Here is a 72,089-nt window from a genome sequence, read left to right on the forward strand (position 1 = left end):
TGGAAACGCACAGCAACAGAACGTACCAGCGTGACTTCAAACATTTTGTCACAGGAAATGTTCAAAATGTCCTCCGTTAGCGAGGATACATGCATCCACCCTCCGTCGCATGGAATCCCTGATGCGCTGATGCAGCCCTGGAGAATGGCGTATTGTTATCACAGCCGTCCACAATACGAGCACGAAGAGTCTCTACATTTGGTACCGGGGTTGCGTAGACAAGATCTTTCAAATGCCCCCATAAATGAAAGTCTAGAGGGTTGAGGTCAGGAGAGCGTGGAGGCCATGGAATTGGTCCGCCTCTACCAATCCATCGGTCACCGAATCTGTTGTTGAGAAGCGTACGAACACTTCGACTGAAATGTGTAGGAGCTCCATCGTGCATGAACCACATGTTGTGTCGTACTTGTAAAGGCACATGTTCTAGCAGCACAGGTAGAGAATCCCGTATGAAATCATGATAACGTGCTCCATTGAGCGTAGGTGGAAGAACAAACTAAAATGAGCTCTAACATGGAAATTAAGCGTTTCCGGACACATGTCCACATAACATCTTTTCTTTATTTGTGTGTGAGGAATGTTTCCTGAAAGTTTGGTTGTACCTTTTTGTAACACCCTGTATATATCAGTTCATGACATCCAGTCTTACAAATTTACTCTTTCTGATGGACAGACGTCCAGATCATCCGTTCTCAATACTCCGCCATCTCACTCCCCACATCCTTCACTGCTGGCGGCTCACCTCCAACTGCGCAACGCTTCGCGCTGTTAACAGCCAACTGCCCAACACTATAATAGCAAATTCCAACAATGCAAACCAGCGACAGACTGCACACAGAACAGCCAGTGATTTTCATACAGAGCGCTACGTGGCGTTACCAATATAAAAACCTAAACAGCCTACTTACACAACCAGCACACTTCTTCCAATGAGAAACTGTACAATGTTTGACTTTGTCGACGGAGCCACAACCTCACCTCTGCTTGCACCGCCTTATCATTATCAAAGTGTCGTCCCCGAAGGTGTACTTCAAGTTTTAGAATCAGCTGACTGAATCCAAGGCGTAGGGGGTGTTGCTGATGTCGCAGCAGTCGAGTTTGGTCTCAAATTGTCTTGCTGAATAAGAGGGTCCTCCATGTGTGGACGAATTCGAATTCGAAACTTGATTACAGCAAACTGATTCTGACACACTGACATAGTTACGTTACACACCACCATCTTACACGTTACAATTCGGAGCCCTCTAACGGCAGAGAGCTGCTAGTATGAATACATGAGAAAAAAAGATGTAGACTGTCAAAAACGTTTGTTTTACTTAAAAGCCATAAGAATTTTCCCATAAAATGCGTCAATTCTGAGCCATTACTTTTCAGCACACCCTCGTATTACCTCAATGGAACCGGGACATAACTCTACCAACTGTACATTTTTACTCATAGCGGGTGAAATAAGGAAGCATTAGACTGATGCCTAAAGATGTTCAAAACTGGTTCAAATGGCTCTAAGCACTATGGGACTTAATATCTGAGGTCATCAGTCCCCTAAACTTAGAACTATGTAAACCTAACTAACCTAAGGACATCACACACATCCATGCCCGAGGCAGAATTCGAACCTGCGAAGCATGTTCAGAAGCTAAGCCATGTAAAGAAGACCACAGACAGGTAAGTTCCAAGGAAAGGGAATGATAGCTGGCTTTGGTATGTGCTACAGCTCCAACATCTAGAGCTTCCAAGATAGTCCAAAAGTGTGACACCAACTTAAAATAGATGGACAACACGCAACTGCTGCCAATCTCCGAGAGCGTCGAACAACATGACACCCAGTTACAATGTAAGAGACAACGTGCAACTGCATCCAGAGCCGCTGAGAATGCACTTGCCGCATGAAGCATCATTGCAAGCCATGAGAGATTTAGTTAGACAAACACGCAATGCAATTCACACAATACCAATGAAACAGATGAAATGTGTACCACCCCACCCATCACTTATCTGGTTTTGGTGTGTGTTCACCCCAGCTAATTGACTAACAGATCAACAGAGAGTGCAAAACTGTGGCAATATTGGATAACACAAAGAAAGTAATAAGGCCCTGCGACTCCTGATTGAACTGCAGTGGCAGTGTTCACATTAATTGATTCAGAATTGATCACTTTTAATTAAAAAAGGGGTGCACATTGATGTTATATGCAGCTATTGAACACCAGATGCAAATGTTGAACACAAAATTAATTAAGAAAGTGACTTGGGATTTCAACTACTTGATTGAAAACAGATGCAGTCGATTAGCACAAATTTATTTTAACTTACGACCATCAATCACCACATTACATGACTCTCCTACCAGGCAGTGGTAATAAATTGCGTTTGCGTGGAGTAAAGCTCGATAAATCAAAAGTAATTCCTATCGACTGACCCAGGCGCAATGCGAAGTGCGAGAAGAATTCTACAGTACACGGCCCATGAAACCCTCGTGGAAACTTTGCCAACGTGATCCAACAAATTAATCAGTGTCCGGAGCGGGCGCAATATCACCGAATACAGCGTGGCGGAGTGGCGTCATTGTGTGGACGTCGGCCGACCTCATGGTGCTACAAGGCTGTGCTCGTCTATTCACTCCTAGCTATCTTGCTCAGTACATAGCTGAACCAAAACTTTCTATCTCCAAGTTCAATCGTTCCATTTGCTAAGTCCTAAACTGCAGAGATGCTCACTTTTTCTCAGGCAAGCTGAGTGAAGAATGCCACGTCCGCACTCTAGGCATGGTGGGAACGGATGACCTCTACTGAGACTTCTGACAGTCCATTCTTCGCCTCAGTTTCCCCTCCAGCAAAATCACTTACGCCAATTGCAGCGCAAGTCGCGTTAATTATGCGTCGCTTCCCAGCGCCGACCAATGCCTGCTCTGGGAAGTGAACAGATTCCCACAAAATTTCCCTTCCTTTCAACTTCTTCTATTTAGCTCCCACCCCCCCCCCCAGGCCACCCATCAAGCTTAGTGTCTGCACAAACACCAAGTTTTCCGGAATTCTGACTCCCAGGAGAGTACTTCAAATTCCTTGGTCCTACGTTGCCATCGGAGGCCGGCGTATTTCACGCTGTCGCTTTTCACCTGATTTACTTCAGGCTCTGCGGACCGTGAATTCAGCATGAAGTTGCTATAGTCACAAACACGCATATTTTGACCTCTGTTGACCACTCCACCATAGCTTTGCGTGGCTTTCTCGCATGTTTCACAGAAAACGGGACGACGGACATTTATCAACAGGCATACAAGTTCTGCGTCTGTTTCCCGGTGTGCCAGCATGGAGTTGGGGTCAACCACCCACTCACTGTCACTCATCTTAAGGTGGTTGGAGGCCACACCACGTTACCGCTTTCTCAGAGCTTGAGCCGCCCTAAGCTGCCTATTGTCGCTTCCCTCCGCCGTTCCCCAGCCGTAAACTAGTGTCCAGTAAATCGACCCATTTCCACAAAGTTTTCGTGTCGTGTGAATTACTTAAAAACCATCACCTGACATTAATTATTCCAATACATCCATACTATACCCTCTACAAAATGCATTGTGCCTTGTCAGTCATTTTTTGTTCAGCCCTACTGTTCGCTCAATGTGAGTTAGGTGATCTTTAATGACTTCATGTAAGGGGCATAGTTCTTGCCGTCTTACAAATGCATTCAAAGTTTGAACATGGACAACGATCAGCTGTATAATGGAATGAGGACAATGAAACTTTGTACCAAACCGGGAGTCGACCCTGATTTCCCACTTATTGCGAGTGGTCGTTTTACCAGAGCACGACCCACGGTCAGACCTACACTTCCATATGTCGCCAAATACGTGCCAATAACTTGTACACGTGTATTTATTATGTATATTCCTATACAGGGAACAGCTTTAATTGAGATTCACTTGCCCGGTGTCGGCAGATAAATACGATATTGCAGTGCCTGTGTCGTCCAGACGTATAAGTACAATGCAAAGTGTTTCCAGACATGCATGCTTGTCCGGAGGAATGGGCGCTATGGCGACTACAGCCACTATACCATTTTCATACAGGCACTATGAACCACATGACCGACGATATGTTGCGTGCATTTTATTGTTGACACTCGCAACTAATGAGATAGTTATATCGTTCTGAATAAGGGCACTAGGTGCCTGAAACTGTCTAAGAAATTAGATATCTTTTATGCAACTGGTTGCTGATGATTTCAACATACACAATCTACAGTTGCTAAAGAAGATAGATGAAATACTAAATACAGGTAGTGTATTCACAGTTGCGAATATGGAAAACCATCAGCTCCATAATGGAAAGACATCAATGAGAATTTGTGCTGGACTTTGATTTGTACCCTGATTACCTGCTTATCGGGAGCAGTGGCCGTATCGGAGCACGACTTGCAGCCAGACACTATATTTTCATGTGTCGTCAACCATGGGTCTACAACCTACTATCGTACGTTCTTGTTGTATATTCCCATTCAGGGGAGAGATTTTTGTTAAAAGTCTCTTGACCGCGATCGGCGGATAAATATGATATTGTAGTGCCTGTGTTGTTAAGAATTACAATGCATCGTTGCTTCGGAAGTACATACAAGATTCCAACCACGGAAAGTTTGTCTGTGTTGGAGACTATGTGAGCAAAGACAGTCTACAATACACCTCTCAGCGTGTTGTTTGATACTGCCTCCCTCCATTAAGAAATGTCCGTTAAAAAAATTGACTTCCTTGGTACATATATCCCATACCGATTGTCACATGCATTTTGTTTATGATGTATGGTCAGTCCTCCAGCACAGAAATGGAATCAGATGTGTAAAAAAGATTACCGCCAAGTGTCAGTGTACAATACGGCCTGTCATTCCCGTTTTTTAGTTGAGTAACGCTGTGTGTGGCACTGCCTCCTGTCACAGCTTCTGTATGTTCTTATTGCCGCAGAATAGCACTAGCGGTTCGTACATTTTTTTATACTCGAAAGGCGTTAATATTCGGTCAGTTTCGCTTTGTAGCAAGAGTAAACTTGTTGCAGTACGCAAATTGTTAAATGCCGACGAACGCTCATCAGCTGTTCACCTACTCGCGTCAGTCTCGCGGTTGACCTACCACATATTGAGCGAATATGCACCGGTATTCGCACAGATCACATCTTTAGGCAGCCGGCCGCTGTTGCCAAGCGGTTCTAGGCGCTTCAGTCTGGAACCGCGCGACCGCTGCGTTCGCAGGTTCGAATCTTGCCTCGGACATGGATGTGTATGATGTCCTTAGGTTAGTTAGGTTTAAGTAGTTCTAATTTCTAGGGGACTGATGACCTCAGATGTTAAGTCCCATAGTGCTCAGAGCCATTTGAACCCAGAAAAGGCGTGCGACCATTATAAATAAACCCTAAACTACAAAGACGAACAGAACATAACAGAATGAAGTATGGACAAACAGATTTTGTTCGTTCAATCTCAAACCAACTTCAGACAATGGTTCTGTAGTATTTTTGAACTGCCGTTGCTGAACTAATAGAGGGGGAAATACGGACAAAAATCTGCATTTCCATACTTCATTTGCTTTGTCTTCTCCTGTATATTTTATTGTTTATTTAGCAACTTTTACCTCTTCACACAGGTTCCTAGTTTCATTTTTTATTAAACGTTTTCTAAATGGTTCAAATGGCTCTGAGCACTATGCGACTTAACTTCTGAGGTCATCAGTCGCCTAGAACTTAGAACTAATTAAACCTAACCAACCTAAGGACACCACACACACCCATGCCCGAGGCAGGATTCGAACCTGCGACCGTAGCGGTCGCTCGGCTCCAGACTGTAGCGCCTAGAAGCGCACGGCCACTCCGGCCGGCATACGTTTTCTACATAAAATATTTTTATTGCAAAACCCTTTATGGATTCCAAACTCGTCTCTGCCATAAACTGGCATTAATTTTCATTTAAAATGCATGAAAAAGTCTGTGGAGATTTTATGTCAATTATTGTAATACGACGATGTATTGATGTACCACATTTCCGTGAGAGCTCTGATTTCTCTTGTTTTGTTATGATGATTGTGTCTCCCTATGTAGATCGGCGTCAACAAAATAATTTTGCACTCGGAGGAGAGTGTTGGTGATTGATATTTTGTGGGAAGAGCCCGTCATAACTAGAAATAGCTTTGTTTTAATGATGTCCACCCCAAATCCTATATCATGTCCGTGACACTCTCTCCCCCATTCCTCGATAATACAAAACTTGCTGTCTTTCTTTGAACTTTCTCGGTGTACTGCGTTAATCGTATCTGGTAAGGGTCCCACATCGCACAGCAGTACTCCAAAAGAGGACGGACAAGTGTAGTGTACGTAGTCTCGTTAGTAAATCTGTTGCATCTTCTACGTGTTCTGCCAATAAAACGCCGTGTTTGCTTCGACTTCCGCACAACTTTTTCAGTGTCTTCTTTCCAGTTTAAGTTATGCGTAATTATATTTCCTAGGTATTTAGTTGAATTTATGACCTTTAGATTTGATTAATTTATCATGTAATAGAAGTATAATGGATTTATTTAAGCACTCATATGGAATACTTCACAATTTTTATTATTTAGGGACAACTACCAATTTTCGTACTATACCGATATCTTATCTAAACCGTTTTGCAGGTGGTATAGATCTCCTGATGACTTTACTAGACGAAAAACTACAGCATCATCTGCTAAGAACCTAAGCGGCTGCTTAGATTATTTCCTAAATCGTTTGTATACATAAGGAATAGCAGAGGATTTTAAACGCTACCTTGGGTAACGTCTGGTGTCATTTCTGTTTCACTCGACGATTTTCCGTCAATTGCTACGGACTGTGACCTCTCCGACAGGAAATCACGAATCCAATCACATAACTGAGACAATATTCTTCATGCACGTAACCTGCTTATACGCCACTTGTGAGGTACTATGTCAAAAGCTTTCTGGAAATCTTGACATACGGAATCAGTTTCAAATCCCTTGTCCGTAGCACTCAGCACTTTCTGTGAGTAAAGAGCTAGTTGTTTCACAGGAACGATGGTTTCTAAATGTGTTGGCCGTTCTCTTGTAACAGATATTTAAATTACACTTACAGTTACGTGTTTGCCATTTACGTCAGCTCCACAACACTTACGCCACCTAGCGTCTGAAAGACGCCAGTCACGTCACTCGCCTGAAAGGAACTCACACGTTAGGTCATTAAGTTACTTGCTGTGTGGACAAGTAAACTTTATGTTTCTTTCTATGTTAATTGATGTTCTTTTTGTATATTCATTCCGTTCTAAAGGGTATCTATCTTGTTTCAAATGTCTTCGATATTCACACATGTTTTAGCATATATCCTCTTTTAAGGCACTCGCTATCTTGTTTCAAATGTCTTTGATATTCACTCATGTTTTAGCATATGTCCTCTTTTAAGACACTCGCTTAATTTTGCAAGATTGAAAAACTTTTTCTGTTCTACCAATTTGTCATCAGGCCACCTGAAAATGGACAAAGCTGTAAACGCAAAATAAGTAATAAATGGGCCTAGAAACATTCTTTGAAATTTTGATTATGACCAACCAACTATTTTAAAGTAATTTTCATCACTGCTCACTTATGATGGCAAAGAGAACCTATTCCTTGAGGCAGCAGATCGAGTTTTGTGCCTTGATAGCAAAACAGTCTGATGACTTATCGCGGCGCTTGGTTAATGTTCGTCAACAAACTTATACGAAAACAGCTGTATGTTTTCTCTTTGAAACTTGATACAAAACGCAACTTTTCCGACGCTTATCTCACACAACGGGGAACTCTTGCGGGGATTTTCGTACAGTACGTATCGCCCATTTGTGTGGTCGGTTGCAACCAAAACAGGAGGTAACATCATTGAATACGATTGCAGGACATCGATGGTAGGCAATGAAAACCTCGTAACTTTTTTGTTAAATTTTATAGAGGGAGCAAAAACGGTTTCTTAAAAACGTGTGATAGAGATAATGTTGCTACATGTGTGGTCCACACAAATAATGTTATTACATGTGCAGTAGAAATCTAGTTACTGACAGATTTGAGAAATCCATGCACTTTCAAATCTCGTTTTTGTAATGAAGTCGCTGATTACTGTAATAGGAGGTTCTCACAGGCAGTTGGAGTTACGAAGTGTTCATTATCTACCATCGATATGTGTGTCACTAGTGGCCATGTTCAGGCAGGAGTATGTTTCGCACATGCAGATCAGTCTTCTGCCAATAAAACCTTTTAAATGTAAATAAAAGAGGAACACAAATATTTCTATCAGAACATACAACGTTCACGAATATAGCACGAAAAATTTCATTGAAGAATTCGCTCACACTATCAATGCTGAGAGGCGATAGCAAGTCCGAAGACGTTTCTAATCTCGAGTATGAAACACTTTCTTGGGCTTTCACCCGCACATGTGGACGTAACTCCGCTAGAGAGCTTGTTAAGCAAACGAGTTTTACAAACACGATGATATTTGCTAAAAAGGGCACATGTCTGGGAGTCGACGGCCTTTTATCTTAATACGTCTCTGCATACGGCGTGGAATCTCGATATCTTCGTCGCAGGTGCTGGACCTGTCGGCAGGACGGCAGAAAGTTTACACAAATGGCAGCCGAACTAGATCATTGATCTCTCACGGCCACACACAGCGACAAAACAAGAAAAAGAAGAATGCTATCATCGAGCAAGGCTCTTCTGAGAGCCAACAGACTAAAGATATTGGACCCATCGTCCATGTTCTGCAAATTAATGTAGAAGGCCTAGTAAAATGGTTCAAATGGCTCTGAGCACTATGGGACTTAACATCCATGGTCATCAGTCCCCTAGAACTTAGAACTACTTAAACCTAACTAACCTAAGGACAGCACACAACATCCAGTCATCACGAGGCAGAGAAAATCCCTGACTCCGCCGGGACTCGAAACCGGGAGAAGAAGGCCTAGCAAGGGATAAATGTGATTACATAAGCAAGCTGGCTAACGATAGTAAAATCGACATCATAGCACTCCAAGAAACTCATCAAGTGCAGAAGTGCATAACAGCATGCACCATTCCAGGCTACAGGATGGTCGCAACACTGCCATCGCACATTCATGGATCCGCTCTGTATCTTGGTAACAACATTGCTGGGTACAAAGAAGTGATATGCCAAGAAATTAATGACATAGAAATAATTGCTATTGAACTTCATTGAATGACCATAGCAGCCGTTTATATGCCCCCACAAAGTAAATGGCCAACACCAGCTTTACGAGCACTGCCCAACCCCTGCGCGTATGTGGGGGATTTTAATAGCCGTCACACTCTCTGGGGGTATGGCAACGTCGACGAAAACGGAGAAACTCTGTCTGAGTGGATTGAAGCACAAGACATGTACGTGATATATGATGGCAAGGACCCTAAGACATTCCAATCGGCCAGATGGCAAATAGATACCAATCCTGATCTCTGCATTGTGTCCACTGATCAGAATAGAGTCCCACTATACCATACAAAAAGAGTCCTGAAACACTTTCCAAAGAGCCAACATCGTCCCACCATACTTAACATAGGCCTCCAAATACCAGTAGTAAAATCTATCAATAAACCGCGATGGAACTTTAAGAAAGCTAATTGGACAAAATATGCTCAAGAAGTTGATCAAAATTTGCGCTGGATTACCCCAAAGCAAGAAAACTATCAACGATTCACTGGAGTCGTCATCGCTGCAGCCAAAAGGAATGTACCACGCGGAGTTAGGTAACAGTATATTCCTTGGTGGGACAATAATATTAACAAACTTTATGATAATACCAAGGAACAGGAAACCCTGAAATCGGTGGCCAAATATTAGAGGGACTAAACACACACAGAAAACACAAGTGGAACTCACGTCCCAGCTGAATTTCACACATTCCAGCAGAAAAGCCTGGTCATTATTGAGGAAACTTGGTAACTCCTCTTCAGCACGCCACCAGGAACCTAAAATAAAACCGTCGGAGATGGCATTGCACATAAAGGCGCGTGCTGAGAAAACCCCTCTTGATCCAACAACTGAAGCAGAAACTAAAGAAGAACTAAAAGAACTTAACTCTGAATGACGATACATCGCTTTCGTCACCATTTAGCGAAGAGGAAATCAAGGGTGCGATAAAGACCTTAAAAATACGCAAAGCGGCGGGATTGGACGGTATATTACCAGAATTTGTAAAACACCTCGGACCTAATGGAAAAGCGTGGCTAAGAAACTTTTACACCAACATTTGAAACACTGGAATAGTCCCACCACAATTTAAAATAGCCCACACGCTAGCAATCCTTAAACCTGGAAAGCTACCACAAGATCCAACTAGCTACCGCCCCATCGCCCTCTTGAGTGTATGAAGATGTTGGATCGCCAAATACTTAATAGAATTCAGGACATCGTGGATGGAATAGCCCCTCCATATTAGGCAGGTTTCAGAAACAAGCACAGCTGTTGCGAACAAGTTTTAGCCCTAACGTCATATATAGATAGCGAATTCCAGAACAGGATGAAGTGTATCTTTTGTTGATCTGTCGTCGGCATATGACACTGTGTGGCTTCAGGGTCTTATGCTTAAGTTCAAGAGACACATACCTAGTTTAAAACTGGCAACCTTAATGAACTACATGCTGATGGACACACACGTCTTTCAAAGTGAGCATCGGCCACAACACCAGCAGATCGTATAAAATAAAAAATGGCCTTCCTCAAGGATCAGTGTTCACTCCAACCCTTTTTAATTTGTATATTAGCGACCTGACAAATACAGTCAGCAGGAAATTTTGCTACGCCGATGATTTGGCATTAGTTGTACAAACTAAAACACTTGGGGAAGGAGCGAACGTACTCGCAGAAGATCTGGAGTCCTTGAATTCCTGTTATAAAAAATGGCGACTCTGCCCTAATCCAACCAAGACTGAGGTGTGTGCTCTCCACTGGAACAATAAAATGGCCCACCAGGAACTGAATGTGAACTTCTATGAACAAAGAGTCAGACACAACTTCAACCCCAAACCCCTTGGCACAACACTAGACCGCTCCCTGACTTACAAAAAACATTTAGAAAACGTAAGCCAAAAGCTTAAGAGTCGCAACAACATCCTGAGAAAATTGGCTGGCTCGACTTCGGGAGCTCAAGCATCCACCTTACGCACTGTCGCAATAGCCCTGGTGTATCCTGTTGCCGAATATTGCTCTGCTGTCTGGCATTCGAGCACTCACACTAAGGAAATCGACGTCCAGTTGAACGAGTGTATGAGGATAATAACGGGTACTATTAAATCCACCCCAGTCCCTTGGCTGCATACTCTAAGCAATATCCCACCTCCACAATTGAAAAGGCAAAAAGCAGCAGCAAGAGAGTGGTCAAAAATTCATGACTCAATTTACCCACAGAATCTACCAATCCATGATGTTTTGAACGAAATACCATCGACCCGCTTGAAGTCACGGAAGCCTATATGGGTTAATACACAAGAACATCAACCTGACATCAAGGAGCAATGGCGGCACTTTTGGAATGATTCTGGAATTAATAAACAAGGTATCCAAATCCTACTCTCGAATTACCGGGCTTTGACCTGAAGAGATGTACCTGGACTAAATTAAACCGTAGCAGAACGGGCCTTGCAAGCTGCAGTGCATATAAGTACAAGTGGGGTCTATGCGACTCACCAGCCTGGGACTGTGGAGCACCTGAACAGAACGTCCGCCATATTATTGAGGAATGCCTCTTAAGATGATACGCCGGACCTGCGCTCTCAGGTTATACATGTGAAATCCTCTGTTTTGGATTGGCAGTGCAATCTAGATATTGAGCTTTAAGTATATGAATGAGTTTCTAGTCAGGCTTGCCAAGCATTTAACGTGTAGTTATATTGTCTTGAGTGTTTGTACTTTATCCTTTTGTGCTATTGCTTGTTTTTTTTACACATGTACCATTTACACATTGTTTTGTTTTCTACATTCCGTTTACATATTGTTGTATTATATAAAATATTGTCGCTGTATTGTCATACGCAAAGTAAAATAAAATTAGCGATCTTTTACAGAAACTCTAAATTTAGCGCGGACTCCAATGCGAGGTGCTTATAATAGTTTTCACAATGACACTTTGTCTCGAAACCTGGAAGAAAATCCAAAGAGATTCTGTTCATATGTGAAGTATGTTAGCGGCAAGGTACAATGAATGCCTTCTCTGCGCGATAGCAATCGATATACTATCAAAGACAGTGCTGCCAAAGCAGAGTTACTAAAATACCTTCTTAAATGCCTTCACAAAGAAGACGAGACAAATATTAGAGAATTCTAATCAAGAAGAGCTGCCAACATGAGTTATGTAGAAGTAGATGTCCTCGGTATAGTGAAGCAACTTAATTCACTTAACAAAAGCAAGTCTTCTGTTTTAGACTGTATACCAATTATGTTCCTTTCGCAGTATGCTGATGCATTAGCTCCATACTTATCAATCACATACAATCGTTCGCGCGACAAAAGTTCCGTACCCAAAGACTGGAAAGTTGCACAGGTCACACAAATATTCAAGAAAGGTAGTGAAGTAATCCAATAAATTACAGGACCATATCATTAACGTGGATATGCAGCAGGATCTTGGAACATATATAGTGCTCTGACACTGTGAATGACATCGAAGAAAACTGTCTATTGACACACAGTCAACACGGATTTAGAAAAACATCGTTCCTGTCAAACACAATTAGCTCTTTACTCGCACGAAGTGTTGAGTGCTATAGAGAAGGGATTTCGGATTGATTCCGTATTTCTGAATTTATGGAAGGCTTTTGACACTGTACCACACAAGCAGCTTGTAGTGAAGTTTCGTGCCTATGAAATATCGTCTCAGTTATGTGACTGCATTCGTGATTTCCTGTCAGAGAGGTCACAGTTCGTAGTAATTGACGGAAAGTCATCGAGTAAAACAGAAGTGGTTTTGTCGTTCCCCAAGGTAGCGTAATAGGCCCTCTGCTGTTCCTTATCTATATAAACGATTTGGGAGACAATCAGAGCAGCCGTCTTAGGTTGTTTGTAGATGATGCTGTCGTTTATCGACTAGTAGTCATCAGAAGATCAAAACAAATTCTAAAACGATTTAGAAATGATAACTGTATCGTGCGAAAATTGGAAATTGACACTAAATAACGAGAAGTGTGAGGTAGACCACATGAGTGCTAAAAGGAATCCGTTAAACTTCGGTAACACGATAAATCGGTCAAATGAAAAGGCCTTAAATTCAACTAAATACCTAGGAATTACAGTTACGAGCAATTTAAACTGGACGCAACACGTACAAAATGTTGTGCGGGAGGCTGACCAAAGACTGCGTTATATTGGCCGGACACTTAGGAAATGTAACATATCTACTAAGGAGACAGCCTACATTACGCCTGTCCGTCCTCTTTTAGAATACTGCTGCACGTTGTGGGATCCTTACCAGATAGGATTGACGGAGTACATAGAAAAAAGTTCAGATAAAGGCAATATGTTTGTAAGTAGGCTGTTTAGGTATTTACATTGGTAACGCCACCGCCACGTAGTGCTCTGTATGAAAATCACTGGCTGTGCTGCGTGCAGTCTGTAGCTGGTTTGCATTGTTGGAATATTCGCTATTGTAGTGTTGCGCAGTTGGATGTGAACAGCTCGTAGCTTTGCGCAGTTGGAGGTGAGCCGCCAGCAGTGGTGGATGTGGGGAAGTGAGATGGCGCATTTTTGAGAGCGGATGATCTGGACGTGTGTCCATCAGAAACAGTACATTTGTAAGAATGGATGCCATGAACTGCTGTATATATATTATCATTTTTGAACACTATTAAGGTAAATACATTGTTTGTTCTCTATCAAAATCTTTCATTTGCTAACAATGCCTATCAGTAGTTAGTGCCTTCAGTAGTTTGAATCTTTAATTTAGCTGGCAGTAGTGGCGCTCGCTGTATTGCAGTAGTTCGAGTAACGAAGATTTTTGTGAGGTAAGTGATTTGTGAAACGTATAGGTTAATGTTAGTCAGGGCCATCCTTTTGCAGGGATTACTGAAAGTCAAATTGCGTTGCGCCAAAAATATTGTGTGTCAGTGAAGGCTACAGGTCTTGTGTCATTCAGATCATCACCTATCTTTGTAGATAAGTTAGTGAACTGATCTGAAAGTTTGGCTACTTTATCCGATAGTGAAATTATTTCCTCTGTGTGTTTTTCTGAACCAAGTTTCAGAGTGTCCATTTCTGTTGAAATCGTATCTACTGTGTCCTTTAAGTTTTCCTGAGTTTTTGCAAGTTGCGTAACCGAATCGGTAGATGCGACTGTGTCACTTTTAGCTTGCAAGGTGTCGTGATTTTCGTGAACAATAGTTTGCAGTTCTTTTAAGGCTGCTTCGTGATTCTGTAATTCATTTTCATGACGCGAAAAAGTAGGTTGGAAATGCTCACAAATTTGTGTTTTTACGTCATTACAGACTTTTTGACATTTCGATTCGATTTTAAGTAACTCAGCAGTTAAACCTTCACGTGTTTGTTCAAGTGTGGTGTCTAACTTTCGAAGATTTTCTTCCATTGTGTCTAACTTTTGAAGCTTTTGCTGTGTTTGTCTCTGATTTTGTTCCATCGTGTCTAACTTTTGAAGCTTTTGCTGTGTTTGTCTCTGATTTTGTTCCATCGTGTCTAACTTTTGAAGATTTTGTTCCATTGTGTCTAACTTTTGAAGATTTTGTCCCATTTGTTTCTGATTTTGTTCAAGCGTTGTGTCTAACTTTTGTAGCCTTTGTCCCATTTGTTGCATTAACTGTAATAACAGTGCACTGGTGTCTGAAACATGTTCCTCAGTGCTATTCGGCAGTGCATTTGAACCGGCAATATTCGCATTTTGAAAAACAGAAAATGTGTCTTGACTTATCTGAGAAAACGGTGAGGACGCAAAACCTGAATCTACAGTATTTGCAAGATTGTGTCCTGTCATTTCGGAATCCTGAGGCGAGCTGTTGCCGACCGATCGATCGATAATGCTTCCCTGTTCACTTATTGTTTTACTGTCTACACCATTATTTGCAGCCCGCTCCATTTCCCTATGCACAATTACCAAATTACTACTATGAACATTAGTTAATCCATTAGTCGGTGGCGCTAACGCACTGCTTTCGTCGTCACTGTCATTTTTCAGCTTACTTTGGAGCCTAGTATTAAGTATTTCACACGCCATTATTGTCACAATATTTCACACGATAACACAGAAAAGCACAATTTGAAGAGCAAAAATAAAACACATTAACATAGCACTGAAAATAATATCTCGTTAATTGCAAGCGCAGCTGCGAAATACTTGGTGCAAATCTACATGCATGCCACAACTGTTTTACTGTACAACAATGAAAAACTACAACTACAAAGGAAATTCTCTCTATAATTACGCGCTAGCAATAAACAATAGCTACACTAATTACAGAAACTACAAGAAAAAATCAGAAGATTCCATTGAGGTATCCTCGGCTAAGGATCGCCATATGTAACGTCCCCTTTAGAAAAATTAATGAATTACTGTGCAGGTAAACCTCTTACATTATTTGCTTTTCAAACAGCTGAGGAAAACTGAACGCACTCAGACATTACTCTCTTTACTTATTGTGATCAACACTAAACTGACACACAATATATTTTAGCGCAACGCAATCTGACTTTCAGTAATCCCTACAAAAGAATGGCCCTGACTAACATTAGCCTACACGTTTCACAAATCACTTACCTCACAAAAATCTTCGTTACTCGAACTACTGCAATACAGCGAGCGCCACTACTGCCAGCTAAATTAAAGATTCAAACTACTGGAGGCACTAACTACTGATAGGTATTGTTAGCAAATGAAAGATTTTGATAGAGAACAAACAATGTATTTACCTTAATAGTGTTCAAAAATGATAATATATATACAGCAGTTCATGACATCCATTCTTACAAATGTACTGTTTCTGATGGACACACGTCCAGATCATCCGCTCTCAAAAATGCGCCATCTCACTTCCCCACATCCACCACTGCTGGCGGCTCACCTCCAACTGCGCAACGCTACGCGCTGTTCACATCCAACTGCGCAACACTACAATAGCGAATACTCCAACAATGCAAACCAGCTACAGACTGCACGCAGCACAGCCAGTGATTTTCATACAGAGCACTACGTGGCGGTGGCGTTACCAATGTAAAAACCTAAACAGCCTACTTACATGTTTTGTATTATCGCGAAACAAAGGGAGAGAGTGTCACTGAAATGATATAAGATTTGGGAAGGACATCATTAAAACAAAAGCGTTTTTCGTTGCAGAGGAATCTTCTCACGCAATTCCAATCACCAACTTTCTCCACCGAATTCGAAAATGTTTTTTTGACGTCGACGTACAAATGGAGAAACGATCACCGCGATAAAATAAGGGAAATCAGAACTCCTACGGAAAGAGATAAGCGTTCGTTGTTTATGCGCGCTATACGAGATTGGAATAATAGAGAATTGTGAAGGCTGTTCGTTGAACCCACTGCCAGGCACTTAAATGTGATTTGCAGAGTATCGATGTAGATGTAGATGTAGATGACACTCACTGCGGAACCTTCTTCTACTTACATTGTAATGGCCCGGTTATGTTCACCGTACGCTCACTTTTTTTATTCCCTGGCAAAGTGTTAGCTCAAAACTTGGCATTGAAGCGATGCATCGAAAATGTTTGCTGAGTGGTGGGATTAAGGACTTACAAGTGGAGGAAGTTCCGCTTACAAGTGGAGGAAGTTCCTATTATTAATTGCTTCTGGAAAACCTGTTATATGTTGAGTTTACGAGCTGCCGCGCAGCAACCCAACCTGGCGGACTGAGTACTTGGACGGAGGATGCGTTAGCAATGGAGGCGAGGAAACAATAAACCGGACTGCACGGAGTCTAGAGACACTGATGCCGTGACAAAAGAAGATATAATTAAAACTTCATATACGCCAATCGTTGTCCTGTGACAATTCCGGTCTAACGTTGGTTTTTTATTTCTCCAGGTCAGAAAAAATCGAATTTAATCTTGACTGATTCTCATTTAAAGACAGACAGTGGGATATTAAAGGAAAAAGCACACGTTAACGTGTTTTCATAATATATGCAAGAATTATTTCGTTGAAGTAACTGTTTTTGTTTTATACACCGGTGGGAAAAACTTAAGAACGAAAGTAGCTTTTGCATGATGTGTCACTGCCCAGTCAGATATATCGATAAGACTTAGACCGTCCGTAGAAAGAACTGCAGCGGTGTAGTATAAAAGGTAGCTGAAAGTAATATGCAACGAGAGAAACAGGAATGACGCTTTTATTTAAAAACAATAATTACAAAGGAGTCACGCCATTTCATGTTAGTCCTCTAGACATTACAAAAGACGGGGCTTTGTTCATAGCAGGGGGTCTTATCATCACGGACGATAATGCATGCTCTGAAAAATGCTCCCACTCTGGTCGTAAGCTTGGTAAGGGGTTCTTGTGGAAAGGTGCTTCATTCCCCAACCATTGTGGTCCACAACTGCTGGATGATCGAAGAGTATCTCCACATGTGCAGTTTCTCCACATGTGCAGTTCAATGCGGTCCCGACTTGCAATCCATAGAAATGAATTAAGGGCAGAATGCACCCCTTAAAAGACGCACCTGGAGAACGAGTTCAGTGTTACAATAGCATTGACTGTACCGCGTTCGAAGACTGGAGATCAGTACAGCGCCGGCCGGAGTGGCCGAGCGGTTCTAGGCGCTACAGTCTGGAACCGCGCGACCGCTACGGTCGCAGGTTCGAATCCTGCCTCGGGCATGGATGTGTGTGATGTCCTTAGGTTAGTTAGGTTTAAGTAGTTCTAAGTTCTAGAGGACTGATGACCACAGCAGTTAAGTCCCATAGTGCTCAGAGCCATTTGAACCATTTGAAGCCAATCAGTGCAGCTTTGCAACATTGTGTCCTAGAACACCATAGCATCTGAACCACAAAACCAAGCATGCTCGACACTGTACCTGGGTACATTATGCATCCTCGTATCGCAATCCGTTGCAACATGTATCCTCATATGCCAAAAGGTAGGAACACGTAACGCACTCATTATCGTTGTCGAACATCTTGGTTTTGTGTGTCCTGGCCCACCCTGAGGACATACGTTTGTTACGCTAACTTACCTTCACATTTTGGTAATTGTCATAGGCCCCAGGTGTCGAAAGACAGCCCGTGGTGGCCATACTTTAATTACTCTAACCTGATTTCATCTTTTGGAGGTTGTCCTCAGCCGTGATCCAAGAAACACAAAACTCGAGGGTGTAAGGCTCTATGTTACTTCACAACAGCGCCTAAGTACTCTAAGCTACGAAGCTCTTGAGTTCGACACCTGGCAATTGTGTAGTATCTAGAATTTCGGCACACATACTAAACACAACAATTATCGAACAGTCCGCAAGCTATGACAGCGTATTTAATAGCCTACAGCCCAGAAACCTACATACACCTAAGCTTTGTAAGGAAATGGTTTTGTTTTCGACCGCTGACGTGCGTGATTTGCAGCGACTTTCGACACACGTACTATTACAAACTAATTACTGAACATCCCCTAGCTTGAATGGCAACGTACTTTAGACCATACCACTGCAGAGGGTTCGGCAAGATAGTGATGTAGTTGCAAGGCCCTAGGCATGTCGAAACAACTCCTAAGCTTCGGAGCTCCAAGGCCTGTGGTTCAATCTCTGGCATGCGTAATTTCATCGGAAAAGACAGAGAAATACCCAGCTATAATCAAATTTCAAAAGCTTTGTAGTCGGATTGCATTTGTTTCGACCTCTGCCAAGAGTAATTTTCTTTAATTTCAACCAATCTTGCTGATATTTTGCAGTGCAAATACTTAATACACCGTGTAAATTTGGAAATTTTACCCAAAATTTTGGGCAGTGGGAGTAACTGCACTATTGTAATATGTCTGCATCGGTGCTACCAGGGTTCAGCCCTGTGGCCTACGAGTCGTGTCGTGTGATTTCGCAACAAACCCCCGCCATTCTCCGCTACCCCCTCAACTTTCTGCTACCAACGCCATCGAGAGATATTAAAGGAAGAAAAAGTGGCACTGGCTAACGCCGACCCCGGTTCAAAGTAATGGAATTGGAGCTCAACCAGTACTGGTTTAATCACTTTCTGGAGAAACATTCTGTTCTCATTTTGAACGACATTTCCACTCGGTACTGATGTAATTGCATTCTTCACAAAACATTGTCTTTACACTTAGAAATTCACTATTACCTGGCACTGGCGTGTACACTAACAAACAGCAATCATACTACAAAACTTAGTCACTATATAGTTTTTCAGCAGCAGCTATACTTTTCCAAGAGACAACGAAAAGTATGGTTTCTTAAAAGAAACGCGCCAATTGAGAGCGTATTCAATGTAGGTGGAATGCTTAAGTACTGAACACATCAGAACGTAGAAAAAAATAAGCTTCCATGCTGTACATACGCAAAGGGAACAGCATCTGCACAGACTTTCGCCGTAGTGTCACAATAGCATAAATACACTACTGGCCCTTAAAATTGCTACACCAAGAAGAAATGCAGATGATAAACGGGTATTCATTGGACAAATATATTATACTAGAACTGACATGTGACTACATTTTCACGCAATTTGGGTGCATAGATCCTGAGAAATCAGTACCCAGAACAAACACCTCCGGCCGTAATAAAGGCCTTCATACGCCTGAGCATTGAGTCAAACAGACCTTGGATGGCGTGTACAGGTACCGCTGCCCGTGCAGCTTCAACACGATACCACAGTTCATCAAGAGTAGTGACTGGCGTATTGTGAAGAGCCAGTTGCTCGGCCACCATTGACCAGACGTTTTCAGTTGGTGAGAGATCTGGAGAATGTGCTGCCCAGGGCAGCAGTCGAAAATTTTCTGTATCCAGAAAGGCCCGTACAGGACCTGCAACATGCGTTCGTGCATTATCCTGCTGTAGGGTATCGCGGGGATCGAATGAAAGGTAGAGCCACGGGTCGTAACACAACTGAAATGTAACGTCTACTGTTCAAAGTGCCGTCAATGCGAACAAGATGTGACCGAGGCGTGTAACCAATGGCACCCCATACCATCACGCCGGGTGATACGAAAGTATGGCGATGACGAATATACGCTTCCAATGTGCGTTCACCACGATGTCGCCATTACGGATGCGACCAGCATGATGCTGTAAACAGAACCTGGATTCATCCGAAACAAAATGACGTTTTGTCATTCGTGCACCCAGGTTCGTCATTGAGTACACCATCGCAGGTGCTCCTGTCTGTGATGCAGCGTTAAGGGTAACCGCAGCCTTGGTCTCCGAGCTGATAGTCCATGCTGCTGCAAACGTCGTCGAACTGTTCGTGCAGGTGGTTGTTGTCTTGTAAACGTACCCATCTGTTGACTCAGGGATCGAGACGTGGATGCACTATCCGTTGCAGCCATGCGGATAAGATGCCTGTCATCTCGACTGATAGTGATAAGAGGCCGTTGGGATCCTGTACGGCGTTCCATATTACTCTCCTGAACAAACCGATTCCATATTTTATGAAGAGTCAGTGGATCTCGACCAACACGAGCAGCAATGTCGCGACACGATAAACCGCAATCGCGATAGGTTACAATCCGACCGTTATCCAAGTCGGAAACGTGCTGGTATGCATTTCTCCTCCTTACACGAGGCATCACAACAACGTTTCACCAGGCAACGCCGGTGAACTGCTGTTTGTGTATGAGAAATCGGTTGGAAACTTTCCTCATGTCAGCAGGTTTTAGGTGTCGCCACCGGCGCCAACCTTGTGTGAATGCTCTGCAAAGCTAATCATTTGCATATCACAGCATCTTCTTCCTGTCGGTTAAATTTCGCGTCGGTGCACGTCATGTTCGTGGCGTAGCAATTTTAATGGCCAGTAGTGTATATACCTTACGTATTATTAACATGCAGGCTGACGGGTGAGCTATCAAAATCAGAGTAAACAGATCGGAAACAAATTACAATTGCACAGGTGCTACACATACTCGCTCGCGCTTCCAAAGAAAAAAAGTCGCAAAAATTCACAGCCGTGCGAGCAATCGATGAGACGTACTAGTCGAAAATTAGATCCAAACAAAATTTCCAAAGGGATTTACTTTATTCAGACACACTCGTTCTTGCATGCCTATTACATATAAGCAGGTTTGACAGTTTACCAGTGCCTCTCATTCTCAAGGCCAAGTGCTTGAATTATGCGAATACAATTACATTAGCTGTGGACTGAAAGATGTATCAAACAGTATGCTCACTGCAGACTTACGTTACGGAGATTTTTGAGACACAGATATAACTACAGGTTTCTGTATTCCATGTTCCAGACTCTAATAATTACGTCAGCCGCAGAGTGGGTCGTCAATTTGAAGGTAAATTTAAAACTTCTACTCCATAGCGTGTTTTTCGCGGTAGTTAAAAGAACAGATTTTGTTTGTTGCTTATTTGTAGCCGCGAATACCATTAGAAATATAAAAAATATCTTTTATAAGAGTCGATTTCAATACAACATTCGACACATTCCAAGCTGTCTTGTTCTATAGTCTACAATTTTTTTTTTCTCTGAATTTGAAGTATCTATTGACTCTCTTGACAGTCAGACATATTGCAGACATCATCCCTTACAACTGCATAAGAGTGATGTTAAAATGTGCATCTCAGATCCAAGATGACTGAGTGCATGATAAATATATCCTGAGGTAAATAAATCTTCGTTGAAATTATATATTTATACCAGGACAGTCTACAACTAATCAATACATAGCGAGAAGAGAAGGGATGTGACTCTCCTTGGAAATTTTAGTCAAATAAGAGGTAGCGCTGTGACGTACACCAATGAACAGTGGTTCCAAGGTACTTTGAACATGAGAGTCCACTGATATAGAAGCCGGCCGGAGTGGCCGAGCGGTTCTACACGCTACAGTCTGGAACCGCGCGACCGCTACGGTCGCAGGTTCGAATCCTGCCTCGGGCATGGATGTAGTACTTAGGTTAGTTAAGTTCTAGGGGACTGATGACCTCAGCAGTTAAGTCGCATAGTGCCCAGAGCCATTTGAACCATTTGAACTGATGTAGAAGATATATATACAACTGTATAACTAGTATAACAACAATTGAGTTCACGACATCCAGAGATTTATGGCTCCATTAGACATTTTAGTTGGTTTGGGGAGATGCATATGCGGCCTGAAGATGGCGCAATGAAATGCTGAAACTGGTAACCTTCAAAATAAAATAAAGTAACATCTTAAGTTACACGGCAGTTGGTGGATTTCATTGACATTGACAAGTGCTTTATGGTTGGTCACTATTTTGAATTTCTTGCCGAACAAATATAGTCCTAAGGGTTATACAGCCCACACGATGGCGAGAAATTCTTGCTACACTGTACTACAATTCTGCTTCGTCTTGTTAAGAGCTCTTGGTATAAAAGATATGTATAAATCCTTTCCCAGTATTCCCTGACTGAGGTACTCTTCCAAGGGCAAAGTTGCTAGTATACAGTCATTATCAACTCCTTTTGGAAACTGGGTACTGCAATAGTGGCAGACAGATCAACTTTTCTTTTAGTTGTTGAAATGCCTCCTTCTGGTACAATTTCCGGCTATAAGAAACTCCTTTCTTTCACAAGTCATGCAATAGTTTCGCCACTTTACTGAAGCTTCTTACAAGCCAGCGATAATATCTGACGAGACCTAGGAGGGCTTTCAGCTGTGTCGTCGTCTTCAGTTGAGGATATTTTTTCCATAACAATTTCCACTGGTAAGTCAGACTGCGGTCCTGAAGCTGTCAAGACATATCCTAACAAGGTGACTGATTTCTGCGGGAATTCACACTTAATCACTAACAACTTCGAATTGTCTGCCAGTGTCGCTCAACCTACTTTCCCATTCACAGCCCATCTGTTGCTCTGAATCTGCCTCTACAGTGAATGAAGGTGCTGAGTCTAGCAAAACAATCAAAGTCCAAGGTCTGCAAAACTCGACACAGACGGTGGTGACTGGATACTGCCGTTAACTACTCTGATTTTATGTGCTGATGTATTCCTATTTATGTGGAGCGTAGGTTCACTATCACAAGAAGGCTTCCAGAATACTCTGTGATTCCCTAGGCGAGGCTGGTCATGTACACAGAAAGCTTTCATTACCAGTAAGGCTGGGTCTGGAAAACTCATCCTTCTGATACCGTAGCTCTGTTCGTCGCATGGCGTCACAAAGTCGTCCCTCGCTGTTTTCTTTTTCAAACGCTGGGGTAACACTTCCCGCTTCCTCTGTGGATGGTTTCTGACCTGTTTCTGTGGAACAATTTTAAAGTTTTCTAATGAATGTTTCTGATGAGATTGGCAACATCACATTCCGTTCCTAATCTATTACGTATTGAAACATTTCTATACATCTTTCTTCTGTTCATAGTGCTAAATTCGCACCTAATCAATTTCCCAGCATACATCGAATCTGCACTGACGTTTACAATATCCACAAAGTTTCGTTGTCATACGATAATTGCAGCCCACACTGGACCTCTGTGAATTGTTGTTGTTGTGGTCTTCAGTCCTGAGACTGGTTTGATGCAGCTCTCCATGCTACTCTATCCTGTGCAAGCTTCTTCATCTCCCAGTACCTACTGCAACCTACATCCATCTGAATCTGCTTAGTGTATTGATCTCTTGGTCTCCCTCTACGATTTTTACCCTCCACGCTGCCCTCCAATGCTAAATTCGTGATCCCTTGATGCCTCAAAACATGTCCTACCAACCGATCCCTTCTTCTAGTCAAGTTGTGCCACAAACTTCTCTTCTCCCCAATCCTATTCAATACCTCCTCATTAGTTACGTGATCTACCCACCTTATCTTCAGCATTCTTCTGTAGCACCACATTTCGAAAGCTTCTATTCTCTTCCTGTCCAAACTGGTTATCGTCCATGTTTCACTTCCATACATCGCTACACTCCATACAAATACTTTCAGAAACGACTTCCTGACACTTAAATCTATACTCGATGTTAACAAATTTCTCTTCTTCAGAAACGATTTCCTTGCCATTGCCAGTCTACATTTTATATCCTCTCTACTTCGACCATCATCAGTTATTTTACTCCCTAAATAGCAAACCTCCTTTACTATTTTAGGTGTCTCATTTCCTAATCTAATCCCCTCAGCATCACCCGATTTAATTCGACTACATTCCATTATCCTCATTTTGCTTTTGTTGATGTTCATCTTATATCCCCCTTTCAAGACATTGTCCACTCCGTTCAATTGCTCTTCCAAGTCCTTTGCTGTCTCTGACAGAATTACAATGTCATCGGCGAACCTCAAAGTGTTTATTTCTTCTCTGTGAATAGCTGCGCTTATACTGTAACCACCCGGTACATTTTCCTTACCAAATCTTTCTTGCCCATAAGGTACATTGCCAACTGAAATGTACGGGTGTGCCCACGTAACTGATATTCAGTGAATTTTTGCTCAAAGATGTGCTGTGCACAGTATTCCTCTCCTACAAATACTTTGTTGAACAAGAGTTGTACCTGAGTTGAAGTTCACTTCTCACAGGTTTAGATGGGTACAGATCGATACTGTCATTACAATAGTATAATTATGTCGTAGTGCTGCCTTACAAAGAGGCACAATTAAATAATTAGGTGTCACGAGCATTGAGAAATGATATCCATACTAACCACTATGGGTATAAAAAATGTTTATTTATATCTGTTGATATATTTACGTATAAATACTGTACATTAAATACTGCAAACAATATAAATACTATAACGCATAAATTAACATGTAACTATCTTTCACGTTTTCCAGCAGAAAACAGATGAGTATCACTGCCTTAGAGTGATGCCGGTGTTGTTGGCTATCCACTGGAGGTGGGAGGTGACCCTGGCGTAGACGCTGGGGAAGTGACTCTCGCACGAGCTGATGCCGAAGGACACAGCACCCACCAGCGTGGGCTGCCCGTCTGCCTCCACCACCACGAGGGGTCCGCCGCTGTCTCCCTGCACAACACAAAACAAACACAACCTGTTTGAAAACTGGAGCAGCCGCACTCACAGTCAACACGCTGCATAGCGCACTTGTTGACTATTTTGCGATATGCCGGCTCATAGCAAGGCTATCTACACACTGGTTTTCTGCATGATATAGTGCGTGTGACTGTCTAGGTGGGTTCTTCGTGCCCATAAATACGAGAAGTACATTCTAGCTCGAAAAGCGTCGATTTTAAAGTAAATGCACTACTGTCCATTAAAATTGCTACACCGAGAAGAAATGCAGACGATAAACGGGTATTCATTGGAGAAATATATTATACTAGAACTGACATGTGATTCCATTTTCACGCAGTTTGGTGCATGGATGCTGAGAAATCAGTACCCAGAACAACCGCCTAATAACGTAAACTGCCTTGATACGCCTGGGCGTTGAGTGAAACAGAGCTTGGATGGCGTGTACAGCTACAGCTGCCCATTCAGCTTCAACACGATACCACAGTTCATCAAGAGTAATGACTGGCGTATTGTTGCTCGGCCACCAGACGTTTTCAATTGGTGAGAGATCTGGAGAATGTGCTGGCCAGTGCAGCAGTCGAACATTTTACGTATGCAGAAAGGCCCGTACAGAACCTGCAACATGCGGTCGTGCATTATCCTGCTGAAGTGTAGGGTTTCGCAGGGATCGAACGAAAGGTAGAGCCACGGGTCACACATCTGGAATGTAACATCCACTGTTCAAAGTGCCGTCAATGCGAACAAGAGGTGACCGAGACGTGTAACCAATGGCACCTCATACCATCACGCTGGGTGATAAGCCAGTGTGCCATTCGTGCACCCAGGTTCGTCGTTGAGTACACCATCGCAGGCGCTCCTGTCTGTGATGCAGCGTCAAGGGTAACCGTAGCCATGGTCTCCGAGCTGATAGTTCATGCTGCTGCAAACGTCGTCGAACTGTTCGTGCAGATGGTTGTTGTCTTGCAAACGTCCCCATCTGTTGACTCAGGGATCGAGGCGTGGCTGCACGACCTGTTACAGCCATGCGTCTAAGATGCCTGTCATCTTGACTGTTAGTGATACGAGGCCGTTGAGATCCAGCACGGCGTTCCGTATTACCATCCTGAACCGACCGATTCCATATTCTGCTAACAGTCATTGGATCTCGACCAACTCGAGCAGCAATGTCGCTACTCGATAATCCGAAATCGCGATAGGCTACGATCCGACCTTTATCAAAGTCGGAAACGTGATGGTACGCATTTCTCCTCCTTACACGAGGCATCACAACAACGTTTCACCAGGCAACGCCGGTCAACTGCTGTTTGTGTATGAGAAATCGGTTGGAAACTTTCCTCATGTCAACACGTTGTAGGTGTCGCCACCGGCGCCAACCTTGCGTGAATGCTCTGAAAAGCTAATCATTTGCATATCACAGCATGTTCTTTTTCTCGTTTAAATTTCGCATCTGTAGCACGTCATCTTCGTGGTGTAGCGATTTTAATGGGCAGTAGTGTACATGCAACAGAAACTCCCGTTTTATTTGAAATTTGGATAACTGGTGCTGTACCAGGCCAGAAGGGGAATGAAGAAACATACTAAAATGTTGGTGTATTAGACTGTAGATGTAGCATCCCGTGTATTCTTGTGTGGGTCAGCAGGCAATTGGGTCGTCTGGCTGTCTACTAGAGTAGCTTATCCTTGGATCGGAACTGGAAGGAATGTCTTAAGCAACTCTCCTCAATGAAGTGAGCCAGCCAGTAGGTTTATGAAGAACAATTGATTAGAGAGTGTCGCATGGACAACATGGCCAACAAACAAAGCATGCTGCTTCATGCCCTGAGGATGTCCTGATCTGTTTAGAATAGGCGCTTTGTGTTGTGGTACAGAAATGGGCACATTTGAAACAATATCGTTCTAGAGCATGGTGAAATAGTGGCTTGCTTGCTCCGCATTTGCGTAGTTTTCTTTGTGAAAGATCAGAATTACTTACGCGAGATAAATGGTTCAAATGGCTCTGAGCACTATGGGACTTAACATCTTAGGTCATCAGTCCCCTAGAACTTAGAACTACTTAAACCTAACTAACCTAAGGACATCACACACATCCATGCCCGAAGCAGGATTCGAACCTGCGACCGTAGCAGTCCCACGGTTCCGGACTGCAGCGCCTAGAACCGAGCGGCCAGCGCGGCCGGTACTTACGCGAGATTCTTCGCAATCATGTTTAAAGTGAGCAATATTAATTTTTTGATTGAGTTCACTGCTTTTTTGGAACTCGTGGGAGTCAATAACCAATTTCTATTCAGTTATCCTGACTTAAAAATTGCCGAACTGGTTTGCCGCGCGGTCTCGGGTGCCTTGTCACGATTCGCGCGGCTCCCCACGTCGGAGGTTCGAGTCCTACCTCGGGCATGGGTGTGTGTATTGTCCTTAGCGTAAGTTATTTTAAGTTAGGTTGCGTAGTGCTGAAGCCTAGGGACCAGAACTGAGCAGTATCGTCCCATAGAATCTCACCATTAATTTCCAAATTTTTCTGACTTGCAAGTTGATTATGTCATTACTTCCAACTCCTTAAATACGAGTAATATCATTTTTATTAGCTTTCGGTCGATACAGCCATATAAACGGTGGAAAGTCAGTTATAACAGTACGAACGTCAGGACAACACAACACCCAGTCCCCGAGCGAAAAAAAATCTCCGACCTAGCTGGGAATCAAACCCGGGACCCTTGAGTTAACAATCCACCGCATTCACCGCGGAGCTATCGAGGCAGACAAGTAATATCATGGGCGTTCATACGAATATAAGTGGATTTTCCCCCTTTTTTGTGCATGTATGACTATTTAAAGACACGTGGTCCGTTGAAGGGTACTTTTGTGTTACACCTGAGATTTTGTGTTCGTTTTTATAAAAGTATATTTTTACAGTTTTTATATAATCTGAGATTCTTGTTCCTCTGATTTTTATGCAAATCTTTACATGTGTTTACTTAAGAATTAAGTTCTCTAATGAACTACGTTTTGCTTTCCCTGTGTTTCAGGCAGAGAAGGAAAAAACTACGTTCATTAATTATCGTACTTGCTTACTTTTAAGTTAAATATCCAGCTAGTCACTTAAGGTGCAGTGGTTGCGGCGGTAGAGATTTCGGTATTTTGCTGTCACACTAGCTCAAATATTTTCTGTTTATTACGTGTTTTAGGGTACAGAGTGCATACACATTTGTAGCGTACGAGTCACACGTATAAGCTATAATTGAAAGATAGCCAATAGCAAGAGATCTGTTATACGGATTATAGTTTCAGTTTTGTCTCAGCTTAGCTTATTTTAAGCCCCCCTATGATTGAAAACCTGGGTCTTTGTCTTTTATTAAACCACAGACAAAAACAGTGATAGTCTTTGAAACTGTACTGTGTGCAGATGCGGTGACAGACAGGAAAAAGAAACATAAAGGGATGAGGAAAGCAGGAGATAGCCGAGCGGTCTAGGGCGCTGCAATCATGGACTGTGCGGCTGGTGCCGGAGGAGGTTCGAGTCCTCCCTCGGGCATGAGTGTGCGTGTTTGTCCTTAGGATAATTTAGGTTAAGTAGTGTGTAAACTTAGGGACTGATGACCTTAGCACTTAAGTCCCATAAGATTTCACACACATTTGAACATTTGAACAAAGCGGGAGATACTGGACAGAAGAAAAACAGCTGCAGTGTGTCGAGAGGGAAGCTATGACAAAGCTAACATATAAAGCTTCCATATCCTCTTTAATGCAGAACGCTTTCGAGTAGCACATCCGTTACCAAATAATATCTTCCAGACTAGTACGGAGGAAACAGTGCGAAGATCGGGTCACCTATCCGGTTCTACCGGCCCTCACTGTGTATGATGATCAAACAATCCAATGTTACACACATAATACGCAAGCACTTACGGCTAACTCGAGTTCTCTACAATTTTCACTATATGCACCGTGTTGCATGACTACACAGAAGAAAGATTCGCCATGACTAATGGCAGGAATACTTTTATTCTCTTTTACGTGCAAATATTGCACTTTCGGAAGGTATGAACGACATTTCCGTACAAGGCCTTATTTAGATTACTTCACAAATGTCTCACTGTGGTATCTTTGTGAGGGGTGAGCATATTTTTATGTTATAAGCAAAAATTTCTCTCAGATTTGGGAACACCAAAGCTTTTCTTCACGGTCCAATCTCACTAATGTGACTACCTGTCAAAAGCATGAATAACCACCTTTACAACGTGGACGTGCAGGAAGTGTGTCAGTGAGGTTCTGCAAGGTATCGATAGGAAGGTGGGCCGTACCGCCGCGCACCTTATGGTGATTTGCGAAGTATCTATGTAGATGTAGATGTACTGACTCCAGTGCCGTAGCAAGCTACGGTAGATTTCTCTGTTGAGGATCCATGGCGCAGATAGCCCGATCGACTTGGTCCCACAGATTCTAAATTGGGTTTAAGTCTGGGGAGTTTGGTGGCCTGCGGAGTACGGTTAAAACATCCTGGTGCTATTGAAGCCACGCTGGTACACTGCGAGTTGTGTGATACACTGCACTGTCTTGCTGGTAGAAGCCATCCTGCGGAGGAAAACAAACAGCATGTATAGACGGACATAGGCTCAAAGAATAGATGCCAATTGTGCCGATCCTTTGTGTCTTCCAGAATGGCGAGTTCAACCAGGTAATTCCACGAAAATATTTCCCAGATCATAAACATTCCTACTCCGGCCTAGACCCATCCGACGATTGATGCAGGGCCACACACGCCAACGGCCATCTGTCCGATGGAACATAAAACTTGATTAATCTTACGAGTGCGTCTCTGGCCACTCACTGGACATCCAGTTGCAGTACTGCCGCACAAATTCCAGCCTGAATGGATAGATCAGGCCCCAGCTGCGAAGGCCCATGCGCAGCAACATTAGCTAAACAGTAGTTGAAGGGGCACTGTAGGTCCATGTGGGTGATAAGTTGCTCAACAGTTGCATGTCTATTTGCTCATACACATCACCACAGCCGTCGTTCAGGCAAGTCAACTACGGTGCATGGTGCACAACAGTTGTCTCGGTGCTGGTTTTGGATAGCGTCATTTTGCCGTGCACTGTGTACTTTAACTACTAAGGTACACGAACAATTTACACCTTTAGCCGATTCGGAAATGCTTCCACCCTTGGCCCGAAATTAATGTTCATGCCCCTTTGCATGTTAGATAAATCGCTACGATTTCCGCATTACGATAACTACTGCTCTGTTTTTTGCGTCCCCCGCCCCCTCGACACGCTTTATATACACTCCACTGCCAGTGCTGCCACCTGGTGTCTGGGAATGCCTATTGCACATTGACGTTCGACATAGGCGTTATTCACATCAGTGTGACTGGACCTATACGCCAGCTGCTGTGGCCGAGCAGCTCTAGGCGCTTCCGTCCGGAACCGCGCTGCTGCTACTGTCTCAGGTTCGAATCCTGCCTCGGGCATGGATGTGTGTGACTTCCTTAGTTAGGTTTAAGTAGTTATAAGTCCAGGGGACTGATGACCTCAGATGCTAAGTCCCATAGTGCTTAGAGCCATTTGAACCATATTTTGGGCCGTATACAAACTTCGTATTATGCGACGGGGTCAGTACCCCTGGTCTAGGGGTAGCGTCTTTGATTCATAATCAAAACTTCTTCGGTCCCGGGTTCGATCCCCGCCACTGCCTAAATTTTGATAAATAATCAGCATTGGCGGCCGAAGAATTCCGGCATAAGAAGTCAGCCTCATTCTGCCCACGGACTTGTCAAAGACGGCGGAGGAGTGGACAGAGGTTCAGGGCACTCTCTTGTCCTAGGGGTGGGAAATTGCCCCTAAAGGCGGAAGAATCAGCAATGATCAACGACATGAGGATGCGGAAGGCGATGGAAAACACTGCATTAAAGACACGTAACGTGTAACCACAGGACATGTGGCCTGTATTTGAAGAAGTGTCATGATTATCTCTCCATTGGCAAAAGATTCCGGAATAGTCCCCCATTCAGATCTCCGGGAGGGGACTGCCAAGGGGGAGGTTACCATGAGAAAAAGATTGAATCATCAACGAAAGGATAACGTTTTACGAGTCGGGGCGTGGAATGCCAGAAGCTTGAACGTGGTAGGGAAACTAGAAAATCTGAAAAGGGAAATGCAAAGGCTCAATCTAGATATAGTAGGGATCAGTGAAGTGAAGTGGAAGGAATACAAGGATTTCTGGTCAGATGAATATCGGGTAATATCAACAGCAGCAGAAAATGGCATAACAGGTGCAGGATTCGTTATGAATAGGAAGGTAGGGCAGAGGGTGTGTTACTGTGAACAGTTCAATGACCGGGTTGTTCTAATCAGAATCGACAGCAGACCAACACCGACAAAGATAGTTCAGGTATACATGCCGACGTCGCAAGCTGAAGATGAACAGATAGAGAAAGTGTATGAGGGTATTGAAAGGGTAATGCAGTATGTAAAGGGGGACGAAAATCTAATAGTCATGGGCGACTGGAATGCAGTTGTAGGGGAAGGAGTAGAAGAAACGGTTACAGGAGAATATGGGCTTGGGACTAGGAATGAAAGAGGAGAAAGACTAATTGAGTTCTGTAACAAGTTTCAGCTAGTAATAGCGAATACCCTGTTCAAGAATCACAAGAGGAGGAGGTATACTTGGAAAAGGCCGGGAGATACGGGAAGATTTCAATTAGATTACATCATGGTCAGACAGAGATTCCGAAATCAGATACTGGATTGTAAGGCGTACCCAGGAGCAGATATAGACTCAGATCACAATATAGTAGTGATGAAGAGTAGGCTGAAGGTTAGGTTAGGTTAGTGTTGTTTAACGTCCCGTCGACAACGAAGTCATTAGAGACAGAGCGCAAGCTCGGGTTAGGCAAGGATGGGGAAGGAAATCGGCTGTGCCCTTTGAAAGGAACCATCCCGGCATTTGCCTGAAACGATTTCGAGAAATCACGGAAAACCTAAATCAGGATGGCTGGAGACGGGATTGAACCGTCGTCCTCCCGAATGTGAGTCCAGTGTGCTAACCACTGCGCCACCTCGCTCGGTGAAAAGTACGCTGAAGTTCAAGACATTAGTCAGGAAGAATCAATACGCAAAGAAGTGGGATACGGAAGTACTAAGGAATGGCGAGATACGTTTGAAGTTCTCTAACGCTGTAGATACAGCAATAAGGAATAGCGCAGTAGGCAGTACAGTTGAAGAGGAATGGACATCTCTAAAAAGGGCCATCACAGAAGTTGGGAAGGAAAACATAGGTACAAGGAAGGTAGCTGCGAAGAAACCATGGGTAACAGAAGAAATACTTCAGTTGATTGATGAAAGGACGAAGTACAAACATGTTCCGGGAAAATCAGGAATACAGAAATACAAGTCGCTGAGGAATGAAATAAATAGAAAGTGCAGGGAAGCTAAGACGAAATGGCTGCAGGAAAAATGTGAAGACATCGAAAAAGATATGATTGTCGGAAAGACAGACTCAGCATACAGGAAAGTCAAAACAACCTTTGGTGACATTAAAAGCAACGGTGGTAACATTAAGGGTGCAACGGGAATTCCGCTGTTAAATGCAGAGGAGAGAGCAGATAGGTGGAAAGAATACATTGAAAGCCTCTATGAGGGTGAAGATTTGTCTGATGTGATAGAAGAAGAAACAGGAGTCGACTTAGAAGAGATAGGGATCCAGTATTAGAATCGGAATTTAAAGGAGCTTTGGAGGACTTACGGTGAAATAAGGCAGAAGAGATAGATAACATTCCATCAGAATTTCTAAAATCATTGGGGGAAATGGCAACAAAACGACTATTCACGTTGGTTTGTAGAATATATGAGTCTGGCGACATACCATCTGACTTTCGGAAAAGCATCATCCACACAATTCCGAAGACGGCAAGAGCTGACAAGTGCGAGAATTATCGCACAATCAGCTTAACAGCTCATGCATCGAAGCTGCTTACAAGAATAATATACAGAAGAATGGAAAAGAAAATTGAGAATGCGCTAGATCAGTTCGGCTTTACGAAAAGTAAAGGGATGAGAGAGGCAATTCTGACGTTACGGCTAATAATGGAAGCAAGGCTAAAGAAAAATCAAGACACATTCATTGGATTTGTCGACCTGGAAATAGCGTTCGACAATATAAAATGGTGCAAGCTGTTCGAGATTTTGAAAAAAGTAGGGAGAGACGGGTCATATACAATATGTACAACAACCAAGAGGGAATAATAAGAGTGGACGATCAAGAACGAAGTGCGGGGTGTAAGACAAGGCTGTAGCCTTTCGCCCCTACTCTTCAATCTGTACATCGAGCAAGCAATGATGGAAATAAAAAGAAACGTTCAGGAGTGGAATTAAAATACAAGGTGAAAGGATATCAATGATACGATTCGCTGATGACATTGCTATCCTGAGTGAAAGTGAAGAAGAATTAAATGATCTGCTGAACAGAATGAACAGTCTAATGAGTACACAGTATGGTTTGAGAGTAAATCGGAGAAAGACGAAGGTAATGAGAAGTAGTAGAAATGAGAACAGGGAGAAACTTAACATTAGGATTGATGGTCACGAAGTCAATGAAGTTAAGGAATTGTGCTACCTAGGCAGTAAAATAACCAATGACGGACGGAGCAAGGAGGACATCAAAAGCAGACTCGCTATGGCAAAAAAGGCATTTCTGGCCAAGAGAAGTCTACTAATGTCAAATACCGGCCTTAATTTGAGGCCCTCAGCTCGTGGTCGTGTGGTAGCGTTCTCACTTCCCGCGCCTGTGTTCCCGGGTTCGATTCCCGGCGGGGTCAGGGATTTTCTCTGCCTCGTGATGGCTGGGTGTTGTGTGATGTCCTTAGGTTAGTTAGGTTTAAGTAGTTCTAAGTTCTAGGGGACTGATGACCATAAATGTCAAGTCCCATAGTGCTCAGAGCCATTTGAGCCATTTTTTCGTAATTTGAGGAAGAAATTTCTGAGGATGTACGTCTGGAGTACAGCTATTCTTTTAGCATCAGGAGTAACAGTAACATGAGCACATCATAGTTTAATAGAATCTAATCATACTCAAGCATTACAAGGACTTTTCTTTACAGTATTACTAGGACTATACTTTACTATACTTCAAGCATACGAATATTGAGAAGCACCTTTCACCATTGCAGACGCAGTTGATGGGTCAACATTCTTTTTTGCAACAGGTTCCATGGTCTACATGTAATTATTGGAACAATTTTCTTATCAGCATGCCTACTTCGACATTCAATAAGTCAATTCTCACCAAGACACCACTTTGGATTTGAAGCAGCAGCATGTTACTGACACTTTGTAGACGTAGTATGATTATTCCTATACATCTATATTTATTGATGAGGTAGATAACTGTTTTTCTAGTATAAATAGTACATTTGACTTCCAATCAGAAAGCTTGATATAAATCAAGAAAAACAATCTTGATTCTATCTACAAGAATTTTTATTAGATTTATTATCCCAATAATTGTTATAATCCTTGCAACAACATTATCAAAAAAATTAATTAATGACCGAGAAAGAAGATCACCATTCGAGTGTGGATTTGACCCAAAAAGATCAGCAGTGAATACCATTCTCACTACGATTCTTCTTAATTGCAGTAATTTTCTTAATTTTTGATGTAGAAATCGCATTAATCCTTCCAATTGTAATTATTTTTAAAACCTCAGACATTATAATCTGAACAGTATCAACAATATTTTTTATCACAGTATTATTAGGTGGACTATACCATGAATGAAATCAAGGAGCCTTACAATGAGCAGAATAAAGGGTTGTAGTTAACTATAACATTTGGGTTGCATTCAAAAAGTATTGATACAATCAATCAACCTTAAATAGAATAAGAAGCGAAATATTGCAGTCAGTTTCGACCTGGAAGATTGGTAAATAAAATACCCTTATTCTTATTAATTGAAGCAAAAAAGAGGCATATTACTGTTAATAATATGATTGAACTGTAAAGTTCCAATTAAGGAAATGTAAAGCCAATATGAAAGCTGCTAACTTTTAATATTAGCGGTTAAACTCCGTTAACATTTCTAAAATTTATATAGTTTAAATAAAACATTACATATTCACTGTAAAAATAATATATCTATATTTATAAATACCTAAAAGTAAAAAATTCTTCCTTAACATCTTCAGTGTCACGCTCTAATTATAAGCTATTTAAGTAAACGAAAAATAATATCACCAAAATAAATATTCAAAAAATAAAAGTTAAAAGATAAATCTTAAATTTAGAATCATATCAACCCTGTATAGAACCAATTAAATAAATAAAGAAATCCACGATATGATAGTGAAACATGGACTGTGGGAAAACCGGAACAGAAGAGAATAGAAGCATTTGAGATGTGGTGCTATAGACGAATGTTAAAAATTTGGTGGGCTGATAAGGTAAGGAATGAGGAGGTTCTACGCAGAATCGGAGAGGAAAGGAATATGTGGAAAACACTGATAAGGAGAAGGGACAGGATGATAGGACATCTGCTAAGACATGAGGGAATGACTTCCATGGTACTAGAGGGAGCTATAGAGGGTAAAAACTGTAGAGGAAGACAGAGATTGGAATACGTCAAGCAAATAATTGAGGACGTAGGTTGCAAGTGCTACTCTGAGATGAAGAGGTTAGCACAGGAAAGGAATTCGTGGCGGGCCGCATCAAACCAGTCAGTAGACTGATGACCAAAAAAATAAGTTATGTGACGCATTAGAGTTTGCTGGAAATAGCTACTCACGTCGCAAGGGCTGGCGTACTCCGATTCACTGGGACTGATGGTACAGATCTGGTTGGTCTGCACGCCGTACAGCAGTGTCAGGTAGTACACCTGGCACACTGGAAGTGACGTCACTTTCGTTTGTGCCGTCTTCAGCACGGGGCTCATATAGTCGATGGCTGCAAAGACGGGAGGAAAGGTAATACGAAAATCAACATTGTGTTGCAGCTATTGGCAAGATTAGCTTACTCTGTATACTTACAGTCATTGTATTTGCCCCATCCGCTGACAGTAGCAGTCTCTTCTTCGAAAGTTAGGGTACTCTGACTGATACTTGGCAAACGGACTGTCTTGATTTTTTCTGCAATGAGAGAAGGTTATGAGCACACTTGACACAAGATCTTCCAATGCGTGTTAAGCAGTGGGTAGTATATAATACAGAAACATAATAGAAATGTAGTATATTTGCATGAGCGATCAAAACATGTTAGAGGAGGACTTGAAGTTGCGAAACTGCGGCGTCGTTCGTCAGAAGACAAAGTAGGAGAAATGTGAACGGTCAGTGATGTGGAGGAGAGAGCAGACGCAGATCAGTAAAGGTATCTGTGTGGGAATGGCAGACACATTCACATTCACCAACAACGGAGATCGACTTCAATATCGCCGGCCGCTGCGACCGAGCGGTTCTAGGCGCCTCAGTTTGGAACCGTGCTGCTGCTACGGTCGCAGGTTCGAATCCTGCCTCGTGCTTGTATGTGTGTGATGACCTCAAATGTTAAGTCCCATAGTGCTTAGAGCCATTTGAACCATTTTATGAAAAGCCTCTATCGGCTGCGATCACGCTTCTCTCTCCGTATGGTGATAACATACCCACTGGAGGAAAAATTAATCACCCTCAGGACAGATCTCGCTGATGCAGCGTAGCATCACTTCTAGCCTTGACAACAATCTTAGTTCGGAGAGGAAGAGTGGCTGTGAAACGTATGCCATATCTAGCTGAAGACACTCATAGACGCATGGATTCTGTAGGCTACCAAAATTCGAAGATGTCGGTTGTGACGTTTCATCCGCTTTTCCAGTTAAGCTCAGACATTTCCTATGGGATCAAAACAGATCGTTTACCAGCCTGGTGCATGAGTATTCGCCAAAGTAGGAATACACTCTAAGACAAACACGACGCTCCACGAAGGAGTTATATAAATTGGTAACAAATTGATATTTGTGCTTGGATCGACGGAAAATGCAAAACTCTAAACTTTGTCGGCGTTCGGATAAATGTCTGACGCTGCAGCGCAACTTCACCGCGCATCTGGCAAGAACAGTAAACAGTGGCCAGTTCTATACCAGGGCATAAATTCTTTGAAAACTTCATTCCGTGTACTCAGTTGGACAGTAACTATGCCTGGCAGACAGGTGCGTGAACAATATACATAGATGCCGGTATCTGAGAGAGGACGTGTAGCTGGGCTCAAAGAAGCCGGTTGGAGTAAGCGGCAAATCTCTCGACATTTTAATAGGAACAGTGCAACTATTCGACGATGTTGGCAGGAATGGGTGAACCACGCCGGATCATAGCGTCAAGAAGCAAGCTGTGGACCTAGAGAGAAGACAGGACGTGAAGACCGAGAAATCGTCATTACCATCGATCCGACGTGCAATTGGTGCTACAGTGACCACAAGGACCATTAATAGGCGGCTGACAGAAACGGAGCTGAGTTCACGGGGCCCCTAGCTCCGACTACCATTGGCCTATGTACACTAAGAAGCCCGTTCGCATCGTGTCGGGAATGGCTGGTATCTCATAGACTGGAGTAGAAATGTCTTCAGTGATCACTCCAGCTTCGAAATTAGGTTTCGATGATGAGCGGAGACGTACACAGGCAGCGGTGGAATACCAATCCGATCCTCGCCCGCCGTAAGGCCTGACAACCTCGAGTGATGGTCTGGGGTGCCATTTCATTTAATAGCTAGACCCTTGTGGTTCTCATACGCGGACACAACAGCTCAGCGGTTCATCCACCATATTCTACACCCCGTTTTGTTGCCCTACATTGCAAGCCCCCCTCATGGGCTTACATTTCAGCGAAATAATGTCCACCCCCATAGGCGAGAATTTCTATTGCTTGTCTTCGTGCTCGCTAAGCCCTGCCTTGGCGAACAAGGTCGCCCAATTCAGACCATTTGGAGCATTATGGGCAGGTTCCTCTAATCAGATGGAGACTTTGACGATCCAACTCACCATTTGGACGGAAGACAGACTTTGGAACGACATCCCTATAATTCCTTCGTGGTGCATTTTTTTGTGTGTTTCGTTTTTTGAGTGTATATCCACGAAATCTTGCGAAAATGTCTGTCGCCATCTTGGAAGACGATGGTGTCCACAGCACACTCTTCATGGAGATGGAAGATGTGTCAGAAAGGACAACACTTGATCAACGGGAGTGTGGAAATAAACATATTGGTTCATATTCACGGTAGCAGGTCCAAGTAGTGGCATAAAATAAATAAATAAAATCCCCAATACACCACAGAATCGCATCAGGCCCTCGTAACAGAGCCAGTTAAATGTCTCAGAGTTCTGTCAGTTCACCCGTTCCGGAAATCGAGAATCTCGTTGAGATTTGTCTGTTAACGACATTAATACTCAGAATATAACGGTCCCGGGGATGCCAGGACTTTCGAGAACGTTTTAATTTCATGCTTGAAGTTGGATAACAAATGAAAGAGAAATACTTTTTTCTTGTAATATAATTATAAGTTAACAATTTTCTGATTCTTCTCATCTACTTATATTGTAAAAATTTGCTTCTTACATAATTTCGTGATTCTACGTCCACGGGAAGTACCCTATATGTTTTAATGAGTGAGTTTCCAAGTATCAATATATCTGACATAACTGGCCGTATGTTTTGATTTAATTGACTTAGAAGCTTAAGGGCTATACGCCACCAAAGGACCATAGACTTCAGTAAAAGGCATAAATTTCAGAATGACTCGTCTATCCATTTCTGATAAAAAAGGGATTTTAACACACGGAGGAACGAACAGACATTCGGACAGGGAATACGAGATCTTTTTTCGTGTGATATAATTACAAATTTCAGATTTTTCTCCTTTACTTGTGCTGTGAAACCTTTCTCTTTGCAAAATTTAATTATTCTAGACCAGCGGGAAGTATTCAATAGCTTTTGATGAAGGAGTTTGTATCGAAATATGTGACATAAATCGCAGTATCTTTTGGCTGCACGGCGTACAAGCTTACATTTACTACACAGCCAAGGGAATATAAACCTTAGTAAGTGACATAAATTTCTACTTGATACGCCGACCCATTCGTGAGAAAAAGTGTCTTTAACACACGGACAGACATAACAGACAGACGGACAATGAATTGCCCATAAAGGGTAACGTTTCTACCGACTGAGGCACACAATCCTATAAAGTTAATTTTCTAGCGGATACCGGCACCGGAAATGAAAACTTAAAATGTGAACTGCAAACATCTCAGAAGCTTCTTGCGGAGTTTAAGTATGTTTCTAGCGCAGGCCGTATTGGAGAGAGGTGATGAGATTGTGTAGAAAAAAAATTGTGTTCTTTCCTGCGAGTCGCTTAGAGTTTCGTTGATTTCGGATACGCGCCGCTGGTGGTACCATCTTACCTGAGAGAGGAACTGGTTCCGAGAGCTTGAGGAGGGCGATGTCGTTCATTTTCTTCCTGGCGACGTACTGGGGGTGGACAATTGCGGCACTGGAGTCCATTGTCCTCGTAACGTGGTTCACACCATCCGACGCTTCGAAGACGCGGTATCCACCCAGGATGACTGTAAACTCAGTAACGCTGAAAAGATATTTCCCGTGTACTCATTAGTGTGTGCGTCATGTCATGAGAGAGTACCGAGGCTCTTTTGCCCCGTTTACTCTGTCAGTGAGGACGTTAATTTAGGAACGCACACTTTACTCTTCCAGCAAGGGGTCCCGTCATTGCCTGTCTTGATGCCTTGTACATTTTGCGTCCTGTATAATATTCTGATGGAGATAACTGTTTTTTGTAATTTTGAACAATAATTATTGTGTTACAAACACTCGGAAAAGGAAGATAAAGAGTTAGACCAAAAGCATACATGTAGTGTATAAACTGGCGAAATGCATCAGGCCAGTTATGCTCACAATGTTCCACGTTGGAACAAATCTTGTTTGACGGTATAGGAAAAGAAGGGTAATATGCAATGTGTACAAAACGAAAGAGGAAACAATAATGCTGGAGAACCAAGAACTAAGTGCTAAGATTAAAAAGGATGTAAGACAACGAGTCTTTCGCCCCTACTGTTCAAACTGTGTATCGAAGAGGCAGTGACGGAATAAAGGAAAAGTTCAAGAGCAGAGTTAAAATTCAAGGTGAAAGGACGTCACTGATTGCTACTATTCTCAGTAAAAGCGAAGAAGAATTACAAGAACTCTTGAATGAAATGAACAGTATAACGGGGACAGAATGTGGATTGAGAGTAAATGGAAAAGACGAAAGTAATGAGAAGTATCAGAAGTGAGAACAGCAAGAAATTTATCAAAATTTGTGGTGCGCGAAGTAGATGAAATTAAGGAACTATGAAACCAAGGCAGCAAAATAACCCATGATGGACGGAGCAAAGAGAACATATAAAGCCGACTAGCACTGGCAAAGAGGGTATCCCTGGCCAATAGAAGTCTATTAATATCAAACGCCTAATTTTCAGGAAAAAATTTCTGAGAATGTACGTCTGGAGTGCAGAATTGTACAGCACTGAAACACGTTCTGTGAGAAAAATGAAGGAAAAGAGAATCGTAAGAATGGAAATATGGTGCTACAAAATAATGGTGAAAAGTAGGTGGAGTGATAAGATGATAAGATGGAAGGAATGAGGAAGTTGTCCGGAGAATCAGCGAGGAAAGGAATATATGGAAAACACTAACAAGAACAAGAAATATGATGGTAGGACATCTGTTAAGACAGCAGGGAATAATTTTCATAGTACTAGAAGGAGCTGTAGAGGGTAAAAACAGTGGAGGCAAACAGAGATTCGAATTTGTAAATAATTGAGGACGTATGTTGCAATTGCTAGTATGAGATGAAGAGGTTGGCACAGGAGAGGAATTCGAGATGGGCTCCATCAAAGTGTGAAATATTGATTATTCAAAATTACTCAAAAAAAGGAAAGAAACAGTTTGATGGACATAGTTCTTCAAAGAACAGAAAAATTAAAATCTTGGGTCGCGAACTTCTCCTTCAGTAGCTTCTGCATGGTATCTGATGGACGCGATCCGTGGTTTCTTGCAATCCCAGCAGTATGCGAGAAAAAAAATCTTCCTGGCGGATTATAACTGTGTGACGGGCCGAGACTCGAACTCGGAACCTTTGCTTTTCGCGGGCAATTCCTTTACAAACTGAGTTATCCACGCATTACTCGCGACCTCTGCTCACAGATTTACTGGTGGAAGTAAAGCTGTGAGGACGTGTCCTGAGTTGTGCTCTGGCATCTCAGTTGTTAGCACCCTTCCTCGCGAAAAGTATAGGTCCCGAGTTGGAGTCTCGGTCCGGCACACAGTTTTAATCTGTCAGGAAGTTTCATATCATAGCACACACAGATGCAGAGGGAAAAATTCATTTTGGAAGAGGAAAATACTTTGTTGTCAAAGGCAAAAGCTTTCAGAAATTAGTGTTAAAGAATGAGGTCGCTTGTGTGTATAACACATTTGCCTCTTAGTTAAAAGCCGTAATGGGAACGCTGTAGATCGGAAGTTGGCAACCTCAATTTTGTAATAGGAGAAATAACGTGATGGAATGAATAAATAAGTATTTTGACGTTTGTTAGGAGCAGGAATAATGTCAAAAAGAGTACAATATAATGAGGACGCAGACTAAGTGGATTAGAAGAAGTGTGGCTGCGAGCTGAGGAGCAGTTAGAGCACTGAGGGAGTTGTTAAAGGTACTCACTTGACGGTGCAGTGCGCAGCTGTAAGGACGAAGCTGGGCGCGATGAGCGAACCGCCGCAGAAATAGTCCAGGCCGTCGATGGTGAGGTAGATAGCCGCCTGGTACGGTACCGATCCCTCAGCGGCTTCGGAGCCGCCCACTACTCGGGGACTGCCCGTGTCTGGTGACAGATGTTCCATGTATGTCGGTAAGGAATTCGAATTTACCTGCGTACTCTGAATCAGTTTGTTATAAGAAATTACTAAGAATCTTAACTAATGAACCGAAACATTATCACTGCTTATCACCGCGAGATAAAATATTACCAGGTGTCGTTGCAGGCACATGGAGCAATAAGGAAAGTACACTGCCTGACAAAGAAAGTGGAGCAGTAATAAGACATAATCGGATGTCGATTGTACACTAACGGCGGGATTGTCATTCTCTGTGACGGAACGGCCGCTACAGTGCATTAGTGTTGTTCATGTTTACTGCTGTAACCAAGCCTGCTAGGATGTATAAGCACGTGAACAGCGCCAGATATTGACTGCCACGGAAATCAACGTAATCGTGTGAGACAGCATTATCAGCACCTGACAGACCTTAAAAGAGCTCTCATTTGTGGTCTCAATTTGGCCGACTGGTAGAGCCGTGCAACATCTAGATTTGTGGCGTATCCGGTGACACAGTGGCCTGATATTCATGGCAACGTGAGGGCAGGCATACTCGCCATCAAGGTTCGGGTCAATCTCGTCCTGCAACCAGAAGGGAATGTCGCCGTATTATACACCAGACACATCGTAATCCCTTCACATGTAGACCTGGCAACGAAGAATAAGTAATGAACTCCATGCAGTAGCATCTGACATCACGTAACATTAGCCAGAGACTAGCTGCAACTGGACTATAGAGTTACCATCCCATGCGTTGGATCCTGTTAACTCCACAGTACAGACGGCAGCTTTTGGAGTGATCCCGAGACCAGAAAGCATGGACTGCTAATTTACGGCGTCCCATCGTGTTCTACGATGAATCTTGGTTTTCCTCTACACCAGATGACCATTGGTCGAACGTGGTGACGACGTGGAGACAGCTCCCCTTATTCCAATATTTTGGAGATGCGTGGCAATGTTGTTCTTGGCTTCTTGGCATAGGGTGCGATCGGGTATGATTTCAGGTCTTGGTTGTTAATGACTGAGTGACCTCTGATGACACAGTGGTACATCACGGACTTCTTGTGTCTTCATACGTTACCTCTTTTGCGACCGTATCATGGTGCTATTTTTCAACAGGACAACGCTCGTCTACACACGACACGTCTCTCTACGAACCATCTGTGTGACACTGAAGCATTCCTGTGGCCAGTAAGATCTCCAAATCCGTCCCCGGTGGACTGTGTGTGGGACCAGTTCAGACGTCAATTCCGTTACACTTCCAGTGTCAAGGATATCAAGGACCTGTTAAAACAGCTGTGTGCCATGTTGCTTCAGGGGAAGATACAACGGCTCTTTAATACTCTTTCCAACAGAATCAGTGTGTGGATCCTTTCCAGAAGCGCCACCACGTTATACTGATAAGTGAGCTAATACTGCCTAGTTCATTCTAATTTGACTCATTTCGTAATAAATGAAATAACATCGCATGCTCTGTCAAGTCGTGATGTTTCGTTTCGTATCCTTCTACCCTTTTGTGAGCTTCGCTTTTCTGTCAGTTAATGTTTTAAGAGGAGCAGAGGTGAATGTGGAACCATTCTAGCAATGATACGGGGAAATCGACTAACATGAGCGACTTTGTCATAAGGAGTACTGTTATTTGGACTGACTCTCTGAGAAGAGGCGAAGCTGCCCGGCTGTTCGCCTGCTACTGTCACAACCATCGATGGAAAGTGGTTGATGGATTATGAAGCCACAAGGGGTTGGACGACCGCAACTCATTGCAGAACGAGAAGATCAGAGATTCGTCCACTCTGTAACGTAGGAAAGCGGGAGTCTGTGGCAAATCTCATGTGAGGGTACAATGGTGGGGCAGGTAAAATGTTTGAGAGCATATCGTTCAGCACACATGGGTACTTCGTGGGACTCTTCAGCAAACGACACTTAGTGTTCCCAAGTCTACCGAACGACATCGTCAATCACGATTGCAGTGCAAGAGGGATCCTGAAGACTGGGCTGTAGATCAAAGGAAACGATGAGTTACGTTTATTGTTACACCAGGATACTAAGTACGTGAGGTAATACGCAGTAGAGTTACGAACAGGAGGATGAGATTCTAGATATTTTCATTCTGGAGCATTGAGCCTCTAATCTCGCAATCCAAAATTAGCTGTTCCGGGGTTTCTCTGTGTCACATGCGTGTACTATGCCAATTGTTTCTTTGCACTCTTCACAGCTGATTTCCGCCTCATCGTTCTCTACCCAGCATCAACTCCATCAGTTGTGACCTCGTGGTCGATGGGTTGGTAACCATCATATTCCGTCCATCTTACAATGAGGATCCTCCTAAGCATTAGAGGCAAGTTAACGCTACGCATGTAATTCCGTAAACAACAGTGGAATGCATTTCTGTTTTTGGTAAACATGTTTTATGATAGTATCCTTCATATTTCGTTACAAAAGATAACTTTATCATCAGCAGCAAATAAAAAGGCATGTCTGACACCAAGTACAATTTTGAACTGTGGACTAGCCTCACTGCTAGAAACTGCCATCATTTTGCAATTTACAGCTCTTGTAACATATTTGATGGTGACTGCGCACGGTTAACTAATGACTGAAATAGCACGTGTTTGGATTGACTGCTACCCAGAATTCTTATTAGCTCTACATTCTTTAGACTGTCTGCTTGTAGGTTAATAAAACTTCCTCTTTACCGACGGACATTGCAAACAAGACATTTTTTTCCGCATCGTTGTGATATAAAGATATCATAATGATGTCCGTAAGGTAAGACGTTTGAGTGTCTTTCATCCACCCCATTCTGTAAAGATTCTTACAACGACAATACGCACCGTGAATCACTGCATAAAGCAAACTGCGACGCAAATGTGGAGATGACAGATTAACACCGCTTTGGAATCACTATATTTAGTGCTTTTTTCTCTACTATGATGTCTCCATAGCAGCTGTGAAGTCTGGGCATAATTTGTTTCATTTATCGCCCTTGTTGCTTCGGTTCCTCAGTGTAGCGGACATCGTCAGCAGACGTCGTACGCTCATACGTGGCTAGTCTCCATTGTTATTCCCGTGTCGCGTTCGCACTTAACTAAACATAAAGGTTTGTCAGACACTATGAAAAGACCAGCTATCGGGTGCAGCAACGCTAAAATTCCACAGTGGCGAAGAAGATTTAAAATTTCGGTATTTTCTCGAGCTACTTAAGTGAAATTTCAGGACAGCTTCGGTCACATTCCGCCATAATCGGCACTTGCGTTCCGCGTCTCAAGACCTCACCTCCATTGTGACGTTAAACTCTAATCTGCCGTCCTTTTAAGCTTGAAGAAGTCCGGAACATTCATCTACGTTGCAACCCACATCTACATCTTTGTTTATACTCTGCAAATCAACTTACGGTATGTGGCGGGGTCTAGCTGTTAACCATGACACACACCCCAACCCTCATTTCCTGTTCCAGTCACGAATGGTATGCAATATGAGCCGTGTGATGTCGGATCTATCTAATTATGCCTTCACAGCTTTTCCGATATATGCGTGTCGAGGAGAGAAACAATTGGTTCATTCTGCTAGGAACGTACACTCTCGGAGTTTTAAAAGTGAAGCACAACAGAATGCGCAACGCCTCTCTTGTACCATCTACTTCTCAAGTTCGACGAGCATCTTCGTGAAGCTTTCACATTTCCAAAAAGAACCCTTGACGAAACGAGCTACTCTTCCCTAGAACTGCTCTATTTCTTCTATCAATTCTACATGGCTTGTATGCTACCTCCTTCTTGGGTGGTTTACAAATCCTGAGAATTCTTCCACTGAATTTCAGTCTGCGATGTCCCTTTCCTGCTGATAGTTCTACGTCGTAGTTTCATTTTAAATCTCGCTTGTTTGTCAATCGTACATTCATATAAAGACGGGGCTTTGTGTCTCTTTATGCACAGTGGATTAAGTTTGTTAATGCTGAGAAACAAGTGTCGATAGCTTCATCATGCGTCGATCCTCTGCCGGTTTCCCTACATTTCACTACATATTTCTAGCGTTGTGATTTTCTGTATACGACAACATCATCAGCGAACAGCCCCACGGTCTTTCCGACATTATATGCTGCGTCGTACATATAAGGGCTAATGAAAGGATAACGAGATAGATGGAAAAATGTTCAAATGTGTTTAAATTCCTATGGGACCAAACTGCTTAGGTAAATGGAAATGAGTGTTTGGCGTCATTGGCCGGGAGGCCCGTAGCAGGACAGGTCTGGCCGCCTTGGTGCAGGTCTTATTACATTCGACGCCACATTGGACGATCTGCGCGCCGGATGGGGCTGAAATGTTGATGAAGACAGCACAACACCCAGTCCCTGAGCGAGAAAATCCAAGACCCAGCCGGGAATCGAACCTGGGCCCGTAGGACGAAAATCCGTCACGCTGACCACTTTTTTATTTTTTTAATAGTTCGTTGTGTTTGGTCTGGGCGGACGTCACAAGACATCCGTTCAAGTTGATCGTTGATTCATTGACTCAGTTTTTTTATCGCAGGGAACACGCAGCCCGCTGACTGAACACGCTGAGCTACCGTGCCGCCAATTGGTGCTGCGGCCGCAGATAGATGGAAAACAAGTAAATAAACTGTTTATTATTTCAAAAGCAATCGCCATATTGTCAATACATTTATACTGCTGTGAGACAAGACGGTCAATGGCTTCATGAAAAAAAAAAGAAAAAAAAGAATGTTCCCGATTGCCCAAGGAACGATGGCTGTGCCATGGAGAGCATCTCTTCGTCCGAAGCAAATGCCTTTCTTCATGGCTGCAATAACACGGAAATCACATGGGGAGAGATCAGTACAGCATGGTAGATGTCTAAGGACTCCTATCGAAACTTCTGCTGCACAGTCGAAACAACATGCCAACAAAACGCCTGCCAACTTGTAGCACAGATTCTTTCGACTACGCTGCTGAAATTTTGCTGGGAACCCTAACACATCTGCCATACAGCTCCGATCTCTGCCCATGCGACTTCCGTATTTTTCGAGTCCTGAACAAAAATATTCATGGACGCCGAATCGCTTCGGACGAAGAGGCGCACATCTTGGTACAGTCATGTAGGCGGTGGCAAAAATTTTTCTCATGAAGCCATAGGCCATCTTGTGCCCCAGGGCGATTAATGTGGCTAGTAGTTATGGAGATTTTTTCCACTAGTCCCGTTTCATTTGACCACCCTTACATAATTATACTGAACTGACCGACCCGTGCTGACTGCTCCAGCAATATAGCAGCGCTGCTCACTAGCTGCTGGAGTACCAGCGCTGCTCACGCGCTAGTGGAGAACCGGTTATTCTTTCTGTTTCACTGCCTCTGTTGATGTTGTTGTTGTTGTGGTCTTCAGTCCTGAGACTGGTTTGATGCAGCTCTCCATGCTGCTCTATCCTGTGCAAGCTTCTTCATCTCCCAGTACCTACTGCAACCTACATACTTCTGAATCTGCTTAGTGTATTCATCTCTTGGTCTCCCTCTACGATTTTTACTCTCCACGCTGCCCTCCAATGCTAAATTTGTGATCCCTTGATGCCTCAGAACATGTCCTACCAGCCGATCCCTTCTTCTAGTCAAGTTGTGCCACAAACTTCTCTTCTCCCCAATCCTATTCAATACCTCCTCATTAGTTACGTGATCTACCCACCTTATCTTCAGCAGTCTTCTGTAGCACCACATTTCGAAAGCTTCTATTCTCTTCTTGTCCAAACTGGTTATCATCCATGTTTCACTTCCATACATGGCTACACTCCATACAAATACTTTCAGAAATGACTTCCTGACACTTAAATCTATACTCGATGTTAACAAATTTCTCTTCTTCAGAAACGCTTTCCTTGCCATTGCCAGTCTACATTTTATGTCCTCTCTACTTCGACCATCATCAGTTATTTTGCTCCCTAAATAGCAAAACTCCTTTACTACTTTAAGTGTCTCATTTCCTAATCTAATCCCCTCAGCATCACACGATTTAATTTGACTACATTCCATTATCCTCGTTTTGCTTTTGTTGATGTTCATCTTATATCCTCCTTTCAAGACACTGTCCATTCCGTTCAACTGTTCTTCCAAGTCCATTGCTGTCTCTAACAGAATTACAATGTCATCGGCGAACCTCAAAGTTTTTACTTCTTCTCCATGAATTTTAATACCTACTCCGAATTTTTCTTTTGTTTCCTTTACTGCTTGCTCAATATACAGATTGAATAACATCGGGGAGAGGCTACAACCCTGTCTCACTCCCTTCCCAACCACTGCTTCCCTTTCATGCCCCTCGACTCTTGTAACTGCCATCTGGTTTCTGTACAAATTGTAAATAGCCTTTCGCTCCCTGTATTTTACCCCTTCCACCTTCAGAATTTGAAAGAGAGTATTACAGTTAACGGTGTCAAAAGCTTTCTCTAAGTCTACAAATGCTAGAAACGTAGGTTTGCCTTTTCTTAATCTTTCTTCTAAGATAAGTCGTAAGGTTAGTATTGCCTCACGTGTTCCAACATTTCTACGGAATCCAAACTGATCTTCCCCGAGGTCCGCTTCTAGCAGTTTTTCCATTCGTCTGTAAAGAATTCGCGTTAGTATTTTGCAGCTGTGACTTATTAAACTGATAGTTCGGTAATTTTCACATCTGTCAACACCTGCTTTCTTTGGGATTGGAATTATTATATTCTTCTTGAAGTCTGTGGGTATTTCGCCTGTCTCATACATCTTGCTCATACATCTCTGTTGATATGTATATATAAAACAAATATCACACTACACCAACAGGGAAACACTGTCGAACGAGCGTTTAACATTCCGCTTTACAGCTAAATTTGTGTCTAATGGGAAACAAATCGAAGCTTTCCATCGACATTGGGCATGGCATGAAAGACGTGATGAGGAGCATTTTTTTCGGGAGTCTCTATGTACACATTGCTAAAACGAAGTTGCACATATATTCAGAAACATCGGGGAAAATACGCCTCACGACTCTTAGGAGGTAGACCAAGACATATATATTTTCGTTCAAATGATTCTGAGCACTATGGGACTTAACAGATGAGGTCATCAGTCCCCTAGAACGTAGAACTACCTAAAACTGCTTAACCTAAGGACATCACACACATCCATGCCCGAAGCAGGATTCGAACCTGCGACAGTAGCAGTCGCGCAGTTCCGGACTGAAGCGCCTAGAACCGCTCTCCCAGCGCGGCCGGCTACATACATATTTTGACCATTAGTGTATCTATAAAAGTCCCTTGATATTCTGTGTTTATCGTTACGTTTTCTGGTTGCAGCCTGCTATTTTGTAGGAATATACTGAATCGATTTGTCGGTTTGAGGATGTTAGTGTACCTGTTTTATACTAGAACTGTTTAATAACTCATAGGTAACTATGAAAGTATAACAGTTTGTGCGGTTATGACTCAGACATTATGAATATCTTCATGAGCCATTATTTGATACTGACGTCTACAATACATATGAGTATATACGTTGTCCTAATTCACAGCGTGTAGTACACGCTGATCAAACGATAATAGAAAGTGACAGCTCATTCAGATACAGCGGAGACATTGTCTACTCACCTCTGCTGATACCCGGCAGGTTAATGATGGGCGCAATGTCTGGGTACAGGACAGAGACAGGCCGCGCTCTCTCTATGTCCACTCCGCGACCCATCTGCAATAAAAGTGAACGACACTTCAGCAGTCGCTGCACACTGCAGAATTAGCTTACCTGGAGTGCACTGCCGTGCCATGCCATTTAATAGCATAATATTTAGTATTAATTCTTTAGTATATTAGTAATATTACAAGAAGAAGAAAGAAACTTTTTCGAAATAATCTGGTCTCACTGTACATATTACATTTCAAGAGAAGTGCCCGACATATAAATAAATGCCAGTTTATACCAAAGAACTGGATCGTCAGTGAAATTTTTTAGAGTCAGGAAATATCAGCAGACACTGTTTTTATGAAATAAATATGAGGATTTTCTCTGCATCGCAATGACTAGGTGTTGTGTGATGTCCTTAGGTTAGTTAGGTTTAAGTAGTTCTAAGTTCTAGGGGACTGATGACCATAGATGTTAAGTCCCATAGTGCTCAGAGCCATTTGAACCGTTTTGAAACAAATAATGTCGCACAGATTTTTCACTAAGGCATTCTTTGACACGTTAATTGTGTTCTGTGTTCTAAGTTGGCTAAGGCAAGGAGAAAGTACGAGTTCTATAATTGTGTGGCTGGAGAAGTGGGAGTCAAGAAGAAAGTTTTGCACTGAAGTAAGACAAATGACTATGGGAAAACATAGAAAATGAAAATATATGAAAATAAAAAAAGCAGTATAGAAAATGAAATGAAATACATCCGGATGTGATACTAGAAGAAAATGTTACGAATTATGTGAACAAATAAAAGTGCGAATAGACAAGACTGTAGAAAAAATAGCGAGGTGAAGCGTTTTTGTGTAATAAAGGAATAGTTAATACAATGTGCGCTAATGCGTCCCTGAATCAGGGATGTATACAGTCTGCAAAGTTTAGATTTATATGGAGACACAAAGGTTAGATTTTATGTTACCGTGAAAGAAATGTGCAGGAGCTACACACACCAAAGGAGTTGAGCACAAAATAGAGTAAGGTGGAGGGCGGTATGTGTAACTCAGTTTAAGTCCGGCAGGGACAATGGCTGCGCTGATGGCGGGGAGCTAGTGTTTACCTGTGCAGAAGCGACAAGCATCAGGGCGAGCTGCAGTGCAGTCCGCGACAATATGTAGAGGCTGTCCATTGTGACGGCTGCAGTGAAGGCAGTGTTGCTAGTAACTAGTGAGAGCAGCCTTCCTGTTTTATATGGCCACACACGGCTGATGTAACCGCGGCTGTCCCCGTGTTCGCCGCGCGTGATTTCCCGTGATTTACGACGGGGGCAGCGGATCGACCTATCGCAGAGCACGTCACCCAGATACCCACGGCTGCGCTACGTCTCCTCAGCCTTCTCACTCATTGTCCGGCCGTTGCTTGGAGAGTGGTGACCTCTTCAGCTGTGAGCACGTGCACTTGAGACCACGAAACCGTCGTCTCGACCTCTTCTGAGGATTCCCGTCTCTATAAGAGGCGTTTCCATTTTGTTATGGGCGTTGTCAATCTTTTCGATACCTTCAGCACCCTCAAAGAGTTCCCATAAGTAATAAACATATTTTCTCCGTAAACATGATAGAGATAAAAAAGCTGCCTCATAGCCGGCCGAAGTGGCCGCGCGGTTCTGGCGCTGCAGTCTGGAACCGCGAGACCGCTACAGTCGCAGGTTCGAATCCTGCCTCGGGCTTGGATGTGTGTGATGTCTTTAGGTTAGTTAGGTTTAACTAGTTCTAAGTTCTAGGGGACTAATGACCTCAGCAGTTGAGTCCCATAGTGCTCAGAGCCATTTGAACCATTTTGAACTGCCTCATATTGTTAATTTTGTAAAGTACACAATATGATGAAACCTATCCAGACACCTAGGAGGGGCGTTCAATAAGTAATGCAACACATTTTTTCTCAGCCAGTTTTGGTTCAAGAAATGCGGATTTTATTGTGGGACATCGTGGAGTATTCCCAGTTCACTTCCGATGTGTGCCGGCGCTATGCACTGTGTGATAAAAAGTGTCCCGACACCCCCAAAAACATACGTTTTTCTTATTAGATGCATTGTGCTGCCACCTGCTGCCAGGTACTCCATATCAGCGACCTCAGTAGCCATTAGGCATGCCCCTCTATATCCGCATCCAGTGACGCCTGTGGGATGAGGATGACACGGCGGCCGGTAGGTACCGTTAGGCCTTCATGGCCTGTTCGGGAGGAGTTAAGTACAAACATACCTAGGTCCACTATTTCCGATGTGACAGTGAAGTGGAAACTTGAAGGGACACGTACAGCAGAAAAGCGTACAAGCCGACCTCATCCCTTGACTGACAGAGACAGCCGACAGTTGAAGGGGGTCGTAATGTGTAATAGGCAGACATATATCGATACCAACACACAGGAATTCCAAACTGCATCAGGATTCACTGCAAGTACTATGACAGTTTGGCCGGAGGTGAGAAAACTTGGATTTCATGGTCGAGCGGCTGGTCATAAGCTACACATCACGCCGGTAAATGCCAAACGACGCCTCACTTGGTGTAAGGAGCGTAAACATTGGACGATTGAACAGTGGAAAAATGTTGTGTGGAGTGACGAATCACGGTATACAATGTAGCGATCCGATGGCAGGGTGTGGATATGGCGAATGCCCGGTGAACGCCATCTGCCAGCGTGCGTTGTGGAAACAGCAAAATTCAGAGTCGGTGGTGTTATGGTATGGTCCCGCCTTTCATGGAGGGGGCTTGCTGTTCTTGTTGTTTTGCGTGGCACGACGATAGCACTGGCCTACATTGATGTTTTAAGCACCTTCTTGCCTCCAAAGAGCTATTCGGGGATGGAGATTGCGTCTTTCAATGCGACGAGCCCCTATTCATATTGCACGGCCAGTGGCGGAGTGGCTACACGACAATAACATCCCTGTAACGGACTGGCCTGCCCAGAGTCCTGATCTGAATCCTATACACACCTTTGGGATGTTTTGGAACGCCGACTTCGTGCCAGGCCTCACTGACCGACATCGATACCTCTCCTCAGTGCAGCACTCCGCGTAGAATGGTGTGCCATTCCCAGCACCTGATTGAAGGTACGCCCGCGAGAGTGTAAACTGTCATGAATGCTAAGGGTTGGGCCAACACCACACTGAATTCCAGCATTACCGCTGGAGGTCGCGCCAACATGTCCGATCCCTCGCGTGCCGACCGGCCACATACACCTGTGACTCCTGCAATGCTGGAACGTGCGGACACTCTTACTCTCGGTGATCAACTGATCAGAATCAGACACCTCACCTCACAACTGGACGTCTCTGTTGGTAATGCTGGCACACTCGTCCTCCATTTGGGTCACTGATCCACGCTACAGCCCAGATCTCGCAACTTCCATCTCTTTGGGCCAATGAAGGAAGCACTCTGCAGGAAGCAGTACGTGGATGACGTGGAGGTTATTGAGGCAGGAAGGCATCGACTCCGATGTCGACCAGCAGAGTGCTACCAAGCGGACATTCAGGTCTCATAGTAAGGTGGCGTCGCATTGAACGGAAATTATGTTGCAAAATAGGGTTTTGTAGCCAGAAGAGTGGGCAATAATGTTTTATATTGAAATTCTGAATTAAACCAACCCGCTTTCAGAAAAAAATGTGTTCCATCATTTATTGAACACTCCTAGTATTATACTAAAATGCCCACCCTTCGTCGTCGGCCGCTTCAGTCCGGAACCATGCTGCTGCTGCGGTCGCAGGTTCGAATCCTGCCTCGGGCATGGATGTGTGTGATGTCCTTAGGTTAGTTAGGTTTAATTAGTTCTAAGTCTAGGGGACTGATGACCTCAGATGTTAATTCGCATAGAGCTTAGAGCATTTTGAGCCCGCCCTTAGTCTTTATGAGAGATTGAACTCCGCTTAGGTTGGTGAATGTCTGTGCAGGGATGGCAGTCCATTCTTCCTAAAGAGCCGAAATAAGTGAATGGAGGATGTTGCACACTCTGGTCTAGCTAATCCCAAAGATATGCTACACTGTATACAATGTTTCATTACTGAAAATCACACATTTCCGATGGTGTGTTCGTATATGAAGTTACATTGAATTCCAGCATGCCTTTTGGGTACTTCATCTTTCTTTCAGATAGTGTATGACAAAATAATTCACCCGTTTGCGTCCAAATCTCCTCCATTAGGAGGAACATTTCGGCAAACCACCACGTTCCCATCACCAACGCTCTTGGTAGCGGCAACTTCGTTATTTGCCGAAATACCCCGTGCCCGTTACATGCCGAGGTCCGACGGACCTGCGAATCAATATGGCATCAATTATGCCGAGAGAAACTGAAGAGCCTTATCATTGTACGGAAACAGATTTTAACAATAAAATAACAGAATACCTTTGCAAAATACGGCGGAATTTCAGTATGGTCAGAATATTGGGATGTCAGCAGACATGAGAGGTACTGATTATAACCGCCCACGACATACGTTCGTCATAAATGGAAGCCTCTGTATTGGACAGAAGTGTTTGCAGGACTGCGCAGGTATCCAGTCCCACACATTCGATGAAGTGGCCGGTCACAATTACGAATTTTCCAGTTAAATGAACTGGGATGCTCTATTTTCGTGAACACGAGACAAAGCGTATAAATTAGAGCTTTGTGTTCCCAAACCACTCAATTTTGATGATGAATTATATGCAGAGTCTGAGAACATAATGGCGTAGTATCATCCATTGTCCTGGTTAACCTTGGTGCTGAATGTTTAGAGTCAGCATTTGACATTAATCGTAATTATGAATTCAATAAAGCTGTATCTTGTTTACTCCATTCCGACCAAAACATACATTCAAATATAATTCATACGGCTACTTTGCATTCTCTGAGTCTTCTGAACGTGTCCAATTTGCTTACATTGTACAACACAAGGTAAGGTTTACTAAGGGGCTTCAGTACTTAATGTTAGCGCGTTGTGTTGTTGTTGTGGTCTTCAGTCCTGAGACTGGTTTGATGCAGCTCTCCATGCTAATCTATCCTATGCAAGCTTCTTCATCTCCCAGTACCTACTGCAACCTACATCCTTCTGAATCTGTTTAGTGTATTCGTCTCTTGGTCTCCCTCTACGATTTTTACCCTCCACACTGCCCTCCAATACTAAACTGATGATCCCTTGATGCCTCAGGACATGTCCTACTAACCGATCCCTTCTTCTAGTTAATTATGACTATATCCGCAGTGAGCGAATGTGTATTTTGTGTGTCTTTACTTGAATACGTGAATTAATGTGACATTTTCATTTCAGCATATCGTATAGTAAATATATAATCGTCACATGACCTTTCCCTTACGAAGCTGCTTTGTTCTTCTAGCAGTGACATTTTCGTAATAATTTTTAATCTTGTCTGGAACACACCTAAATTTCTTTTTGTAGGCAGTGTTTAACATACCTCTGTTTTTCTTACCTCTAGTTTTGCTGTGCTAGTGGAAACACATTTGTAGTTAGCTAGTCTTTCGAAATTTTAGTGTTCAGGCTACGTGTATTGGTTAGATGTAAAATTCGAAACTTAAGCAATAATCTACCATGTTTATGAACTCCACATTAATACCGTTATTTTCTGGGCATTTCTTGCATATTTGATTTTTAATTACGTCTTCCATTTATTGTAAAATAAGTAAATCTGTGTACACATAATCAGTTGTATTTTGGTTCAAAAGGCCCTGAGCACTATGGGACTTAACATCTGAGGTCATCAGTCCCCCAGAACTTAGAACTACTTAAACCTAACCAACCTAAGGACATCACACACATCCATGCCCGAGGCAGGATTCGAACCTGCGACCGTAGCGATCGCGTGGTTCCAGACTGTAGCGCCTAGAACCGCTCGGCCACCCAGGCCGGTCCGTTGTATTTTCATACTGGCTTTGTGTCTTTGGATTATATCACAGATTCTTCGAATGTTCTGTCCATTCTTCCTGACTTATTACATATATTTTTGCTAAATCCCTCTCTAATTTTTTAAGTATCTTAACATTCTGAAAGAGGGTTCTTGTACATCATGCTCCAATCACTGCTACAGATTTAGACGAGCTATCTCGATAAGCCTTCCTTATTGGTAACTCTTCTGTATTTCTCATCAGCCTATAACTTCCTCTTGTTTGGTCTCTAAGACATTACAGAAAATACTCGTATTCTCTTTGTTTTACTTTAATTATTTCTTCAATTTCAAAATTAAAGCATTTTTTTTCATTTGCCATTTAGATTTATTACCTTTGGCTTAACTTGCGGTTTTATGTATACAATACCTGTTGTTTTTCCACTATGAATCCATATAACTTTGGGTAGGTGTGTTTGTTATATGACCAGCATAAAGTGCAAAGCCTCTTTTTCCTAAGTGGGAACACATACAAAAAGCAATCTCATTTACATTTGCAAAGTAAATGAAAGAAAATGATTTTTTGTACACTGAGTTAAATTTGAAAACGTTGTGCAAGTGTTTTCGATATTCAATATATTTTATCTTTCTGTTTTCTACGAAAACCAATACACTTTCGGCTGTTCCACTCGTGAGGCAAATAAGAGACAGATTGCGCATCAGGCTTTTAAAGTATTCCAAGCCAACTAATTACAGGAAATAAATAATAAGAGGTCGTTCCGGACGATTATACATGTCTCCCATTCGCATCCTCGGCCACAATCCTAGTGGATGTAGGGGTATCTTAATCCAGCAGCATTTTTACGCAAATAATGGTTAATGTACATAGCAAATCTGATTGAAATTGCTCCAGCCTTTCCTGAATTGTCCTTCTGCGTCACCCCTTTTTCATCCCCACCTCTTTGGGTGGTAGGTGGTTTTTACCCACACAGAAACCTTTACGGGCGTGCATGCAACATCTTGCCAGAGATTCATTGTAATGAGGTGAATAGTATGGGAACCCATAAAAGACGAACAAACATTCATTTTCATACATTAGATTAGACAATTCAATCTTTGATGCTGGAGACTTGAAGCTGGAGGAGCTCATAAAATATTTACATAAAAACGGTTGATTTTTGTTATAAAATTGTTAGTGTTTATAAATATTGATGGCCTCTGGCATATTTTGACGATATCATTAACAGCAATATTATCCTTGGCACTTGGGTTGCGAATTTTGCCTGCAGTACGAAGAGATTACGAATTTTCGTTCTCTCTGCACTGTATTATGTCACATCGTACGATAGACACATTGTGATTACGACAGTACTTAACTGACTGGACGATCAGAGCTGTTTGTTTTTTTATCAGTATGAATGAAGTGCACGGGTGATTGTTTAATAGCACGAAGTGCAACTTCCTGATATTCCCTTTCAATTTCCTTTACAGAATTTGCCCTGAGTAATCGAATACATCCATAGCGTTAATTTCTAAACACGACACGAACCAATTTTGCTATTATTGGTAAATGAGTGTAAAATATGACTGTTGGTTCTACACTACTGGCCATTAAAATTGATACACCCCAAAGATGACGTGCTACAGACGCGAAATTTAACCGAGAGGAAGAAGATGCTGTGATATGCAAATGATTAGATTTTCAGAGCATTCACACAAGGTTGGCGCCGGTGGCGACACCTACAACGTGCTGACATGAAGAAAGTTTCCAACCAATGTCTCATACACAAACAGCAGTTGACCGGCGTTGCCTGGTGAAACGTTGTTGTGATGCCTCGTGTAAGGAGGAGAAATGCGTGCCATCACGTTTCCGACTCTCTGATAAAGGTCGGATCGTAGCCAATCGCGATTGCGGTTTATCGAGTAGCGACATTGCTGCTCGCGTTGGTCGAAATCCAATGACTGTTAGCAGAATATGGAATCGGTGGGTTCAGGAGGGTAATACGGAACGCCGTGCAGCATCCCAACGGCCTCGTATCACTAGCAGTCGAGATGACAGGCATCTTATCCGCATGGCTGTAACGGATCGTGCAGCCGCGTCTCGATCCCTGAGTCAACAGATGGTGTACTCAACGACGAACCTGGGTGCACAAATGGCAAAACGTCATTTTTTCGGATGAATGCAGGTTCTGTTTACAGCATCATGATGGTCGTATCCGTGTTTGGCGACATCACGGTGAACGTACATTGGAAGCGTGTATTCGTCATCGCCATACTGGCGTATCACCCGGCGTGACGGTATGGTCTGCCATTGGTTAAACGTCTCGGTCACCTCTTGTTCGCATTGACGACACTTTGAACAGTGGACGATACATTTCAGATGTGTTACGACCCGTGGCTCTACCCTGGATTCGACCCCTGCGAAACCCTACATTTCAGCAGGATAATGCACGACGGCATGTATCAGGTCCTGTATGGGCCTTTCTGGATACAGAAAATATTCGACTGCTGCCCTAGCCAGCACATTCTCCAGATCTCTCACCAATTGAAAACATCTGGTCAATGGTGGCCGAGCAACTGGCTCACCACAATACGCCAGTCACTACTCTTCATGAAATGTGGTATCATGTTGAAGCTGCATGGGCAGCTGTAACCGTACACGCCATCCAAGCTCTGTTTGACTCTATGTCCAGGCGTATCAAGGCCGTTATTACGGCCAGAGGTGGTTCTTCTGGGTACTGATTTCTCAGGATCTATGCACCCAAACTGCGTGAAAATACAATCGCATGTCAGTTCTAGTATAATATATTTGTCCAATGAATACCCGTTTATCGTCTGCATTTCTTCTTGGTGTAGCAGTTTTAATGGCCAGTAGTGTATTATGTATGTCTCGTTCGCCAGAAAATGACTAAGTTGGGTCTTGTGATGGTTGTAACATATTCTAAATACGATTTGACTTTACAGCTTATTAACAGAAGCCTCATATTGAGACACGATTTGACTGTACAGCTTATTAACAGATGCCTCATATTGAGACAGGGAAGCATTGATCAGAACGTTCCACGATGAACGCTGATAGTGTGCTGGCAGGATGTATCCAAATCCCAGCTGATTTCTTAAAAAGGGCGTCAGAACGTAGGAAATCGTTTAACACAATTTATGACACCAGCTAAACCCACAAAACTGGTTACAACCAGAACTGTCACGAGAGGCTACATATAAGCACAATGAATCTTTAGATTATCTTTGTCTGTCTTATCAAGCATGCGTCGCAAGCTGTACGTCGATATATGAAATAGAATAAGATACTAATATAGGACACGAAGCGGTTTTTGGTACGAAACAGGCTTAATTCAGCATCAGCTTCCTTCTACGACGTTGCTATGAAAAATGCCTTGGCCTGTTTGCCTACTGAATTATTTATCAAAACTTGGACAGAATAAAATAACTCTAGAGAGACGAGTAGAACGTTATTCAGTCTTAGCAATGGACGTTCGCTGCACATTTTGTGGTTTTAGAAAACGTTGAGAGAAAGTGAGCAAGGTTCTAAGACATAAGGTCGAACACAAATTGTTTTTAATGACACCAGTGAAGATCTCCAGAATTTGATCGACTGTCGTCCCTAATGATTGCAAACGATTTGCTAACCACTTGCTGTCATCAACCATTTACTTTCATCTATCAATAAAAACAAGAGTGGTATGAACATACATTCACTAAAGTACAGTGACACGCAGTGCTCTGTTAGGAAATAGTTCGGTTTCTACATCTCCTCAGTTACTAACTGAAACATTAAGTATGTATTATAAATTTGAATCGTTGGGTCCACTGTTCAAACATGTTAAAAAGGGAAGAATCGGGACTTTTACATTTTTAATTTAACTAACAATAAATAATTAATATTACAATGTCGATCTCTGTGCATGTATTGAAGTAAGATAAATATTTCGATTACAGTTTCGTTGATTAGGTGATGCAAATTTCGCTCTTAATACAAAATTTATATACCGATTTGGTTCCTTTCAGATTACGCTGAGACAATAGCTCCCTATTTAGCAATCATATACAACCGCTCGCTCACCGATAGATCTGTACCTACAGATTGGAAAATTGCGCAGGTCGCACCAGTGTTTAAGAAGGTTAGTAGGAGCAATCCATCGAACTACAGACCTATGTCATTGACGTCGGTTTGCAGTAGGGTTTTGGAGCATATACTGTATTCAAACATTATGAATCACCTCGAAGGGAACGATCTATCGATACGTAATCAGCATGGTTTCAGAAAACATCGTTCTTGTGCAACGCAGCTATCTCTTTATTCGCACGAAATAATGGCCGCTATCGACAGGGGATCTCAAGTTGATTCCGTATTTCTAGATTTCCGGAAAGCTTTTGACACCGCTCCTCACAAGCGACTTCTAATCAAGCTGCGGGCCTGTGGGGTATCGTCTCAGTTGTGCGACTGGATTCGTGATTTCCAGTCAGGAAAGTCGCAGTTCGTAGTAATAGACGGCAAATCATCGAGTAAAACTGAAGTGATATCAGGTGTTCCCCAGGGAAGCGTCCTGGGACCTCTGCTGTTCCTGATCTACACTCCTGGAAATGGAAAAAAGAACACATTGACACCGGTGTGTCAGACCCACCATACTTGCTCCGGACACTGCGAGAGGGCTGTACAAGCAATGATCACACGCACGGCACAGCGGACACACCAGGAACCGTGGTGTTGGCCGTCGAATGGCGCTAGCTGCGCAGCATTTGTGCACCGCCGCCTCCAGTGTCAGCCAGTTTGCCGTGGCATACGGAGCTCCATCGCAGTCTTTAACACTGGTAGCATGCCGCGACAGCGTGGACGTGAACCTTATGTGCAGTTGACGGACTTTGAGCGAGGGCGTATAGTGGGCATGCGGGAGGCCGGGTGGACGTACCGCCGAATTGCTCAACACGTGGGGCGTGAGGTCTCCACAGTACATCGATGTTGTCGCCAGTGGTCGGCGGAAGGTGCACGTGCCCGTCGACCTGGGACCGGACCGCAGCGACGCACAGATGCACGCCAAGACCGTAGGATCCTACGCAGTGCCGTAGGGGACCGCACCGCCACTTCCCAGCAAATTAGGGACACTGTTGCTCCTGGGGTATCGGCGAGGACCATTCGCAATCGTCTCCATGAAGCTGGGCTACGGTCCCGCACACCGTTAGGCCGTCTTCCGCTCACGCCCCAACATCGTGCAGCCCGCCTCCAGTGGTGTCGCGACAGACCTGAATGGAGGGACGAATGGAGACGTGTCGTCTTCAGCGATGAGAGTCGCTTCTGCCTTGGTGCCAATGATGGTCGTATGCGTGTTTGGCGCCGTGCAGGTGAGCGCCACAATCAGGACTGCATACGACCGAGGCACACAGGGCCAACACCCGGCATCATGGTGTGGGGAGAGATCTCCTACACTGGCCGTACACCACTGGTGATCGTCGAGGGGACACTGAATAGTGCACGGTAGATCCAAACCGTCATCGAACCCATCGTTCTACCATTCCTAGACCGGCAAGGGAACTTGCTGTTCCAACAGGACAATGCACGTCCGCATGTATCCCGTGCCACCCAACGTGCTCTAGAAGGTGTAAGTCAACTACCCTGGCCAGCAAGATCTCCCGATCTGTCCCCCATTGAGCATGTTTGGGACTGGATGAAGCGTCGTCTCACGCGGTCTGCACGTCCAGCACGAACGCTGGTCCAACTGAGGCGCCAGGTGGAAATGGCATGGCAAGCCGTTCCACAGGACTACATCCAGCATCTCTACGATCGTCTCCATGGGAGAATAGCAGCCTGCATTGCTGCGAAAGGTGGATATACACTGTACTAGTGCCGACATTGTGCATGCTCTGTTGCCTGTGTCTATGTGCCTGTGGTTCTGTCAGTGTGATCATCTGATGTATCTGACCCCAGGAATGTGTCAATAAAGTTTCCCCTTCCTGGGACAATGAATTCACGGTGTTCTTATTTCAATTTCCAGGAGTGTATATAAATGACCTGGGTGACAATCTGAGCAGTTCTCTTAGGTTGTTCGCAGATGATGCTGTAATTTACCGTCTAGTAAGGTCATCCGAAGACCAGTATCAGTTGAAAAGCGATTTAGAAATGATTGCTGTATGGTGTGGCAGGTGGCAGTTGACTCTAAATAACGAAAAGTGTGAGGTGATCCACATGAGTTCCAAAAGAAATCCTTTGGAATTCGATTACTCGATAAATAGTACAATTCTCAAGGCTGTCAATTCAACTAAGTACCTGGGTGTTAAAATTACGAACAACTTCAGTTGAAAAGACCACACAGATAATATTGTGGGGAAGGCGAGCCAAAGGTTGCGTTTCATTGGCAGGACACTTAGAAGATGCAACAAGTCCACTAAAGAGACAGCTTACACTACACTCGTTCGTCCTCTGTTAGAATACTGCTGTGCGGTGTGGGATCCTTATCAGGTGGGATTGACGGAGGACATCGAAAGGGTGCAAAAAAGGGCACCTCGTTTTGTATTATCACGTAATAGGGGAGAGAGTGTGGCAGATATGATACACGAGTTAGGATGGAAGTCATTAAAGCAAAGACGTTTTTCGTCGCGGCGAGATCTATTTACGAAATTTCAGTCACCAACTTTCTCTTCGGAATGCGAAAATATTTTTTTGAGCCCAACCTACATAGGCAGGATGATCATCAAAATAAAATAAGAGAAATCAGAGCTCGAACAGAAAGATTTAGGTGTTCGTTTTTCCCACGCGCTGTTCGGGAGTGGAATGGTAGAGAGATAGTATGATTGTGTTAAGTGCCAGCACTTAAATGTGAATTGCAGAGTAATCATGTAGATGTAGATGTAAATCCTTTAGTTTTACGTTTTCTTCGGGTAATAACTGCTGTGTTCAGCATGTCTCTTGTTTAGCGCTCGCAATGCTACAGACGTGCTCTCTGCATTCCGTGCCAAGGCAGTTTGCCACATGCGGCTGAATGTGCTGGGAGACGGCGTTCCGTCCGATATGAAATCATCCGAATTATCGAAAACTATAACGTGAAAAACAGATTTTTGCACATCATACAGTCAGATATCTTCATTCGATATAGAACTGAATTTCTTTTCGTTATTAACCATACTTACTACGCTGTAGGCCCGCCCGGTTAGCCGTGCGGTATAACGCACTACTTTCCGGAGTGGGAAGCAGCGCCCGTCGGAATTTTGCCGAGGTGCGGTGAGCCGGTCAGTCTGTGGGTGGTTTTTAGGTGGTTTTCCATCTGCCTCGGCGAATGCGGGCTGGTTCCCCTTACTCCGCCTCTTACTGCGCAAACAAGTTCTCCACGTACGCAACACCACCATTACTCTACCATGCAAACATAGGGCATACATTCGTCTGGTATGAGACGTTCCCTCCGGGAAGGAGTGGGGGGGGGGGGGGGGGGGAAGGGTTCACTGAGGGCCGAACCGCACAATAACCCTGAAAAGAGTGATTCGGTGTGGGGTGACGGAGGGATGAAGTGGACTACGGTAGTCGTTGTGGGGTTGTGGATCACTGCGGCTGCGGCAGGGACAGAGCCTCTCCGTCGTTTACAAGCTCCAGGTTAACATACGATATAATACAATACAATACTGCGCTGTATCAAATGAAGGGAAACATTACAGAGTTTGCAGAGGTAAAAATTCACTGCGTAAAATTTGCGTCCGGTTGGTTTAGCTCATGCGTTGCAATAAATGTAAGTTATATAAGATATCGAAATTTCATTTAAAATTGAGTGCAGAACGACATCTCATTTCGTTCTCGAGTTATTGGATTTTATTCACGTCCTTACGCATCGCGAATCATGTGGTCATAACAATCGTCATACCTCATAAACGCTTCATGATATCGAGGTTTTTTCCAAATGATAGCAAACAATAGGGCACGTATATTGTGTGATAAGTATTCCATACTTCGTTATTTACAGAGGTAAGGAACTCGTCCGCAGCAGTGTGAGGTCGACGAATCAGGGAGCATAGAGACATCCATAGCACTGTACGAAACAGCAAGCGTCGCGCGTATACACGTCCGCAGCACGTGGGGAACGGCGCGTCAGCACGTCTATATACGTATACAGCAGCAAAAGGGTTAGTTTCATTTTCTGAGATTTTTCCCCTATTCGTTTTCGTTTACTTTACATCTAGTTTCTGTACCACGTAGTTATTGCTTACTTACAGGTCGCATTGTCGATACCACTTGTACGATGAAATGCTGCCCACGTTCTTGAAAATTTCTGACAGCTGTATTGGAAAAAATCGAGAATAAAACCCCAAGCACTATACAGTGCTTGGGGTTTTATTCTTGATTTTATGACCACAATAGCAAAGAAAACAGGCCTATTGATCAACATCGGAAAGACTGAATTCATTGCCAATATTGAGACGCCCTTAGCACGATGGGAGTCAGCACCACCAGACATATCAAGAGACCCAAAACCGTAAAGTACCTCGGGGAATTGATCTCAGTGGTGTGGTGGCTCCGAACAAAGGCAGATAGGGAATATTACGCTTGCAGAAAAATGTACGCCTCGAAACATCTATCTCTGAATTTTAATCTAAGAGAATCAGACCTCTTAGCAGCAGTATGCCTAACCCTATCCAGGAATACCCTGATGAGAGCTCTCGAAGGCCCAGCAACGAAATATGTGTGAAAGACACTAGAACCAAGTATACTACCAGATAGAAGACGCTGGTACAAACGTACTCGTGAACTATTAATGCCAAGAAAACCTAACCAATATCATCAGAAGAAGGCGACTAGTAACCTATGGCCAATTGCACAGTATGGATAACGAGAGGCTGTCTCATAAGATCTTCAAATAGTCACTGAATCCCTGTGGGCCATGCAAATGAGATAAATATCTTGTAGAGGGCAAGACGTAATAATTATCAGCCGCGCAGGATTAGCCGAACGGTCTAGGGGGCTGCAGTCATGGACTGTGCGGCTGATCCCGGCGGAGGTTCGAGTCCTCCCTCGGGCATGGGTGTGTGTGTTTGTCCTTAGGATAATTTAGGTTAAGTAGTGTGTAAGCTTAGGGACTGATGACCTCAGCAATTAAGTCCCATCAGATTTCACACACATTTGAACAATAATTATCAGTGTTATTACTATTTAGCTATTGAAGCCAGATCACTTCTAATATCCCTTAAAGAAATTAAAGAGAATTAGATCAGGAAATGGTTCGAAGACCGCGAGGTGAGTTAAGCAGGAACATCAAAGATGACTAGACTAACATAATATCTCTAGACGCTAACAAGACAAGAACTAGTAAACGTCCCCCAAAACGACAAAAGTGGTCGACAACAGTAAGATAGATAAATAGAAAAATAAATAAAAATTCACCGTGGTCCGCAGGTGATCCAAAGGAACATTTTATTTTTTTAAATAAAAAGAACGATGCTATTTGATCTCATACTTTAATTTTACTAAGCTACTTATTTTACAACGATTTTGTTGTGCCCTTCATTGTCCCAAATATCAAATAAGGAATATCACAGCTCTGAATCAGTGCTTTTTTTGTTGTCCTTTACATACGTACACCAGCAATTAGTGTACGTATGTTTCATGTCTTCTCCTAAACCACTAGACCGATTTCAACCATACTTAGTACACATGTCACTTAACGTCGGCAAGGAATAAAGAAGGTGCGGATGGAGATGAAAGAGCAGTGTAGCCCATGACGTGCGAATACCTATAGTTTAGTCATCCAGTATTTCAATATGAAAGCACTTAAAGACTCGCAACATAATTTCAGACCTTTAGGAAACTATTTCTCGCTGACGACCCCAACAGAACGTTGAAAGGAACAAATTTCATCGTTTACTACGTGTTACATATTTATCCAGTAAAACTGATGCATGATGTATAACTTCTCTAATAATTCTGAACAGAATCCATAGCTGCCGCTGAATGTACCTACAAAAACATGTCATTGTAGGACATATACAGACATCAAAAGCAGTTTTCAAGCACCCTAGTTTCCATAACTCCTGAAGATAGACATTGACGGTGGATACTGTATCACAGACAGCCGGCCAGAGTGGCCGAGCGGCTCTAGGCACTACAGTCTGGAACCGTGCTACCGCTACGGTCGCAGGTTCGAATCCTGTCTCGGGCATGGATGTGTGTGATGTCCTTAGGTTAGTTAGGTTTAAGTACTTCTAAGTTCTAGGGGACTAATGACCTCAGAAGTTAAGTCCCATAATGCTCAGAGCCATTTGAACCATTTTTGTATCACAGACACAGTCCCTTTGACTGGTCAGAAGTGTCACTAAACCCGGCCAAGGATGTAAACTACCATGCGTGAGCAGCGCCTATTAGACGGAGGGGGTCCGACAGCCGATCAGTTCCAGTCATTGCACCAGGAAGGAGGTACACGGGTCATGTTGTCTGTAGTTCAACCATACCTAGACGGTCAATAGTGCGGCTCGATCGTGTCCGCATTGTTACTTTGTGTAAGGAAGGGCTCTAAACATGGGAAGTGTCCAGGCGTCTCGGAGTGAACCAAATCGATGCTGTTCGGTAGTGGAGGAGATACAGAGAGACAGGAACTAACGATCACATGCCTCGTTCAGGCCGCCCAAGGGTTACTTCTGCAGTGAATGACCGCTACCTATGGATTATGGCTCGGAGGAACCCTGACAGCAACTCCAATATGTCTAGCCACAGGACGTTGTTTTACTACTCAAACTGAACACAATAGGCTGTATCATGCGCAACTTCACTCCCGACATCCATGGCGAGGTCCATCTTTGCTCAGGATTGGCATCATGTCCTCTTCACCGATCTCGCATATGCCTTCAACCAGACAATCGCCGGAGACGTGTTTGGAGGCAATCCGGTCAGGATGAACGCCTTAGACACGCTGTCCAGCGATAGCAGTTGTTTTGGGGTGGCATTATGTGGCGACGACGTACGCCGCTGGTGGTCATGGAACGTGCCGTAACGGCTGTACGATACGTGAATACCATCTTTCGACCGATAGTGCAACCATATCGACAGCATATTGGTGAGACATTCGGACTTCATGGACGACAATTCACGCCTCCATTGATCATATCTTGTGAATTAATTCCTTCAGGATAACGGCAGCGCTCGAATACAGTGGCCAGCATGTTCTCCAGACATCAATCCTATCGAACATGCTTGCGATAGATTAAAAAGGGCTGTTTATGGATGAAGTGACCCACCAACCACCGTGAGGGATCTACGCCGAATCGCCGTTGAGGAGTGGGACAATCTGGACAAAGATTGCCTTGATGAACTTGTAGATAGTATGCCACGACGAATACAGGCAAGCATCAATGCAAGAGGACGTGCTACTGGGTATTGGAGGCACTGGTGTGTACAGCAGTCTGGAGCACGACTTCTGAAGGTCTCGCTGTATAGTGGTTGGTTGTTTTGGGGGAAGAGACCAAACTGCGAGGACATCGGTCTCATCGGATTAGGAAGGACGGGGAAGGAAGTCGGCCGTGCCCTTTCAAAGGAACCATCCCGGCATTTGCCTGGAGCGATTTAGGGAAATCACGGAAAACCCAAATGAGGATGGCCGGACGTTGGATTGAACCGTCGTCCTCCCGAATGCGAGTCCAGTGTGCTAACCACTGCGCCACCTCGCTCGGTCGCTGTATAGTGATACAACATGCAAAGTGTGGTTTTCATGAGCAGTAGAGAGGTCCTAAACGATGTTTATGTCTATTCCATTTTTCTGTACGGGTTCCTAACTCCCGGAACTGAGGCGATGCAAAACTTTTTTGGATGTGTGTTGTCCAGAAAATATAACGACGTAAACACTGAGTTGCGTGAAAAACAGCCGTATCGTGGATGACGCTTTAATTTATTACTTCTTTACTACTAAGTCCATTCACAGTACATTTCACAGACAGTGGCCACATGTAACACTGGATACACCTGCAAAATTATTCATTTGTGCAGCCCGTACTTCAGAAGCTACAACGTCATAAGCATTAAGCTGCGTGAAAATGACACTGATGGGTGAAATGTACTAGACATACAGGTGAAATACGTACTCATACACGTGTGAAGTAAGTTACATTAATGTGAAATATATTTGACACATGCGTATGCGGGCAAATCCATGGATAAAAAGCTCTCTGGAGAGATTTCAATGAAATTTTGTACACGTGTTAGTTTCAGTCTGGAAAGAAATACTGCAGTGTAAGAACCACCAGCCTCCTGTTAGGGTACACGTAATAACGTGGAGAGAGAGAGAGGGGGAGGGGAGGCGGAGTCTTTAAATGCTCTCATGCCCAAATACTGGATTACTAAACTATGGGAAAAGGAGGTGGTATTTTTTTTGTGTCATCAGTCCTCTGAGTGGTTTGATGCAGCCCGCCACGAGTTCCTCTACTGCGCCAACCTCTTCATCTCAGTGTGGCACTTACAACCGACGTCCTCCAATTATTTGCTGGATATATTCCAATCTCTGCCTTCCTCCACAGTTTTTGCCTTCTACAGCTCCCTCTAGTACCATGCAAGTCATTCCCTCATGTCTTAACAGATATTCTATCATCCTGTCCCTTCTGTTTATCTGTGTTTTCCACATATTCCTTTCCCTTCCTCATTCTTTACCTTATCAGTCCACCTAATTTTCAACATTCGTCTGTAGCAACACATCTCAAATGCTTCTATTCTCTTCTGTTCCTGTTTTCCCACAGTCATGTTTCACTACCACACAATGCTGCACTGCAGACGTACATTCTCAGAAATTTCTTCCTCAGATTAAGGCTTACGTTTAATACTAGTAATCGCCTCTTGACCAGGAATGTCCTTTTTGCCAGTGCTACTCTGCTTTTTATGTCCTCTTTGCTATGAACATTATTGTTTATTTTACTGCCTAGGTAACAGAATTCCTTAACTTCATCTACTTCTTGATCACCAATCCTGATGTCAAGCTTCTCGATATTTTCATTTCGGCTACTTCTTATTACTCTCATCTTTCTTGTATTTATTCTCAATCAATATTTTGTATCACTAGACTGTTCATTCCATTGAGCAGAACCAGTAATCCTCTCCACTTTCACTGAGAATGGCAACGTCATCAGCGAATCTTTCACCTTGAATTTTAATCCCCCTGTTGAACCTCATTTCTTCTTTGATGTATAGATTGAAGACTAGTGGTGAAATACTGCATCTGTGTCTTTAATGTTTTTTAATTCGAACACTTTGTTCGTGGATTATCACTTACGTTTGAAGCGAAACTAGCGCTGTATCGTGTGTGAGATACGTAGGCGAGCGAGTGTCAACAGTTAGCAGCTTCTCGTCTCCTTAACGCGTATGCACATAGCGCATAAGTATTGCACCACAATTAGGTATAAAATTAAAAGTCAAAATTTCCGTTTAAGACGTTGTCAAGATATCTTTTTTGTAATAATTGTAACTAAACCAATAGTTTTCGTAAAAATGGACTTTTAAGAAAAAAATAAGTGGCGCTAAATAACATAGCTAGAAACCCAGAATTTTGTCAGAATGTGCCTATGGATGTCAGAAATAATTGGTGCAAGAATCAACGTAAAAGAATAAAAATTACCGGAATCCACGTTTTTAAGAAAAATTAAGGGTGCTAAATATTGGACTTGTTCACAAATGTTGCTTTAATGAGGGTTTTGGAAATTGAACTAGGCTCTTGGTGTACGATCTTGAGGTGAAGAGGGGTACGACAATTCCAATTCTTGAATTGTCAGTTAAATAGCGCTGTTGAAAATATCTTCAACAATGAGATTCTAAACGATAGTCTCTAAGATACTGTTAACTTCGCCACTCATGTGATATAGAACATCCGTCTAAAGGAATAGCACTATTTTGTTTTCACTAAACATTTACAGAGCAAAATCTGGAGTTTTTGTCGCAATATGTAACTCGGTTGCTAGCCGTGGTGGCCGAGCGGTTCTAGGCGCTTCAGTCCGGAACCGCGCGACCGCTACGGTCGCAGGTTCAAATCCTGCCTCGGGCATGGATGTATGTGGTGTCCTTAGGTTAGTTAGGTTAAAGTAGTTCTAAGTTATAGGGGACTGATGACCTCAGAAGTTAAGTCCCATAGTGCTCAGAGCCATTTGAACCATTTTATAACTCGGTTTTCAGGCTGTCGAGCCTCTTTCTTCCGTAGTAGGTTACAGAATACTATTGTTAATATTTTGTGTAATTTGAAAATCATGTATCTCACTAATTTGTTTTGTATATCACTCGCAGTATAATGGGTCTCTTATTGCGTTGTAATTTCCGTTTGTTGTAACCTACAATTTTTTGTGATGGCTATATGGCTGAAAACGCCGAAACCTAATTTCAAGAAACTTACCTTAAGAGGCAGTTACACCTAATAGGCATGAAACATCGCCTTCTAAATAAAATAAAATTTTGACGTGGAAATTATGGTCACCTTTCTTGGTAGTGGTTGCACACATCATCAGAATGCCTACTGCTACTACAGTGATTTTTGTTTTTTTTTGTTTTGTTTTTGGAGGCATTGCCCAAAAGGAAAGAGGTCTTAGAACGGCGAACGCATGGGTAAATTCGACATCATCATAGACTGCCAGTCCGTGGTACATTATCGAAATTACTGCTTTTCTCGGTTGAGCTGAACGTTGAAGTGCAGTTACGCGTTTGACAATATCTACTGCAATAGTTCGCCGGAATTTTCTGTCATTTGCATTTACCGAGCATATCTGAAACGCCAGACTGAAGCCGCGACTGCTCACAAAGAAGAAAGGACAGAAAGTGGCGGGTTCGTGGAAGCATATTGCCCTGACCCATGAATTTACCTCCAGTTCAGACTGTTTGAATGGAAGTGTGTAGTGTGGAGATGATAACGTACCTCAGAGGTCTGAATCACTGGAGGGCGGAATGGTGGACTGTGGACTGGTGTTCGGCTCAGTATAAAGAGCTACCCTAGCTGTTGTATTGAAACTTTTCTAATATCGTCTAATACGAGTTTTTTTTCTCCTCTAGTGGCGTTATAATACAGCAATCCATACAAAGTTTAACAAAAATTTATTACGCAAGGGGTGTGAGCTTTTCCATTAATATAGGTCTATTTACAACGACGAGACAACAAAGTAGACATACAGATAAGAAAGATACTCGAAGGTGTATTTCATAGAATACAATGTTTGTCTTTATAATGTTTTTACTTTCATATTTAGGTCTTTATTACTATTATGGACTCTTTTGTTTCAATATCAGCTTATTCAGTCATTTTGTTAGCGCAATATAGTGCCACTGTTATTACACTTTCACCACATGACAAGTTCTGTCAGTCAAGCTTTGTAACGCGTCTTCCTATCAGTTTATTTCTGATGCTGACAGCTCACACATATGACACCATATTTTGTATGAAGACTTTTACTTTTTTACACCCATTCTACGAGCAGCACAAGTAATTTGTTGAGCAGAAATTAGTTTTAAACTCCACTTATTACTTTTTCGGTAAAATCCACCAGTGTAGCTGCGATTGAATCCACCCGGCGGATTAACGACGGGGGCTGGTATGCCGGCTAGCCTGGATGTGGTTTTTAGGCGGTTTTCCACATCCTGCTAGGTGAATACCGGGCTGGTCCCCACGTTCCGCCTCAGTTGCACGACTCGCAGCCATTTGAAAACGTTCGCACTATTCTATGGCTTGCACTAGAAGCAGACAGCTGGGGTACACTAATTACGTCCAGGGGGGTTCGGGATGGTGGCAGGAAGGGCATCCAGCCACCCTCTGCAACTAACACTGCCAAATCAATAGTAACACGGCCGATCCCTCGTGCAACAGGACAAAAGCCCCAAGCAAGAAATAAAATTACTTTTTCGGTGAAGTATATTTTCTTATCACTGCTGCCCACATTTACCGCCCACAAATCGTTACTAAAGCAACTCTCACGTCTTGCTTGGTAAATCACTTAATAATCTGTATCCACCCACACATGGTTTTGTTATTTTTTTTTTTTGTGCCACTCGGTATGTATCCCACCTCATCGATAAACGAAATGCGATCTGCGACCTGCGAATCTCCAATGTTGTACTTTAGAACCCATTGACGACACTGTAACCTGGCATGGTGGACTTGCGGTGTGTGAGTTTCCAGGCGCTGTACATGGTATGGATAAAATAACTGCTCGTGCGAAATTGAGTACACAGAAATTGGTTTATGCCTTCAGCAGAGCCAGTTCTTCACACACTTGTTTCAGGCTCGTCTTATACTATTCGCTCCTGCCTGGAAGACGTGCAAAATGTGCGACATCCTCTGCGGCATTTCATCCATGTAGTGGCTGCTCTGTTTACACCAAGCCGCTGAAACAACCTGTCGAATAGTTTTCTTTATTTGTCATTACGCATATGCAGTCGTGCCTGCCGTTTATCGTCTTTCACCGAACGATAGCTGAATATTAGTTCTACAATTTCACTCACGGGATTATAGGATCTCATTTCACTGTTTACGTCGTCCACAGGATCGGAAATCAATATGCTTGTTCTGATACCAGCATAATCCCAAACTATACGTGCAGAATGGCTGTCGTGTGGGAAAGCTGACAACAGCATCACAGCGAGACGAGTAAATACAGAGACAAATGCAAATAATAAGAAATAGTCATTGAACATCAACAGAAAGTCAACCTAC

At 43.2% G+C, this 72,089-nt stretch overlaps 1 protein-coding gene across 1 annotated transcript; it reads right to left on the reverse strand.

The window, feature by feature from the left end:
- Positions 1-24,859: 24,859 nt before the first annotated feature.
- Positions 24,860-50,771, reverse strand: LOC124623150 (brachyurin-like). The gene is made up of 7 exons (XM_047148944.1): positions 50,685-50,771; positions 49,555-49,648; positions 41,813-41,972; positions 39,504-39,682; positions 36,108-36,206; positions 35,867-36,024; positions 24,860-25,081 (listed from the first exon to the last, which is right to left on the reverse strand). Exons 1-7 carry the CDS (start codon positions 50,751-50,753, stop codon positions 24,908-24,910), a joined length of 933 nt encoding a protein of 310 aa, XP_047004900.1. The 5' UTR covers positions 50,754-50,771; the 3' UTR covers positions 24,860-24,907.
- Positions 50,772-72,089: the final 21,318 nt, after the last annotated feature.

This window comes from Schistocerca americana, chromosome 1 (genome assembly GCF_021461395.2).
Source record: "Schistocerca americana isolate TAMUIC-IGC-003095 chromosome 1, iqSchAmer2.1, whole genome shotgun sequence".
Lineage (NCBI taxonomy): Eukaryota > Metazoa > Arthropoda > Insecta > Orthoptera > Acrididae > Schistocerca > Schistocerca americana.

Bases quoted from the DNA above. Each gene is read 5' to 3' on its own strand.
- LOC124623150 (XM_047148944.1), bottom strand. From the start codon at position 50,753: ATGGACAGCCTCTACATATTGTCGCGGACTGCACTGCAGCTCGCCCTG. The intron at 41,973-49,554 runs GTGAGTAGACAA...ATCTGTCACCAG, and splicing joins CCTGCCGGGTATCAGCAGAG to ACACGGGCAGTCCCCGAGTA. The intron at 25,082-35,866 runs GTGAGTAGCTAT...TGTGTTGTGCAG, and splicing joins AGTACGCCAGCCCTTGCGAC to GGAGACAGCGGCGGACCCCT.